Source organism: Letharia columbiana, assembly GCF_014066305.1.
Source record: "Letharia columbiana isolate WasteWater2 chromosome Unknown Sc0000082_s0, whole genome shotgun sequence".
NCBI lineage: Eukaryota > Fungi > Ascomycota > Lecanoromycetes > Lecanorales > Parmeliaceae > Letharia > Letharia columbiana.
The window spans coordinates 1-68,972 of NW_023501127.1; the positions used below are offsets into that span (position 1 = coordinate 1).

Here is a 68,972-nt window from a genome sequence, read left to right on the forward strand (position 1 = left end):
TGACGGGACGGGAGGGTATGCGGTTTTTGAGCCAGGAAAGGATCTCGGTCAGGCGGGCGAGCCAGAGAGTAGTTTGAACGGCTAGAGGTCTGAACTTGGTAATGCTTCGAACGGGCCGAGAGGCGATGCAGCCCATTTTGATGCGTGTGGCTCTGGGTGAAGAACTGATCGCTGGTATGATGGAACGAGAATGGGAACTGTTTGACGCTCTCGGCTTGGGTAGGGGGGTGAGTATCTTCAAGGCGAGACGAGATTGTACGAACGATATCTCAGATGAGCGTTAACAGTACAGATGCGAGGAGTATATACAAGTGCTCAGCATTTGGCGCCATTGTTGTGGTGTCTCTTTATGGGATAAAGTTTGTTGTTGCTACTTTTGTTCATTTCGTGATCGAGGCTTTGTGGATGACTTGTCGATTGTTCATTGTCTTGTCTCATCAAAGCGTTCCTCGATGTTTTTCCCTACCTCCCTTGTCTCAAGATGAAAGACACAAGCCAGGGGTCCGGTCACCAAAGGCGCATTTTCCGAAAGATTGGCGCAGTTGCCATGGTACTGGCTTACCCGAGCTTGAGATCCCTGCGCAAAACGAGAGGTCATGTACTCATGAAACGGCATACTAGTCGTCCATGAACTTGCAGATACCAATTTAGGCCGGCGCTCCAAGACTGCGACTTTTTGGCCAGCTTGCCAGACTCGATGGGGGTAATGGCTTGCTTCAATGAATGACTTGATGAGAGTCGCTACGAGGTTGGACACGGTGATACGGAAGAAACCAAAGGTATAGCGTTCACACATGGCATCTTCAAGTATCAAGGACCATGAACGCGCACTTTCAAAGCTAAAGATTACAGCATGGGTGCACTAACTCGAAAAGTACAGCGTATCCCCCTTGGAATAATGCACCGCCTGACTCTTGACCCTGGGGCCCTGGCCATACTGCACCTTCTGATCCTTGCGCGAGGCCTGCGCGCCCTTCTGTCCACTGCGGGCGTTCAGCTGCGCGTACGCGTCCCCGTACCTTTCCGGATCGACCGGCCGTACACTCTGGCGTGCTTTGTACGGCGTCGGCGCGCGCTTCTGCCCGCTGCGGCCGTTCAGCTGCGCGTATGCGTCCCCGTACCTTGCCGGATCAACGGGCGGTACGGACGGGTGTTGATAATGGGGTACGTATAGAGGGATGTTGGGGTCGAACGGGCGGGATAGGCGGCTGTTGTTGGGCTTTCGGGGCCCATCGGTCTGCCTTCGCGGCCGGGGGACGGGGTTCGAGGGACGGGACGGTGCGCAGCCCATTTCGGTGGTTTGGTTGAGGAGGGTTGTTTGGTGTTTTGGTTGGAGGTTGGGGAAGTTGAGGATGCGGTAATGGTTTTGAAAAGTTGTACAGAGAAGGGAAATGGATATGGTGTGTAATAGCAGATGGGATCTGGGACAGCTAAGTACGCGGTTTTGGTCAATGTGTCGTCGTCAGACAGTATAATGCCAATCTTCTTTCAGTCGACTCGCTGTCTTTGTTCCGAACAAGCTCTCCTATGTCTCTCCTTAATATCTCATTGTCTCTTGTTTCCCTTCGGTACATGTCTCATGGTGCGCGAACCAGACGATGCCGCTCATCGCGCGAAAAGCTTTGTACTCGCTAATATGTCAATGTTCCTTTGCCAATGTGTCTTGCACAATGGTGCACATTGGCCTTCGTGCACATTGTTCTTCACAACAGAATACGAACCTCATTGTAATTCGCAGGCGTTATACTTGCCTTCTGTTGCCATCATATATATACCCTTCGCCTCTTGTTCTTCTTCAGCTCCTCAGCATCACTTCCACGCATCCCTCCCAACAGCTCGACACCGCCACTCTCCGAACCCAACCTAAATATATAAAGATCGCAGACAGCAACCAAAAAAGAATGCCATCACTCCGCACCCTCGCCGCCCTGGCCGCCGTTCTGGCAACGGCCACCGCCAGCTCCATCACCTTCACCAACGCCGCCGCCAAAGACATCTGCTACATGGCGGAAGTGTCGAGCGGGACCTTTCCCATGACCACCCCCTGCGGGCTCGGCACCGGCATCGCGGTGAAAGCGGGCCAAACCACCAGCGTCGCCCTCGACCCCACCTTCAACGGCGCCCTGACCGCCTGGACCGCCGGCGTCCGGGGCGCGCGGTACGAGGTCAACTTCGCCGCCACGGCGGGATCGACGTGGTACGACGCCGACTACCAACTCGGCATGAGCGACGGCACCCTCGGACCGTCCGACCACCGCCGGCTCGCCGACGGCCGCCCCTCCGCCTCCGGCGAGCCCGACACCCTCGCCAAAGCCAACGCCGCCTGGCCCCAGACGCCGAACCGCGCCGCCCTGCTCGCGTACCCGGATTACATCCGGCAGGGTTCCGACGGTGGGCTGGGCTTCGTCTACTGCGACGGCGAGGCCCCGCCGGTCGTCGTCGATTTCTTCCAGGTCACGGCGGAGTTCGACGCCTATATCGATGCCGGGAGCGTGGCGGGCGTGACGCCGGCGGCGGCGGATGCGGAGGCGGTCAGGATGGCGGATGCGCAGAGTTTGCGGGTCGATACGCAGGATATGCTCATCGTGGCCCATTAGGGTGAGGGTGAGGGGTTTTGGGTAGTCGAGTCATGACGTCTTGGAGTTTTGATCTGTTAATCTCTTTCTGTCTTGGGGAGTATCCGACACTGGTACAATCTTTCAATCTGGTAAAGCACGTTAGCTTTTCTTTCTAACGGGGTATAATTCAATTCAACGGTATATACATCCGTTTGCATATTCTCCGTCATAGTAACAACATGAACTTAGCAAGTACTCCTCGCAATTGAAATCTGAGGATCTACGAGTCATGCTGAATTGAGTTTGTGATCCGTGCTTTGAGCTTTGAGTTACTATCACACTTGTAGTTTGATATCTTGATGACAAATGACATATGATAAACCGAGACTTTGACCGATTATACAGTGATGCGCGTAGGCCGAAAAGTCAGGTGAGGGGGTGAATTCCCAGCACCGCCGAATCTCAGACCTATGTACCGTTCAACATTTAGCGGGTGCAGTTTTCAGAATCCGAGATGCTGAGAATTATTCAAGGGCGGAAATTGCTAATGTACTCATATGGTATGGGTATGGTTGGGGCTGCTGTGAGGAAAAAGCGTGCAAATTTCGACGAGAGCTCCTTTGTGCGACTGTTCGACTGTGGTGGTTGATGAATGGATCGAGGCCCAAGGAATTGTTCTCGACGACGTTCAAGAATGCTCTCGACCTCGGTGAGTCCTCCAAGGCGAACCATAACGATTGTTCTGCTCTCCAACAGTAAAGGTATTGTGTAGCACAATGATTATTTTCTCGCGCCATTGTCGCCATCAAAGCTATTGTACTCCTTGGGTACATATAAACAGGAAGGAAGGAACGGCCTTGCGCCGAGGCATACCTGCACCATCGCCTATATCCAGCATTCTCCCATTTCCCACCACAGCGCAGTCTCCACCACTACTACGGTATACTCGACATCCGCAAGCATGGGCGCAGTACACGTCCTCTCAAGAGCGGCTCCCGCATCGGCTCCCAAGTGTCCACTGGGGTGCGCGAATCCCAACAGCTGCCATCCGATTCTTCTCGGTCTTGGCATCCTATATGTTTTCCTCCTCCTCATCACGCTGTTTGGTTCTACCGGCCGACGGAAAAGGTCGACCGAGTATTCTTCCAAAGGGGCAGACTGCATGCCTTGACACTGACAGCCAGGAGCTGTTCCGTTTGTGATGTGAATCGCTCAGGGAGCGGACAAAGGCAGGGAGGAGGGCAGCGTTTCATTGTCTTGTGTGGTAGGTTGTCTGGGATAATACAATCGCATCGGTATTCCTTTGTCTGTTCATTGTCGTCAACGCGTTTCACGACCTAAAATTGCCGTGTCAAAGGAGCTGGACATACATGTAGCAAAGAGACTTGACGTTTGCGATCACAGCACTTGCCTTTATGTTCCCTATACCCAGAGCCCACATCTCAACATCCCCTCTTCATTTTAGATTCCCAACTCACCAACATCAATTTCCGTTCCCCAACCCGACCCCGAAGTAAAAAAACAAAACAGCCACAAAGATGGGCTGCGGACATTCACGACCGTCACGAGAAACGGACTCCGGATATCGCTCCACCAACGCCAAACCGAATCGCCGCCCCAAATGGGCAGGGGCTCACAGCTCCCAACGGAACAATCGCGGATATGAGAAGCTGACCGCAAGAGGAAAAGGCGGGGTGAAATCGTCCCGGATGAACAGGGTGAAGGTCGACGAGGACGGGGTGATTTGGTACTACTGATCACGGTCGCGGCGTGGTGCGAGCACGGACGTTGCGAAAGTCTCGTGGAGCGAGGGAGACTGGATCATCGAGCCTTTTGATACTTTTGCGAGATGGTGCAGACAGGATTGTTATGGCTTCTGTAGCACGGTAGAGAACCATTTGGATCGCTTGACCCTTTTTTCAATGTACCCAGGACTTGAAAGACGATTTCGTGAAGTGTGGCATTGTGAGCGCGAAAGGTGAACGTAGGAGATGGCGAAGAGATGATTGTGAATGCCAAGTCTGGACCATCAGGAGCAGGGTGAGGGCCTTGAAAATTTTGGAGAACGGTGCCTGGAAGGATACGAAGGCAAGAAGAAGCATATATAGAGCCGTTGATCTTGGAAGCATATCGAGAAAACCGACGACTGGACGTGGACACGGGTTCAAAATTTACAAAGTCCCCTCTATCCTTTTCTCCTACCTACATTCAAGCCGTTTCAACCGCCGTCCCAGCCAGCGTACCCTCAAGCTTCTCATCCACCCGTGCACCGATAAACCCACTCCCAATATTCCCCAACCCCTCAACCTCAATCATCCACTCCCCGATCCAGCACGCCTCTCTCTCGAAAAAGGCTCCGACTCCATACATGGTATCGGCGAGCATGCTCCACGTCAACTGTCCGGTACGGGCGTCGCCGTGGTTTTCAATGGTGGCAATGGCTCCACCGTAAGACCATGAGACTGTGTCGATGAAGATGAGGCCATCGCCGTGATTGACGATGGCGGAGTGGTAGATGGAATTGAGTGCAGTAAGCAGAGTCTGGTAAGTGACGGTAGGGGCGAGGGTAGGTGCTGCTGCGTAGCCGATGAATATGAGGGTGGTAGGGGAGTTGGGCACGTGATAGGACTTTGATCTCTGGATGGGACTGGGGAGTGTCAGTCTGTGGGATAGTTTAAGACTCGAGAAAACTTTGAAGATGTTACGTCGAGGCATCCAAGAGACCTACTTTGATCCTGTGGCGTTGGTAATTGTATTGCTGAGAGGCGACGCAAGGAGGGTCGAGAGATTTGGCTGGGCATTGGATGCTGCCAAAGCTGATAAGACAACTCTCGCAGTGGTCAGTAGCACAGAGAGACGAAGGAACTTCATGACTAAGTTGGGACAGATGGGTGCTCATCAAAGACTGCACCTGAAAGAAAGTGGAAATGGGGTGCATTAGTAAAACGCACGGGCAGTGCGTTTATCAAACCAGTCTCATGGGTCTTAGCCTCAGGGTCTTTCTGCAGGTACAAAGCGTACAATATCAGACCATGACGCATCTCGCGAGAGGCGGAAGAGGGTCTTGGAAGAAAAGCGCTCGATCCCCAAGATAGGTGGGTGCCTTCCTTGCCGGCAAATTCGAGAGACAGCTTTGTTCGTAGTGACATACAGCATGATTTTATGAAGTTTAACAATGCCAAAGTCTCTGCTTCGAAGTACAGCGTAGACATGCTATGATGCTTCATAACAACTGTCTTTCCGCAGCCACCCTAAGAATCAGTAACTGAAAGCGGCAGTCGCGTGTGAGGCTGCTTATCAGCGAACGGCTACCGCCAGCTTGGGTCGCATGGGCCTTCAGATATAGACCGATATGAAGCCACTACGATTTAGTAGGCGCTCCAGGGTCCAGATCTTGACTTGCGGTCCGATTGCAAGGCTCGCCTCCTACTTCTCACTTGATGAAAACCCTGATACCCTGTGACTCCAGTTTATGGGATAGACTGAAGTCGTGGGCGTCTCAACGTCGCTGAGATCTCTCTCGGACAGCTCAAAGCGGAATTTGTTCGGTGTGAAGATGGCTGCAATAGTGAATTAGAAATTGCAGTATGCGAGGTTATTTGGCAGAAAACCGCGTCAGGAGCCTGCAACGAAATGCATCAGACTGCGGATTGATGCGTACGGTCGGTCCTTGAAGCCTGATCAAGTGGAGGTACGCCTTCAAGTGCAGAAAAAAACAAAGGGAGCATCAAAGAATTCCACGAGAGCTGTTCCACTCTGTATTCCCCAATTGGAACAAGCATTGGCATGATTCGCCAGAGATGCCGGGCATGCACGCTTCAGCCGAGAACTCATATGACCCCTGAGTCCAGACTGCCAACAACAATATACTCGCCGTAAAGCTATGACGACCAGCTCCCTTGAAAACCGAAAATTGACCTCAAACCTTTTGTTTCTGGAAAAAGAGCCCTTGCCTTTGAATCATCGTAACCAAACAGAAATGGAGAAATGCCCCTGGCAATCTAGGGCAGATGGGCAAAAGCCCACTCTAGCGTTGTGAGGCTAGCTAGGCCTCAGAGATGAACATCTCAACTCCTCGGTATCAATGTCCCGCTTTAAGCAACATCAATGCTGACGATCTTGATATCTTCCTCCGGTTTCTCCTTGTAGACTCTGGCATTCTCGATCCGATGCACCACATCGAGCCCTTGCACCGCTCTCCCAAAGATTGTGTGCTTCCTGTCCAACCAAGGCGTCCTTTCTGTCGTGATGAAAAATTGGCTGCCATTCGTATTTGGCCCTGCATTTGCCATGCTAACCGTGTAAGCTTTGTCGTGTTTGAGCGCAGAGAATTCATCCGCAAATTCCGTGCCCCAGATGCTTTCACCACCAGTCCCATCACCTAGCGGATCGCCACACTGGATCATGAATTTCCGGATCACGCGGTGGAATATTGTATTGTTGTAGTAGCCGTTCTTGCTATGAGTGACGAAGTTCTCCACAGCTTTGGGGGCAGCTTCGGGAAAAAGACGGATGTGGATGTCGCCATATGTTGTATGTAGAATGGCTGCGGTACCACTCTCCGCAGGCTTGGCTTCGACTTGTTGGCGAGAATTGAGATTCCTGGGCTTTTCATTTTGAACGTCGCGAGAAGACTTGCTGATATCGGTCTCGTTGGTGAAAATATAGAAGCGGACTTTTCCTGAGCCAGTGGAAACGAGCATCGGATCTCGCTCTTCGGCTTCTTGGAGGAGAGGATTGGCGCTGGCAGCCATGGAGACCGTGACAACACCTTTCTTTTGAGGTTGACCCTGGTAAATAGCCAGATTCAATGGGCGGAACGATTCATCCTTGCCGTAGACTTTGACGACGCGATTGGTCAGGGTATTGATGACCTTCGATCCCAGGAGAGAGCCATAGATGATGAAATTACCTGACTCGTCGAATATTATGTTGATCTTATTTTGAAATGCTGGATTTTCCAGTTCCCGTTCAACAGCTAGTCGCCTGCCAAACTCCACATCTTCGAGCTTCTGCAACGCCGTACCGGCTTGTTGCATGTCGGTGACAGTTGATAGTGACTCGTCATACGTGCGGTAGAGCTTGCCAGTAGCAAAGTCAAAGACTCTGACCTTTCGATCAGGAAAAGAAAATGTTGCAAACTGTGTACCAGAAGGTGAGATGGTGATGGAAGTTGGCAAACTTTTCGCTTTCTTGAACTCGAACAAGTCCGTTGAGCTTTTATACTTGAAAAGATTGTCCGGTTTCTCGTAGTTTCCACCGGGGCTCCAATATTCAATCATACCATTATCATCAGCAGAGATAGCACAGTCATAGCCATTGTTGTACGCAATTGTTCTCACTGAGCTTTTGTGCAAACTGGTAATTCGGTGTATTGAAGTCTGCGATTCACCCCTGCCATCATATATATTGATTATATGGTCGGCCTCATTTGAGACAGCAAGTAAGGGTAGCGAGGCGCCGCGCCTATGGACCCAACATATTGATCTAGGTGTGAAGTCCAGCTGGAGAATCGCTAGCAGATCTAAGCGGTGTGTTAGCGTGCAATCTTCGCACTGGTTCCAAGGACTATACCAAACGTAATGACATCGAAGATTTTGATCGTCTTGTCCGCTCCAGCGGTAGCAAAGCTGCGTCCATCCTGGCTGACACTGACACTCTTGATTTCTCCAACATGCGCCCTGAACTCCTTCACCGACTCTATTCCTACAGCAACCTTCTTCCAGAATTTAACGACCCCGTCTACCGAGCTGGTAATTAAAAAGTCTGTAAATGGAGTAACCGTGACGAAAGAAAGCTGGTCTTTGTGCATCAGAGATTTGGAGTAGCGCGGAGAGGTAGGGAGGGCGGAGATATATAGCTTTTCGTAAGGAAGCTTTCGACGCTTCTTTTTGGTGCGGTTGAAGGCAGTGCCGGACCAAAGTCGTCCTCAGAGGAGCTATCTATGTAAAAGTCAGCCAGGTGGGTAGAGGAAGAGCTTCTATGGATATATGTACCATCGTTTTGTACTGAGTCGCTGTTGGGCATGGCCGGAATTGCATTCCCGTCTTCGAAATCGGCCCGCGATCGTTTGTGTGCATTGTCTGGGGATTGGATCTCAGTCTCCATCTTTATGTTTCCTGGGAAGTACCTAGGTTCACAATGTCTGAGGTCCCTTGAAATGGAGACGCTGAGATCCTTAGCGAAACCCATGATTTACCGAAGATAACCCATGAACAAAAGACCTAGCCCTAAATTCAGACAGTCACTAGCGAACCAGAGTTATCATCATTGAGAGAATTTTGAATATATTAATTTACACACTAGCTTCTAAAAGGTCGACTGAGCATGTCTAATTCATGATATTAAGCCTCTCCCAACGGGTTTCTCGACCCAAATATGGAGATAATGAGTGCATGATATGGTACTGAAAGCCCCATTCCTACGCTCGCTTAAGCAAGCTATTTGTCTGCTCAAGCTCATTACCCGGATCCACCCTTATTGACCGTCATCTCGGTCTTTGGTTCCAAGGCAATTTGTTATTGTCTAGAATGCTCGGGAGTCGATTATCTCATGCCTGTACCAGTTGCTGGCTCTAGAAACAGTGGTGGCATCCTAGAATGGAGACTTGAGGGCGGAAGCACAGGTCTTTGGAATACCAAGCAACGGAGGTCAGCTGGCATGAAGCTATGCTTGAAAGCATTAATGCATGCTTCCATCAGCACTCAAGCCGAAGCAAGGGTCTTTGCCCTCGATATCCGAGGTGGCACATATTGCTCTACTTTTCCGGCGCATCGGGTAATCGCTCTATCACGTATTTTCCCCTGGCGACAGACATAATTGGCACCTATGGCTGTCAGTATATCTGACAATGCACCGTAAAATGGAAAGAAGGCTCCTAGTAACACTTACACCTGGTATCTTCCGTATCCTTCTTTTTAGATCCCTATCATTTGTGGCTACAATATAGACTTGAATTCGAAGGTTAGCGTTGCATTAAAGATATCATTGCATCAAGGATATAAAAGTCAAGTGCTGGCAAAACATGCCTCACGCAACTGATGTTCGAAAATCCTTCAGGACTGAACACTCTGAGATACAGCTTACTTTTGTGTTTCTGAACCCTTTCCACCAAGCAATCATCGGCATATATACCCTTATGATCACATTTTAATCTCTCCCACCGCTCATCTCTTGCAATTCGCAGCGCTATACGATACTTTTGCCCTAGCTTTTCTAGTTCTGCCCTGCACACAGAGTGAGCATTATCAAAGACTCTCAAAACGTGGAAAACCTACATGACGCACCCAGTGATGATCGGTATGCATTTGGCGTAGAGACAGTCCATCCTGATCCACGTAAAAACCGTCAGATGTTTGTGGCCCCAGGACAAAGGAATCTAGATGCCTCCCTACATCGTCGGCAAAATCTCGAGTTTGTGCTGAACGGTCAAAGATAAGAAGTTTGTATCAATAAGGACCTAGAAATAATCAAAGTAAGAAGTTGAATGATGGGACATAATTGAGGATGCGATGGAAAATGAGATCGCATACGGAATATGGTGGGACGAGAGCTGCGTAGACGTTCGGAGTCAGCATTTCCGTCTGATTCGAGTCGAGTAGTACAAGACACATGTGCTTGGCTCTCGAGACACCGATGCCGGGGGGAGAGGTACAAAAACAGGATACGTACCTGTGTTGTATTGGAAGAAAAGAGACGAGGAAACTTGAGGTCTGGGAGGCGTTAGAGAGGTACGACTGCAGGGAATAATTGGAGGCCGACATCTCTCGAACAAGCTCATCCTTGGATTTGCGCTTGCTTTCGATCACGGCCTTGTCTTGATTTTTCTTTAAACGAGCATCTCTCTGGCCGATGATTCTTTTGACCTGGAGGAAGGTTTGAGTTGGGATCCCTCTAATACACCAACTATCACTTACCTGGGCGAACTTGCGTGTTTTTTTAGTTACCCCCATTACTTGGTTGTGATACTACTTTGATGTTCTTCTTAATATCAGAATGCGACTCTGGCCAGCGAGAAACGAGAATCACAATTGGAAGATTTCGATATTGGCTATTTTTAGCTTTCGTTCGGACCGTTGCCCCCCGACTTGCCCTGCAGCTGGCTAGCGTGAAAAAGATGCCGGGAATCAACACAGCTATGGCCCATGCTCATTGCTCTTTCCGACATGCATGTCCCAGCATCTGCATCAAGCATGCAAATCATTCTCTAAGTCAACATACAGGACACACTCATTGTACGCCATTCGACAACTCGACGCTCGCTTCTCAACGAGTATCAGCCATATTGCAACATTCGTGCATTCATTACACTACGTGGACAAAGACTTACCTAATTGAAACAGGGGCCGCCTTCCAACTCGATCGGCCTTCTCATCCTCCCTACTCCACGTTCACCACCCGAATAATTTCTCGCAGCTTCACTCGTCGACCATCATATAATTTGCAACCGTCGTTATCATCTGATTTGGCAAATTCAGCACAAGCATAGGATATCAAGCGAAAGAAGGGCCCGACTTCGATAAATACAGCTGTGCGAAAGGCAGGGTCAACGATGCGGCTTCACCGGAAGCCTCAGCCATGCTTCATATCATTCCTCTTTGTCTCTGTCTTTCTCGTCAACCATGTGGCAGCGCAGGACTTAGGCGTCAAACTGCCGGGCGCTTCCTCCACGACAGACACATCGTCCACTACGGCATCATCTTCCACAACCTCTACCGTATCTTCTACTACCTCTTCGGCCAGTGCGTCCTCAACCGACGCAGCGGCTCTAACGGGTCTGCCGAAGCTAGCCCAGGACAACTACCCGGCTCCCACAGTACCACCAACTGCTGACGCGCCTTTCATGCAAAAGTCGTCTCTCCCGGATGGAACCGTATTCATATGCGTCGGTGCTGCTCTCGGCTTCATTGGCGTACTTGTCCTTGCTTGGCGTGGCCTTGTTGCCTGGTCATTACACCGATCCGTTCAAAGGGCTGCGATCGCACAATCGTCCAAATACTCGCGTGTGGGAGATCCAAGAGCAAACAATGGCAAGTCAACTGGCCCGTACTTTAGTCCAGGACCTGGGTCTACGTTGAGTCTCGACCATCTAGCGGCAAGCGGGAAAGGAGGGGGAAAGACACCTTCTTCAGCTCACGGAAGCCTTTTCTTCTCGCCTACGGCAGGTACTGGCATGCAGACCCCAGGTAACCGAGGGTCTAGTTATCTTCCTGCTGGGTATTATGCTGCTGCCAATTCTGCGCCTGGTGGTGGATCTGGAATGACGCAGGTTGGGGGTGGAGGAATCGGGCTTTCAAATCTTGCACCTCAGAATCATCGATACTCAAGAGCAAGGTCGACTGGGCCAAGTCCACCCGGGTCCCCCAGTTCGCCACCAAGCAGAGGCGCAGACTCGACGCTTGCAAGACTCAGTAGTGCAGGGTTGACGATACATGCCAGCAACAGCAGCCTCAATTTATCCGCAGCACCCCAGGGCCGTGCACCAAGCGCATACCTGGAAGACCTTTTCGAGAATCATCCTCCGGGAACCCCGCCGCCAGAAGAGCACGGTAGAGGAAGAAGGTTCTAATGGCTGTTCGATCGGGGTTTGGGGGTTTTTGAGCATATGTGTTACGAGGACGTCACATGGGAGGTGTTGGGTGGTCTCTTTACAGGGGATTTTTGCATTGTGGCATGGGCCTGGCGTTCTGGGCATCGTGAATTGAGGAGAGCTGCCTTAACGTTACTATAATTACCTACTCGTATAAAGCTAAGACGTCTCAGCAGCAGACTTTCGCGTGCTTATGAAAGTTGAGCAGCTATGCTTGCTGATATTTCAATTGATGTACATATCCAAGTCGTTCTACTTCCTGTCATTCGTATAAATGTTTGCAAACAAAGCAAGATTTTGAATCGCTCTTTCTCCATGAGGTTCTTGAGTACCCACGTACCTTAGTTCCCTCGCTCCGCAGTTTCCCGCTACTCATTGTCCTTCGTAGAACTTCAGACTCTTTCCGCGGCCACACAAAAACACCTCAAAAGTCCTTCATCTGATACATTCCAATGTTCTTAGAACTCAGAGATCATGTCCGCCTTCAAGAGGGTCAACGTGAAGGGTGGCATCTCAAGGCAGTCAATATTGGCTCCTTTGCGGGAGGCTCAGATTGTCAGCTCAAAGCCAGTATTTCCAGCAGGTATTGTAGCTAATCGTTATGCTTGAAATTGTTTTTTGACTGTTGCTAGAGATCCTGTCCACCATTCTCGATTACCTACCAGTCCCAGGCCAACTGCGATTTGCTCGCGTGTCGAAACGGATGCGGGAGATGGTCTACGATGACACGAGATGGGTGCAAAGACTACAGCTAATGGGATGCTGGGACGAGAATGAAGCCAGAAAGAGCGCAGAGGCCGCAAGACGTAAGAGATCTGAGACGCTGCAGAGCATACACGAAGAGGAAGCCAAACGTGCTGGAATTGGGGTCAATGGTACAGCAAATGGAACGAACGGATCCGATAACCCAGAGCGACCCAGTGTTACCCTTTTCGACGCTGCGATAGAAGCTGCAGAACACGAAGGGAAGACGAATGGTGGCCCATTGAAAGTAGCGCCACCCATTGAAGACGGATTCGATGCGATTGAAACCTCTCCTCGAGGAAGGCCCGCAGCCTACAAATCGCAAGATACTGCGTCACGGATAGATATCTTTGCTCATGTCTATTCGCTCCGGGGTTTTGCACGGCAAGAATACGGCAAGGTCTATGGAGCTCTGGCCCCTTTCTATCTAGACGCCATACGCTGCGAGAATCACACGCATGCTACAGTCTTCCGCACCTACCGAGACCCAACTCAGCAAGCCCGGATGCTCTTCAACATCAGCAAATTCTCTAACAGTGACATGTCTGAAGGATGGCAGAAAAGGAAGGAGAAATTCGATGCTTTGGTCGGAGCCTTCGAGATGGCAGTCTCCAAGGAGTTTGAGCAAGCTTTGGACGCTGGAGATGTCGCTGGGAAGATGAGAAAGTATGCACATGTGCTGGCCTATCTTAATGGTGGCCATTCGGGGGTAGAGCTCTTTATCTCAAAAAGCTCAATCATTGGCTCAAGGTACAGGTTAGGGAATGCCCTGGATTGCCTGAACCGAAAAGGCCCTGGCAGCTTCTCGACGGAGGAGTCGTACAATTTCTTCAGTAACGTATCAACGGCTTTCAATGAGCAGGTCGGCATCATCGACCAGATCTTTCCCACTTCTGTCAATGCCATTGTACCCTTTGTGCAACGAGTTGGTAAAGCGGTTATCTCCGATTATCTGACCACCCTGTATGACGAAGCACACCGCACGAATATTGAGTCTTATTTGAGAGCCGTATCCGCTACTTGCGACCAGTTTCTGGAGATGACCAGGTCTTTGCGGCCAACATCTGCCTCTGGAGACGATTTCTACGAGACCCTGGACGAGGTCATTGCTACTATCTTCGAACCTCACATCGATCTCTACCTGAAAGAAGAATTGGAATTTTTCAAGAAGAAGTCCTCTGCGGAAGTCAACAACTGGGAAAAACAGCTTTCTGAACAAGATGCATCTATGCAATCAATGTTTATGTCCAATGTCAATCGCCAAGCTGACAAAAGGGATTTTTTGACCTCTTTCAAGAAGGTCGTCATGATGCCTGTTAATGTGCTGCCCACCTTCCCCATGTCATCACCATTCGGTGGCAAGCCGGCCACTGCGAAAGCCCTGGTGAATGGAGAAGCCCTGGCAACCACAGAAATCTCCGGATCTCAGACTTCTACAAGACCGTCAAGTCCAGGCGTCATCAATGGCACTACTTTGAGCGTCAACAGACCTACAACGGAATTGCCAGAGCCACCTACAACGGAATTGGCTGCCAAAGCCGCAATCATGAACTCCAGGCTGGAAGGGATTCGCTCTCTTTTCAGTATTGAAGTAGCTTTGAACCTTGTTCATACTGCGAAGTCAAGCATCGAACGAGCCGCTGTCTTTGTCAAAGTTGGTGGGCATATCGCTAGCGATGCCCGTCTACAGTGTGAGCTTGTGTTTATCTCGCTACTGCAGACCTTGGGCACGCGCCACATCAAAGCTGGGTTCGACCAGGCAGTGGATCATCTATCAAAATATAAACCTAAAGAGGTCGACGAGCAACAGCGGTCCGGCGTCACGCCACTGGTCACTTTTCTGGAGCTTGTTAATGTGGGAGATCTGATTCAACAGATGTTGGACGTTTTCTACGAACAGGAACTTATCACAACCAAGCTCTCTGACCGCAATGACTTCCTCAACCCTGCTGTCAAGGAGAAGAAACGCTTCGAGCAAATACTTGACGAACGTGTGGCCGCTGGGCTCAACAAGGGTATCGAGGTATTGATGGCAGAAGTAGAATACTTGAACGCTACTAGCCAGAAACCTCAGGATTTCAACCCAGGTGCTGCAAGCGGAGGCGATCCTGACGTTATGGATATTGGTCCGAGTCAGGCAGCAATACAAGTCATCGAAACTGTTTCGTCCCACACGAGGATGCTGGTCGGCAGCACGGACAAGAATATGCTTGATGTTTTCAACCAGGAAGTTGGAATGAGGCTCTTTGCAGCATTGTGCAAACATCTAAAGAGACAGCGTATCAGCGTTAACGGCTCACTCAAATTGATAAGGTGCTTGAACTCTTTTACCGATCAGGTTTTGGTGCTGACCATTTCCCAGTGACATGAACCTCTACTTCACGTACATACAAACACTCAAGAATGAGGACCTACTTCAATTTTTCAAGGCGCTTCGCGAGCTCTCCCAGATATATCTAGTCGATCCCGCTGATGCGAAGGAGCTTGCGACCATCATTGCAGACGGGGACCGTTTCCATGGGATTTTTCGCGCAGAGGAAGTTTATCAGTTCGCGGAAAGGCGAGCGGACTGGTATCAGATCAAGAGCAAAGTGGAGAGAGCAATGTATGGTATCGGCTGCATGGTAATGTGAGTAGCATTGGGATTGAGATTTGGACTTGCTAGCATCTGAACGAGTGGAACACGGTGGGTGTATATATTTGTGGGCACTATGTGGATATGTACATTATCATGTTACATACGACCTGCAGCTACAACGCTTCTTCCTCATGCAAGTAGAAGCCTCCTACAGTGTTGTTTCGCAACACGCAGATCCATCGGAAAATGAATACTCCTGCCTTTATTTCTATCCCCTTGCGTCGACAGTGGAAAGAGTGTCACAGGAGTCGCTTGAAAGACTCGATCATAACCACACACCTCCCTCCATAGTGCCACCTTGAAAACCCACAGCCGTCACGATGTACAGAAGAAAGGTTTCGCATCGGAAACGGCACTGACGATCATCTCTCTTCCTCTTCCACTTTCACGCCTCGCATGTCGCCTCCGTGAAGTTCTACAATGTAACAGGGGAGTTCTTGACTGCTACCGTGCTGATAACTGCTCCTGTGGGGGCGAAACGTGGTCGCGATATGTGGTGATGGGTGGCTGGTCGGTTCATGGGATGAGACGGATCGTCAGCACCGTCGGGGGAATAAGACAGGTGTGATATTTTTGGATAAAATCGAGTCTCTGGACTGGACTGGGACTGGGACTGCTCTATCTACTCTACACAGAATTGACGTGTACGCTATGCCCAAAAAATGATCCGTCGATAAGCCCAGCCTGTTCCATCAGCTGTCCTCCATGGTCTCGATTGGACACTGAACCGCGTCTCTTGGATCGAAGGATCCGTAGGACAATTGTGCCGCGCACGTTCCGAGTCCGCAAACTCGCGTGGTAATGATAAATGAAAGGGCCAATTGGGGCCGTTGATGTCCGGGGAATCATCCAGATATCGCCGGACTACTACTTTGAGAACTTTCTTTCCATTCATTCAACGGCTGTGCAAGCTCGTATCTGGACCTGGCATTGCAAACAACGCACTCACTTGTCTGGATTGGCGACCTGCATCCTTTGCAGTTGCAGATAGCTTGAGACAACTGGGAATCCTCGGGAAAGTGCTTGAGCACAACGGGGTCGTTGAGCTTGATGTGTGGGCCAACGTCAAGATTGAGGGGTCTCAAGGCATTAGCGACAACGAATCTGGAAATGCTTGATCCGACGTTGACAGCGAGAAGTGGACGACACGTGACCGTTGCTTCCAAGCTCAGCCAGATAGAGTGAAGTTTGCATTCACAAGGCCCATAAGGCCAGGAAAATGTGCGAGCACCTGCAGCAGCCGGCTGGAATCGGTCAGGGCCTTCACGGTAAAGCCTGAACCGGCGAGTTGTCCTACACCTTGTTGGGGCAGATCCACAATCTTCCTTCGTGACCACGACATTGACGCTCTGAGGGTCCGTCGCGGACGGCAGCGATAGAAAGAAAGGAGATAGCTCAGACTTTGATGCAGCTACCGCAGACGAGCTTCGATTTCGAGCGTCGCTGATCCCTCTCAAGCATACAGAGAAAGGCAAGCCGCTTCCCTTGTCCCTCTATTCCATTATACCCGGCCGCACGTTGATTGGGAAGTATGTCCTTCACGACGATGGTAGAGCCGAGGTAGAATTTCTTGCATGCATAGCCCAACGAAAGTAAGCTTGATGGTGGTAAACTTGTCTTGACACAAAGCATAATTGCCGAGGGCAGATTTGTAGTTCTAGCGACTAGCGAGAGCGTGAGAATGCAGGGTTCCATCCCTGGGTTTGCAAGACTCGGACGAAGTCAGAGCCGTTGAAACGTTGGTCCGGAGGAGACAGATCCTGGACGGAACACACTCCAGTCTTGTGTAACGAGGTAGTTGGGACTAGGGCTGGTTGCTCAAGTGTAGCCATGGCACCTTCTGGGCTTGAGCGGCGAAGGCTTCTGCATGTGCCTCGTGCAAATTTGACTTGGTCGGTACTCATGAGATGAAGACATTCGTTGGCCAATCCTCCAGACCGAAAGCGTTCTTCTGTCAGGAACTCGTGTGGTTTCGGACTCCACCGAGGTACAAGTATTTGGAGTCACTTACCTAGTGAGCGCTGAAGATCTAGAAGTGACTTAAAACTGTCTTGTCAAATACTTAGCGATTGATCCCCAAATTCTTTGTTTGTTTTGTACGATCAGAGAAGAAGGGAACAAATGCTGCACTCAATCATGTAAATTTCAATAGTACTACGCTTTGAGAGAATTCAGAATAAACAAAATGCATTCATGCTTCTCAGGCCAGTTTTTCCAAAATTCAAAAATCGTGTTCAGATGCTCTACGAGGCGTGTCCGGCAAATGGACCACGTAGCAGCTTAGAGAGTGGAGTATCTGGAAGCCGCCTGAGAGCGCTTGTTGCGACGGAGATACATGATCTCTCCATTGTTGTTCACCTTCACGAACGTTTGTACCAGAAAGAAGAGCAGTCTACCAACAAAGACTGTACCGGCGTATATTTGTATGGCCTGCTTGATATGGGTGATGAAACCAGTGTACAGGCTTTGAATTCTCCTAGATAGCGGTGTTTTCGTGAGCTTAAGACGAGCGCCGCCTTAGACGGCTGCATGATTACTCACTCATCCATTCAAGCAACTTGTCGCATGTCGCGTTTATCTGTCAGAGTTGATCCCCAACCGAGCTCCTGCGTTACGCTTGTTTTAATGCGACACGCGATGTCGCATTGATACTCACCACCCTAGCCTCTCAGCAAAGCAATCTGTAACAAAGTCAGTACTGCCTTTCGCTCTGTTTAAGACCGAAAACTATGGGCATTAACAGTACCCCAAGCCTTGCTGTGCTTCTATCCCTCCTCTTCAAAACACTATGCGTATCCGCTGTCGAGAAGAGTATTTGCAGTCTCTCATACTTTGGCCTTCCTGACTACCGCGCCTGCTACTCTCTGCTATTCAGTGGCACGAAGGGGAGACAGAAAGGGATCAACGTCATAGACGGCGCGGACCATGCATTCCTCCTGCAGGATTTTGCAGAAGCCTCCGATTTCACAAAGGAACAGTGGAAGTACAAGGTCTACATCCCTCACGTGTTCAAGAATGGTAGGTATCTCTGACCCCGATGTCCGAGGTTCGAGATTTCAGACTGATTTGAAGTTCTTCGGGTCAAACTCAGAGGGATGCAAGATCCTTTTAGCCGTTCAAGCGGATCCGAAAGGGGGCTTCACTCATGACAGCTCACATTGGTCGTATATAGCAAACGACGGACGGCAAATATTGGAGGATTGCCTGAGTCCTCTGCACTCTGGAAGGCCACGCTCGGGCGGTCAAGGGAAATCAGGTGCGTAAGCTCAGTCGGAATTATTTGCAGCACCGTGAAAGGCTGACGTAGTTGGCTCAGGTATTGGGCGTAAACTTGTCATGTACCTGTATTCCTGGGGGTCGAGCTTCGACCGTAACATAACGCCACAATTAGCTGCAGGCAACACAATCGTCGCCAGTAGCGATGGAGCTGTGGGCAACGTCAGTGTAACTGCACCGTTCTCAAAGCCTTTCCCGATCTTCCCTTACAAGGCCCCTACTCCAATCAATGTGACGGCCTTCCAGTATGGCCAGGAATGCTCTTCCAATGGCGACTGCAGGGCAGATGGTTTCGTCTGTGTCGTTGGTTCCATTGGAGACTCGGAGAGCAACCTTTGGGCCGGGACGTGTGAGCTCCCATATGCGGAGGTCTCCAATGGACAGAAATCGAATACCTCCGAACTCACTTCCGGGGTATCATCAAATTCGTCAAACACGATCGAACTGCTAGAGATGGTCATTCCTGTGGCTTGTTCATGTAACTGCACCTATGTCTCTAAGTCTTGCTGTGGCTCCGCATCAGGGGTTGTAAATGAGGCAGCGGCACTGAAACTTGGGACGCTCAAGGCACCCAGTGGGCAAATTTGCAATCCGACTACTGGTCGATTTCAGACAGTGTCAGCTTCATCTGATCTGAGCCCAACGTCTTGATATGAATCATCAGAAACTTGCTCGTTGACAAATATTGTCCACAGTCAACCTCCCTTTCTTCGAGACCCGACATTTGAGACGGCTGAGATGAGGCTTGTATGGAGACCTTTTTGAGGCGTCAAATCTATCACGTCTTCGCATCAAACATGACGCTTTCCCTCCTCACCCCCACCCGCAACAGCTGCCGCTTTTGCTGCCTTCCTGGCCACATATCCGAAGTCCAGCTCGCCGCCTCTCATAATAGCAGCCATGGGCGTCTTCTCCGTGATCACGATTTCGGCCATGATTGCACGGCCCACGCAATCACTGTACTTCTCGAGTGCATCTCTGTCGTTGGCTTCGAGCTTGTCGACTGGGACCTGCGAAAGGTTGCCGCAAGTGCGCTGAATGAATTCCCAAGTGAAGAAGAGAGGCCTAGGAGTGCGGCCATCGTGAGGATTGTCCCGCATTTGGGCATGCTGGCGGAGTAGTCTTGATTGAGAGTCAGTGATGGGCTGAAAACAGGCAATAGATGAGCAATAGCGGCTGAATCGAAAAGGCTAAGAATAAAGGCGTATGAACTATCAAAGCAGTAACAGAGGCTTACCTCAAGAGTTCATGAAGTCCTTTAAGGAAGGCATCGCGTTGAGCAGCTTTTACGTTCCTGATCATGGCGGGCATGTTCGAGCCAGCTTTATTTGAGACCTCCATTGCTATCCCTCATGCAGAAGGCATTGAAGACTCGGCACGATATTACTTGGTGCTGATGCATACTGCAAATGCAGGGTGGAGTACTCTCTATAGTATTCATCGCCGTCATCGGTCAATTTCCGATGGCCTGCAAACGCGCGACTGCCAAGAGGCGAGCTAAACGCGATGTCACGTGGTTGGCGGCATCAAGACTCTCTGCCAGGCACTTTAGTGCTGGCTTGGGAAAGAAAATGTGCCGGATACTCCTTATAGATTTGGAAACTCTTCTGCATTCGCAAATTGGAGTAAATGAGCATCAGTGATGAAGTTGCATTCACTACTACCTTTTACCCACGGAGTATTGTCCTATGGGTCCTGATCTACTGTTGTAGGTTTGACGCGTCCGGGAAATGACGAACTGTGCAATGTGGGGTAGCCAACCGCAATTCTTGGCTTCCTATCCCCTCTCTCTCTACGAGGATACTCAACTTCGCACGTGAAACATCCCACCGCTTGCACTCTGTAAAGCGTTCCTTACGGCACAACTAGCATCGAAAAGATCATTCATTGCCATGGCGGACGAACAAAAACCCAAGAAGGCTCCAGGTGCCCGACCAGACAGGGTGAGATTGGTGGTCCTCTTGTACCGCAAGAAAGGCCTCAGCATAGAGGAATTTCACGCTTCCTGGTACGCACTCCGGAATCGTCTCTTCCTTCTTTGTACCGAGGTCTGAGCCTCAAGACGTGGCTGAGCAACATAGTCTTTGTGCTTCCCAGCCCTGCCTTCTGGCTATAGCTCGTCGAGAAGGAGCAATGCTGACTTCGCAATCTGCGTAGGCGAGACGATTTCGCTCCCATCATGTCTGGCGTACCAATTTTCAAGAAGAATCTGCTCACTTATGAACAAGTGCGTCACACTGCCATCCAATGTTCGTGCCGGTTCCACGTCACTCATCACGGGCTAATGTAGCATCGAATCTCTGCAGTGTCATGTCAATGGGGAGGCTCTAAAGGAACTTGAGACAAAAGGCTTTCCTCTTGAAGGGTGCGATGGGGTAAATTTTCCTTAGCCCCCGTATCTTGAGGAAATCTCCTAATTGTACGGATCAGATTGCTATCTACGAAGCTTTGTCCTATGACAAGGTTCGTTCTTTCTACCAAACGTAATGAGAAAAGAGCAGTGACCGATCGTGCTGTCAGATTTTTGAGTGCTTGAACGATGAAGAGTTCCGGAAGATCATAGCTCCGGAGGAAGAGAAGTTGCTGGATGAGTCGAGGGTAAAGTGTGCTAGGCTCTGAATTTTATGCCGCTCGCTCACAGTTAATTAGTCATTGGCTTTCCCAGTGGACATTGTGTCGATCTTTGACGACGTACGTATTATTGAAGCATTTCTTACTGTTCGGTCCTGCAGTATGGGTCGCAAGATATGCCTCAGGAGCCAGGCATCTTTTTGCCCTATAAATCAGTCTTGATACTCGAATTCGCCTACTCGAAAAAGCAATACTAATTCTGATATCCCTAATAGCCTACCTAAGAGACGTTGGACTCTCCAGAGCTGTCAATGTCTCCCAGCAAGACATTGGGACTCGGGCAGGCCACGGAACGCGCGAAAAATACAGCACCAGCGTCCTTTGCTACTGTAAATAGCACTGAAATCCTTTGGGTCTTTGAGCCTTGACTGCTGAAACACTTGTTCACCTGCTTGCTTTAGAGTTTGGCTTGCGGACCAGCAAGAGTTTGAAGCTGAATTTGAAGCTGAGAGTCAATTTTCACGTCATGCCAGCACAAAGCGTTTACGAGGGTGAAGTGGGTAAAAGCAAGCGCTGGGACCCAAGATTCCCTCCTTCCGACGATAAGATCTCCTTATGACGGCCATGACGACAACAATAGCAAGCAGGGTCATCTAGTCAAAAGTCTGAACACAAAGGAACAGGATGTTTCATTAGGTCCATGTCGAATTGACTCATGCAGATTGCATGTATCGACTAAAAGAAGAGCCTATTGTCTTGTCTTCTACGGAGGTCGGTACCAAAAGTCCGGATGCCAAAACTCGTGCGCTAAGATCCCTGATGAAGGCTGCCTGGACAATGCGCTTGCAAGTGCTTCGGAACTGCACCTGGCCTAGCCCAGTTTGGGGCCCAACGCCCGGTACAACGCCCAAAAGAGATCTCCAAAGTTCAATTCATATGCTGCCAGGAGATGGTTTCCAAGGTCTCTCCTGTTCTCCCACTCCCGGGCTGCCTTCGGAACTAAGCTTAGGGCTGATACTAGCGCTGTCCAGGACTTGCGGTGCCGACTTCGCATTCGTATTATCATATATATCATTCTCCGTTATCGCTTGCACGACATCAACACCATTCATCCAGGTATCCGCTGGGCTTGCCAGTGCATTACCCTCTCCAATGCAGGGTCCTTAAAGACTTTCGGCCGACGCAGGGCACAACAGGGTCTAGTGATGAACTCCTCGGGTAGGTCAGTCCCGAGCTTATGGGTGAACCTACCCAGTTTTCTGTGACAGTATGCGTCCACAATGCTAAGGTACGTTTGCCAAGATCGGAGAGATTAGCCCGACTACAGATATTGGAGCTAGACAGTAACTTGAAGAAGCGTGGGTACAGTTCCTAAGGAAAAAGGGAATCCATTGACTCGAGTTTCAAGGCTACTTAGTAGCTATAGCTATGTCGGTGATCCTACGCGTCTCGGTGGCGTTTTCATACCCTGTCCACCGCAATCACGCAGGTGATCTTGCAGAAAAGGGGTCTGATTCCTGCAAGTTGGGGAGGCTATCGACCCGGCGTGCGTGGGATCTGTACAAGAAGCGAATACGAAGATTCCAGGGGAGCCAGACCCTGATAGTATGGTACGTGTGTGTTGCCGTAGATTGAGGGGTACAATTTTTCCAACTGTGATCTGGAGGTTTGTATCCAACCCCCGTCATTCCCACTTTCTGCATTTCATAAAACAACCCAAAAGCGAAAACAGCACTGGAAAAAGCCATTGCCCTCCATGGCAGACGAACAGAAACCGAAGACTAAGTCCTTCGCTGCGAGGAAGGACAGAGTGAGGTTGACGCTTCTCGTGTACCGAAAGCCAGGCATGAGCCTCGATGAATTTCATCAATACTGGAAGAACCAGCACGCAGAGCTTTTCAGCAGCATTGCCATCGTCAAGAAGAATTTGCTCAGTTATGTACAAATGCGTGAAGCTTGCGTCGGGTACTCTCGGTCCGTGGCTGCATAGGGCTAACATCGTCTATATTGTCTCTGCAGGCTCATGTCAATGAAGAAGTAAGTACGCCTCCGCTAGATTCGTTCCCCGTCTATGCCAAGATGTGAGCCCGAAGATCTTTTTCGGGAGCAGAGACCTCGTTGGCCCACAGCACAATCCTGACCTTGAAGCTTGACCTTGAAGAAGGAATGCTGACCTGGAAACCCTGCGTAGGCTTCGGCACAATTGAAGCAAGTAGGCTTCCCTGTCTCTGATGCCGACGGCGTGAGTTCACTTCATTCATGCCGCTTTCGAGGAGCATTCTCCAACCGTCCTAGATGGCTATATTTGAAGCCCCTTCGTACGCAATGATAGCTGCTTGCTTCCAAGACGAAGAATACCAGAAGATTGTGGTGCCGGATGAGGAGGTGCGTAACTTCAAGTCCAGATTTCATCTGCTGAATAGAGTCTTGGAAACTTGGGTCATCTGTTGGCAATGTTCATTGTGTAGACATGCCAAAGATATCGAGTTTTCGAGAAAGCAATGCTAACTCTAGGATGCTTGTCCAGAATTTCTTGGACCGGGGCAGATGTTTTGCATTAGCGGCGGAGTTGGTGCCAGTCTTGGATGATGCTACCTAATGTACACGTCTTATTTCGGGAATGTTGGGCTCATGGGGCTGTCCATCATGTCTCCTAGCAATATATCTTCTGCCGGTGGACCGCGATTGGTACGAACTGCCGTGGCATTAGCAATTCTTGGCTGCTTCAGATGGCTCATGAATCAATATACCCCATTCCTGTGAAAGCATTAGAATCATCTGCTACTGCGAATGGCTCATGAGCCTACTCACCGTTTCCACTCGAAAGAAGATCCATAGCCACCCTAATACTGAATGAGTAAACGGCACATGTTGAAAGGGTCATTCACATACGCCGTAGGACTTCTAAGAACTCCATAATGAAGATCGATCCTTCTAAATCATTAAAGTGATCTAAATGCGGACTGAGCTTGAAACTCCATGTACACCGCAACATAAGGTCTATTAATATTGCGCCGTAATACCTGTTTTGTTGTTAGTCTACACTATTGTAACATCTTGATATGGGTACAGGGGTTTCACATTTGTTTACTGTGAAAATGTTGGTGTCGTCGTAATCCCCACGGGTGCTCAGGGTTATTGCGCACGGAGGAGGGAGCAAACAGAGTGAGGTCCCAATCCTGAAGGAATTGATTGGTCAGAACGCATCCCGAGCAAGTGCATGTAGGGATGAGGGATTGGTACTTTGGCAACGTCCCAATAGAAGGAGTAGAAGGAGTTGAGGAAGACAAAGAACAACCTGGGCCTATGTCAATCGTGGCCTTGTACAGGTCTAGAAGCTATGTCCTACCACAAACGGAATAAACTCGCTTCGGTCATGCCAAAATCGTTCGGATTCGTCCCTCGCTGCAGCGCGCTCAGCACGATGACTGGGAAAGCGCTGGAATACTTCAGAGCATTTGCGAGATGTTGTCTGCGTGATTTAATCAGCTCTCTCTTCGTATTGACTCCACGAAAGGGCCTCCGCATACCCGCCCCAACCTGTGGTTGCATTCTTATTAGGGTTGTTTCTGACCCTCAAGAATTCAATCAAACACTGCCTGAGCCGTATCATGCTGGGAACGCTGATGATGAGTGGCACCATGTAGGCGCCACCACAATTTCGATCAGGCTTGCCCGTAGACGAAAGCCCCGGAGACAGAAGCATGCACCAAGACACGAATAAGTCACCGAGAACTTTTGCGTACGATGTTAAGACATCGGCCAAAAGTATGTCTCCGAACTTTCCATTGTCTGCTTCTGCAATCCCCCCAATGCTGACACGTTTCAAAGTCGAAAGGAATCGGTATCGGCCTGTTCGTGACAGGCGTTGGAAAGGCAGGAGAAAGAAGACGGCGAGTAGGAAGAGGAACGATTGAGGGAGGATATCCCACGCGAGGACCAGAGCCGGTTGTCCATGTGTGATAATCCAGAAGAGCAGGATAGAAATGATGAGGGGCACAGTTACTGTGGCCGCAAGCTGGTATGTTCGGCGGTGGTGCGGAGGGATGCTGGAAGAGGTTCGAGTGTGATACTTGATCAGTATTGGCAAATCCTTGGACAATCCCATCAGCCAAATGATACTGCGGGTATGGTGCTTGCCATGCTCACGATCTTCAGGATAGACAGGTAGTGTAAATTAACCCCCCAAGCCCACACGCCTAAGAGTGTATTAGCCACACTGCATTGGCTAGTTGGGAGAGGATAACGCATACCAAGAACAAGGATGACTGCGATTCTGTACGGCAAAGGCAGTAGTAGACTAAAGGCGTCGAGCTCAGGCTCGACAGCTGGATCCCCATCCATGCTGTAGACATAATCAACCGAACATTCTCAAAGGTGTAAACCAAAAGAAGGAATGAATGTGATTAGAGCAAGTCTTCTTGCTCACGCGAGCTTGAGAGTAAGGTATTGTACAGTTTGCGCATACTCGGGTGCCGCTTGAAGCCAAGTGGCTTGCGACCTTAAAGAGGCAATGGATCTTGTGCCGAGGCAGTCAAATGTGGAGACGCTTCGAGGAAGCTTACGGAGTATATGCCTGGAACATCGAGTATGGAAGAGACAGGTCATGGCAACTTCCAATCTCCCCAACGATCACGTACACGACGTTCCCAGATCATTGACCTCGGACTACGCCTTCCCTTTCGCTGCCGCTCCAGACATAATACGCTCCAATCAGAAAGATATTCACTTCCAAGGCGTCCTCTTTGAGCAGCTCTCTACTATCCTTCGCCGTCTATACGGGTCGCGGTTCTCTCACAGATACGGCTCCGAAGCCCGCACATTCACTGAGCTGCTTTATCTTGGGCTCACTACCGTGCTTGGCAATCGCAGCCTGGGCGAGGAGTACTGTGATATCTATCAGATCGAAAATCAGTCCAGGCAGCTTCCTACCATAGGTCGCCGCACGGGCTACGTACTCTCGGCCGTTCTCCTACCCTACACCCTCAGCAAGCTTCTCCCCAGTCTTCGCTCTCGCATTCGCCTCAAGATCGAAAGCAATCTCAGTCGGGCGCCAAAGTCTTCTAGAGCCTCTCTATACTATCGTCTCCAGTTCTACCTCCTAGAGAACCTGTCCACCATAACCTCAGTCTCGACTTCCCCTATATACGCTATTTTTCTCGCGGTATTCTACTTCACAGGCTCCTATTATCACCTCAGCAAGCGGCTCTTCGGGCTACGCTACATCTTCTCGAAGCGCCTGGCCCCCTCCCAACAGCGCGTAGGCTATGAAGTTCTCGGTGTGCTATTAGTGCTTCAAATAGTTGTGCAGGCTTATCTGCACGTCCAGAATACTATCACAACCGCTCTACCAACAGAGGGATCCAGTGCTTTCCTCGATGATGGGGTGGAGATAGGTCTCCAAAGCCACCAAGGAACCCAAGAAGCTAGCGACCTGCTGGAGCCCTCAAAACCCATGGAGAGAGCAGATACCAGCCGCAATCGTATCTCAGTTACAACCCATACGCCTCTCCCCACGTCCTCCCTCCCGCGCTACGATCTCTCAGATCCGTCATGCCTCGCCTGGTTACAACCGAAGCAGCAAAGAAAATGCACACTGTGCCTCGAGCCGATGAAAGATCCGTCATCTACAACTTGCGGACATACGTTCTGCTTCACGTGTATTTTAGACTGGCTGGGTGAGAAGCAAGAATGTCCATTATGCAGGCAAAGGGCTTTGAGCCAACACGGTAGGTATCTTCTGAGCGTTCAATTCCTTAAGAAGCAATCTCATTCGCGTCATGCTAATTCAACTTTGGTCTAGTCTTACCACTGAGAGGCTGAGTAGGATAAGTGCGAGGCTGTTAACACAGGGGGGAATGGAAGTATGAGGGCCAGATTCCGAGAGGTCTATGCCCGCAGCGACCCTCATGTAGTGGTCACGCAAATGGCAGAAACTGCGTCATAGTGGAAGCAGATGAGCGATGACTCGAGCTGACTGTATGCGCCTCCTTTGGTGCATCGAATGCCATGGTAATAAATGATGCAGGCACCAAGCCCGCCTCTTGCCCTGTTTTGACCTCGAGCTACATGTGAAAGCCATGCTGCTCAGACGTGACAGATACTGAATGAGAGGAACGAGAGGCTCTTGGTGCGATATTGATCAAGGATCGCTGGAGCAGCGGCTCTGTGAGGTGTCCCTATTGGTATGCCCCTTCAGTGGTGTGAAGCCATAAAATGGAGCATAGGTGTCGATTACTAACCGAAGAAGCAAGTATGGATTGCGTCTTCTTATTTATGAATCTCTTTTTCCCGAAAGCCGCTCTCGTAGCTTTCTGGGGAGGATAAACTTCTTTCTCTTGTTTCTTGAGCTGAGCAGGCTTGCGTGGCTACTTTAGAAATTGGAGAGTTGTATCGAAAGATGGTATACCAATATTGGTTAATGTGCTGCTTGAGTGTTTCCGTTGCGATTATCTCCAATCTCACAAAATCTGGGACTTTGAGCAGATCCTCCATACCGTACAGTCTCATCAGATCAAATCTTGTTTCCCCAAGAAGTCGCAGCCGAGAAGCAGGTTTGGATCCAGCGCGAGAAGCTCTGGCTGGTCGAAAGCTACAGACCATACGTTTTCTGGAACTCAGGCACGACTCAAGGGGCAGGGATCTTTCCACTCGGTCCTATGGCGAACATGACGGAGAATGCGCGCAAGCAGCATCTTTCGTGAACTATCTGGGTAAAGGATTTCCGAGCCCCGCATTGCTGTCGACGAGCAGCTGGTTTCTGGGCCAAATTCCTTCCGCCAAGCCACAAGCGGCCAAAAATAAGCCCTCCGTCCGACAATCTCAACATCGATCAACCCCGAAGAAGTTCCGAAGCCCCGGTCCAGAGAGTGTTTCGGTAAGCCACAGTCGATCAGCAAAGAACTCTCTGGCCGCGACGATCTCAGCACACAACGTTTGAGCAAGTGCAAGGATATCCGCTCAATTTTTGATACCCTGCACAGCTCAACAGAGGCTTCGCCTAGCGAACATCAGCTAATTCGACGCCTAGACGGAGCATACATCATGGAGAACACTGACGAATTCGAAACCGTTTTCACCGAGCTACTCCGACTACCCGGGGGATGCACGGGTGGCATTGCAGTCTCGGGATAAGCTAATTCGGAGCGGCTTCTTTCCTTGCGATGCGAACTCGGTGAGGTCCGATGGATTTGTCATGAGATCGTCTACTAATGGTGTAAGCACTTGGCTTGCATCCATGCGAGGTATGATCCAAGCGTTTTGCGGCTTGTTAGGAATGAAGGGAAAAGATCGCTTTGCACGAAATGAGCTATCGAAGAAAGAGCGTCGAAAAATCGCAAAAACGCTATCTCTACCGAGCACTAGAGTCGCGAACCTGAGCAGGCCAACATAAGCATCAAGTGATCTTCGGGGCAGTATCCATTCGAAGCTAGATCAACGGCAATGCCAGGACCTCAATACGCTCAGACCCTCGTCATCTTGAGCATGTCCAAGTCCATCTTCCGACCATCCTCGTGAGCTCTTGTTTTCATGCCCGGATTGTCTGTCGAGGCCATGAGCAGGTACGGAGCGTACAGACGGCCGTAACAAGTAGATGGCAAGAATAGCCCGTCAACTACCCCCTTGGGGTCCAAAACGATTGCCATGCAGAAGCGTTGTCCGTTGACAAAATACTACTAGATACCGTAATGAGTGAACAGAGGCTTACTCGGCAGGTTCTCATCGATTAAGTGCTCTCATCATTGTATAATTTAGCTGCGTCCATTTATGCACGCTTCCGTGAAAATGAGAAGGTCGCCCATTCCTGCCACACTTCTGCGGAGTTGAGCTCAATTCTCGACGCAAAAGCGCATTGGGAGTTTCGACATCAATACGAATTGGGAAGCTTTCTTTCAAGTCGCAATAATAGCGCTGCTGCTGAGAGATGGGACAATAATGCACAAAGAGCGGGCCAAGCCAAGCGCGCCGTAGTCCGTGTGTACGTGGAGTACCTCTCGCGGTGAAGCGTGCCGCATATGTTTACTCCCGGTCTACCCCTCTGTTTTTGTTGGTTTGGTCAAGATCGGAAAGCGCACAACGGAACCATCTGGGGAGATAAGGCTATGGAGGGGGTTCGAGAAGGGAAGGCTGGGATGATCCGATTAGCCCTTAGAAAGCTTATCCAAGCAACATATGCGAGTCGAAGACATCAGATGCTGGTACATTTCACAAACCATAGTCTCTCACCTATTGGGGCGAAAAGAGGCATCCTCCTCGATGTCATTGAACCAATTGACCCCGAGTCTGATCGATTTCCCTCATCCCTTATAGTGCTGAGAGCTTGGGGTCCAATTTCAGCGAAGGTGTAGCCGTGGCGATAATACTTGTCGCCGTCCTCGCCTGGTACTCTGGATCCAAGAAGCCTAGGAATCCAAGCTCCCGGCCCCCAACGTCGCATACCAAGGATACGCTAAGTAACTGAACCAATCATACCGTTCATTGTGACTGTCACGTCCGGCTTCTATCCAATGTTCTCGCGGGAAATCAGGTCGAGGTAAGGCGAAATAGCGAACCAGTAACCTTCGACCATCGAGCATGCCATTGATTACATTGTGATACATAGCGGGTGACTTGGGGTACCTGGAATTCGATGAGCCAAGGAGAGCACAGACAATCCTCTGGAACTCCCATCATCAAGCGTTGCAATCGGCCTACCAGTAGCGAAACAACCATCATTCTGCAAAGATCGCGATGTTTGGCAGGTCACTTGGGCAACGGGGTATATAATTGCGAATCTGCAAGCTGTTTATTATCGTCAGCAGGAACCATATGTGCATCCTCATATTTATGGCTCCATTTTTTCCGGAAATCCATTCGCGCTATAGCTTCGATAGCTCTTTCCCATGTTGGTCTATTTCGTCCAAATTCGAGAAGGAGCACCCCAGCATCAGCAGCCCGCTTCGATGCAATTTCGAGATCCTTGAGTTGCCCCGTCGCTGCTAAGGGGAGAAGATATACCGGGAATTCCGTATGTCTAGACGTCCAGATCAGTCAACGGCGAGTCGCAAAGGCACTTCTGCGCGCTGCCTACGCTGAAGAGAGCCATGACCGTTGAAACTTCGTAGAGTTTCGGGAACTCCAATTCAGTAGTGGTTTTTGGTATAGCCTGTGCGTCATCTACAGTCATATTGCGAAGGCTTTCTCGGCCTGTAGGCGCGTGCTTTCTCGCCAAGCTTTCGGCTCTTGGCTATCGAAGGACGAGCAACTAGGAAGCGGTAGACAAGCATGCCTAGCACCAGAACGAACTTCCATCGTTTCGCAAAAGGATCGGGTGTCATGATATCTGGCTCCGTTGTAGGGTCTTTGCATGGTGGATCGGTCGTAAACGAGAGAAGAGTACAATCATGGAACGGGTCCTCTAAACTTTGAACTACTTCACCCTTCGTACTTGTACGTCTTGGTGCAGAGCTACGTTTTTCTTGGCGGTGTCCTGCCATTCTACTACTTTTGATGGAACGTCTATCTTCTTGGCACGAAAGTACCCACCAACGGATGCCGGTTATGGTACACTCAGGGAACGATTCAATTGGAGGCAGACTTCTCGGCCGCACGACATAGCTCCGGGATCGCCGCCCAGCTGATGGCTGTGCTAAGGTAGGTACCGATCAACCTGCGACGAGACTCTGCATCATCAGCGCTAGTAGATGCACCTCAACCATCCCCTTCGAAAGTGAAACTCGTAGCCACGCAAGACTGTCCGTTGATTGTGATTTCCTATTGGTCTGCTGAACTCACCCTGCTGCAAGGCTACCTGCCACATGCATCTCGCTTATGTATGTCAGCCGTACGCCCTACTAGCCCATTCGAATCTCCTGGTCACTCTTCGGCTCTTGCTTTCTTTAATATTATTCATGATGCGCACAAGGCTGTGAGAGTAGTCTGCATGTGACCCTGACCGTCTACAGCCGAGACTCTGCTAGAGCCAAAGTTTCCTAGAAGATTTAACAAGCAGTCGTTGTTCTCACCAAAACTTGCTAGCTGGATGGTCCATCCTTTTAGCCCCGCCGCATGACAACGAGATTTGAAACGGGTTTCGTCAGGTCGGAGATTAAACCTTAATTTGAGATAGAATGTAGAGCGCCATACGGAAATGCTGTGTATCCTAGTGGTGGCAACAGTTCGGGCCTCAAAGGACAGTTATCCGACATTCTGATGGGTCCCGCTCATCAGAATCGTAGGGACTCAAGGCCACCCTGGTCGTAGCGACTGTTTTCCTCCATTCGGAACCTCCTCGCACAGGTAGACAACTTTTGCATGAACTCACCAATCTCCCCAGACTTTTTATAGTTTTATCATTCCTTTATAGATCATCAAACGCCGCTCCGTTAGCAGAGCCAGCAGCTCATGCCCTCTAACGGAGCTTTAAGCGTCAAGGAAATGCCTCAATTGCATCAATCGCCTCTTTACGACGGGCCTCTTCCAAGATGTAAAGGCCGGTAACTCTCTCCATTCCGAGACCGTTCAGCCGCTATCAACATTCTTTGTCTCTTATAAGCGATACTGACCCCGAAAATACCTCCGGAGGAGGGCACGCGCACGTGTTTGAAGCTTGGATGGCTCTAAGCCATACGCGCTGAAGGTGCGCAGCTCGCCTTGACTCCTCGCCTCTCTGCGGTATGGTCTTCTTTACATAGTTCAAGTTCTATGACGATGAAAGTGGCCGCGCAGCTTTATTGGGCAAGGAGCACGACCTCATATCCGTTGATATTCTCCGCGGCCATAGGAATCCCTTCTACAACGAATTGCTCGCTTATGGGCGAATCGTTGACACCAAAGTGTACGGAAAATTAGCGGTGCGTTGCTATGGCTTCCTGACAATCCCGGCGGAAAGGGAAGAGGAGATAATAAAGAATTTCAATGTTGAAGCATGGGATCCGCCCGACAGCGAGTATATCAAGCCAGCGTAGATAAGACAGTCATTTCGAGTCATCGTGAAAGACTTGATCAGCGAAGATGTACTAGTTACCTCGCGATTGGTCAAGAAGATTTTGAGGGTCTGAAAATGATGCGAAAATTGGGCATCTACCGATGGATGTTCAGGCACGGAACTACAAGTGGCGGGCTTTTGGTTGATTTCAGCGCCGCGATGACGGAGCCACACTACCTTATCGTAATCAAGCCGAGGTGGAGAACAGAAGAACATGAGCTGAATGACCTGAATGCTTTCGATAGCATGGTTAGTGATCGAGGATTTGTCGCATAGGGGAGAGCGGTGCCGAACCCTGAGTACTGCGAGAAGCCTCGGTCCTATGATAGCAAGAAGTCAGAGCAAAAAAGATGAACGAACCTTATCTGAGGGTACTGAGACTACTTCGTTCTCAAAGGGGAGCGAAGCACGAGGATAATGGACGCGTTTGAGGCGAAAGCGGCATATTTCACGAAAGATCTATGAGTGCTTTTCTGTCGCATTATGAAGGTCATGCGAAATTGTTCATTGGGTCGCAACTCAGCTTAGCGCTCCCCCTATCATGGGTGTGGCCGCAAGACACAGATGAGATAGTGAAATCATGGACACGGAATGATAGACGAAAAGAGCGCTTGAGAGTCTAAAAAAGTAGCACGCCGCGATGAAGAAAAAATATAAAGTACCTTGGTCCATCCGGGTTTAAAACGGCCACCGATGATCTACATCTACTTTAAGGCAATCGGGCGGCGCGCGGCCCTTGCGCGGCAGCACGGCAAAGGAAAAGACTAGCGGCGAAAAGCGAATGTCACTTCAACCTTCGGCTCAAGCTTCCTTTCGAGTCGTTGCTGGCCTAAGGTACCAGACCCTAAGGTAGCCAGGATGAAGCAACGTTCATTGGCGCATGACCCAAGTTGCTCACTCTGCTTCCAATTTGATTTCTCCCTGGGTGGATCCCATCTCCGTCTCCGTTCTCCGCAGTGTATGCCAGGCATAAGCACCTTGAATATCAAAAGGCTACTCTCGGTGTGCCTGCAGGCCCGAATTCATGGCGCTATCCTATCCCTCCTCTGGGCAGGGAACCCATCTCTCCGGCTGCCCGTGGGGGCAAGGCAGCGACCCTTTCTGTAACTTCGTGCATTCATTCTCGAGTCTTCGGCTCTATCTTGCTTGTTGCTACGTATCCCTGGCTTCACTCCTACAGCCAAGACAACATCGTTCTTGTCTTTCCTATCGTTTGCCTTTCCTTAGGCCTCATGTGTCCAACTTTTTTGCATATCTTAGATCTGTGTATTAGATCCCCAGTTCATTGACCTCCCGAATAGTCAAGGCATTACAAACCCTTGTTTTACAATGTTTTTCCCCATCTCAAAGACGCAAGTGAAGACGCTGCTACACCTCATGGCAATAGTCTCTCTTGCGCCAAGACACATCCATGCAATAGCGCCTTCTGCAATCGCCCTCAACAAACCAGCAGCTTCAGTGCAGGCGGCAAGTACTGACAACGGGGGCCTGGTGACCGAAGGTGTAGCCACGCTCGATGGGTTGAACCTTGATGCGATAGCAGAGGGTCGGTCCGCAGAGTCCCTCATTTCCACGTCCATCCCAAAGACCAATTGGGTCGCTACAGCCGATAGTTATCAGCCTGGTTTCCCTCCTTCCAACGTCCTGGACGGCAATCTGAACACATTTTGGCATACGACTTATACCGTTGGGCTACCGTCTTCAGCTATGAGTGGAGTAATGAACCTCTAAAATCAACATCTCAGGGTGCGTCTGCCAAATGTATGCTGACACTAGATGTATCCAGGCTTCCCTACCACACGCGCTGACCATCGACATGGGCCAGACTTATCTAATCAACAGCATTGCGTATATACCACGCCAAGATGGTCCAAGCAACGGCAATATCGGGGAGCACCAGATAGTTCTGAGTGTAGACAATGGCACTTGGACTCCAGTTGCGTTGGGCACATATCAGGACAGCAATAGCACCAAAACGACAATATTCGAAGCCTCTTTTGCCCGATATGTCAGGATCATTGCCCTAACAGAGGCGGGAAGTCGAGGGCCTTGGACTAGTTGTGCATCCTTCAATATCTTCGAGACCAGTACGCCTCCTCCAGCCTCAGGCGAAGGAGAGTGGAGTCCTACCGTGAGCTGGCCTAATGTCCCTGTTCGAACGCTCGCGATGTTGACTGATATATCCTATCCCAGATAGACTTTCCCATTGTCCCCGTCTCCGCAGCAATTGACTATAGTTCTGGAAACATCCTTGTGTGGTCATCTTGGGCTGCCAGTACCTTCGCTGGAAGCGCCGGCAAAAATACGCTCACTGCCACGTACAATATGACCACAGGACTAGTTTCCCAGCGGAACATTTCCAATACAGACGTATGGCTTATCTCTGTGTTGTTCTGTCCCAAAGCGCATCCCGTCCTGAGCGGCAGGACGTATTTCCGAAGTGGTACCTTTTTTTCGCCTTCAATGCTACTTCCAGAACCTGACATGTCACCCGTTTTACATTGTTATAAGGACATACTGACTCCGAATTGTCCGATAGCACGACATGTTTTGTGAAGGCCTCTCTCTAGACGCCAAGGGTCGAGTCGTTGCAACAGGTCAGTGCAACATCTGGGCATATACATACTTGACATTAACGATGGCAGGTGGTAATGATGCTGCCAAAACGAGTATATATGATCCAGAAATGAGTTCATGGACAGCAGAAGGACATATGAAGATCCCTCGCGGCTATCAATCTGTGAGTCATGTTTTCCGAGTCATTTCTTCATGGTTCGTACTGCATTCCGAATTGCAAGACTTGTCGCAGGAGTAAAGCACTCCAGAGACCTGTTCCACCACTCATATTGATCTCAGAAGAGACACGCTGACTCGCAAATCATATAGATGGTTACACTCTCCAACGGCAATCTTTTTACGATCGGTGGGTCCTGGAGTGGGAACGAGGGCGGCAAGAATGGTATGAAGCCTTGAATAATGCGGTTGTCAATGTTCCGTGCTTCTTGTGCTCACACATTATACAGGGGAAATCTACAACCCATCAACGAATAATTGGACCCTAGTTCCTGGTGCACCAGTTGCTCCTATGCTGGTAGGACTTCCGCTGCCTTGAACCCCCTCAGTTGGACGTCCTCGAGAGCGGCCAGACATGATCCGGGAGTCTCATACTTCCAAGCACATGTTTCAATACTCCAATTCTCGTCAAGAAGAAGTCATTGCTGACTGGAGAACCCCGTCAGACCAACGATGCGCAGCTGGTATACCGTGCTGATAACCATGTACGAACGTTTTAATATCACCCCTTTCTAGCCGTTACCGTAGCTTGGGTTGAAAGACGATACTCAGAAGCAAACCACTGCTTTCGTTATTGAAGCCCGGCTCATGCCTCAGGCCTGTTGCCTTGGAGAAGCAATGCTGACTATAGATGCTGTAGGGAATGCTCTTTGCTTGGAAGGGTGCAACGATCTTCCAGGCAGGACCGAGCAAAGCTATGAACTGGTATGGCACCAATGGAACGGGCAGCCAGGTAGCGGCGGGGGATCGCGCTGATGGCGACGCCATGTGCGGAAACGCGGTCATGTATGATGCTACGGCAGGAAAAATTCTGGTAGTCGGTGGGGCAATTGATTACGTATACCTGTCTCGCTGCCTTGAATACACCGCAAACCATTGCTCACACGTCCACAGCAAGGCGCCAATGCGACGGCAAATGCCAATATCATCACGATCGGTACCGCGATGAGTGCAGCCACCGTCCAGACAATCAGCCCGATGTCTTACCCAAGAATCTTCGCCAACGCGGTTGTACTTCCCACAGGAGCAATTTTCATCTCGGGTGGCCAAGAATATGGTATTCCCTTTTCTGACAACGGCAGCCAGCTTCAACCGGAAATGTGGGACCCTGTGTCTACCAATTTCACAAAACTCGCACCCCAGGCCATACCCCGTAACTACCACTCAATCGGGATCCTCCTACCGGACGCCACTATCCTATCCGCCGGGGGTGGCCTGTGCGGAGCCTGTGCGACAAATCACTACGACGGCCAGATCTACAGCCCAAGCTACCTGTTCAACCCCAACGGCAGCCGAGCCATCAGACCGGTCATAGAATCAGCCCCCTCTCAAGTCGGCGTCGGCGGAATTCTAACCGCGACCACAGACTCGCCAGTCACCGCTTGGGCCATGCTTAGACTCGGCGCGACAACGCATACCGTGAACACGGACCAGCGGCGTATCCCGTTGAACGCCACCGCCAACGGCACCACTTACACCATGACGTTGCCCCTCGATCCGGGCGTTTTGGTCCCCGGCTATTACTATCTGTTCGCGATGGGTGCGGGGGTGCCCAGTCTGGCGAGGTTCGTGTCGGTCCCGGTGCCTTGAGTGCCGAACGGAGTGGGTGGGGATGGCGGTCTGATGGGAGTGTGGTGGATGGGGCATGTTGTTGGTTACGTACGGATCATGTTACGTAACTCTCTCTGTATCGCGTTGAAAGCCATTTACGGCTGTGAGAGCAAGGGTATGATAGTCATGAATGAATGCCAATGGTACATCCAAAAGCTTCACGTAGTTCTACAGGCCATGTTGAAGGGGCGACATCTTTATCAGTATCTACCTTGAAGCAAATCTAGATCTGACTCTGGTGAAAGAGACTTTTGAGCGACTCTATTGTTGGTGTCCACGACACAGATTCTCGCGTACTTCGCTGTACTATACTCTCGAACTGGTCATCCAAATATGTCGATGTCCAAGTAAACAGAAGTTGGCTACTCAGATCGCAACGCTTGTCGGACCTGATCTCCTAAGCCACCAGCAACATTCTTGAAGCGATTCGCTGCAGCATCGACATTGGACGCTGCCAGTGCTCCTCTCAGGCCGAATTGAGTAGGGACCCCTTCTATCCGGTGTGTGGAGTTGATATTTTTGACCAACGTAATCTGATAACAAGTCGCAGAACCCTGGCGGGAGGCGATGGTTGAGTAGGCAAGAAAAAACTCCCAGATCTGGAACGATACATCAGTACACAAGTGCGGCTGTTGGAAGACAAGAGACGTACCCTGAACCACCTATTCCCATACTTCGCTTCGACTTTCTCCCTGTTTGCCATCCAGTTCCTGTACCATCTCCAAAGTGTTGCGGAGTAGTGGACTCCGATGGTGTCGATGCCCTTCACTTCAAATCCAGCGCCTTCCAACTTATCCACGAACCATCCTAAAGGTGTTGATGCATCCGCTCCGGGGAAGATGTATTTGTTCATGAAGAGCCCCCAGATCAGATCTTCGTATTGCCAGCATTTCCGGATGCCAGCGATCTGCAGAAAGAAGACCCCATCGTCATCCAGCATGTCGTAGACCTGCTTCAAGAAGGTAGAAAAATATTTAACACCAACGTGCTCTGCCATCTCCAAACACGTAATCTTGTTATATCCGCCGGGCGGCAAAGGGATATCACGGTAATCCATACACAGGATCTGGCTTTGGCTTTCTTCAATGCCCGCTTTCCGCAATGCATTGTTACCCCACGCTGTCTGATTCCTTCCGAGGGTGACTCCTGTCACATGTGCTCCATAACTCGTGCTGGCGTATTTGGCAAGCGTCCCCCAACCGCAACCAATGTCAAGTAAAGATTCACCGCGTTTGAGGCCAATCTTCTCGCACACAACTCCGAGTTTGTTGTCTTGCAGCTGCTCGAGGCTTTCTTCCTTGTTGATGTCGGAAATGATGCCAGAAGTGTAGATCATGCGGGGACCTAGGAACCAACCGTAGAAGTCGTCACCGCGGTCGTAATGGTCTCGCACCTGTTCCTCGTCTGGGGCCGTTAGAGACCAGATGGCCAGCCTGCATTGAAAAGTAGCTCACCTTGAGAGCGAGTGTGCATGATAACCTCTGGCATCATACCAGTGAGGAAGAAGCGGAACAGGCTGAGTGTGAATCTGAAATTTGCCCAGTCATGGCGGTATTCCATCACCTCCAAGGCATCGCCTTTGAAGTCGACGGCGCCATCGAAGTACATCTCGTGAAAGGTCTCCATTGGTATCTTGCTTTTGCCATGGTATCTCGCTCTATCCTTTTCGCTGTGGAACTGCAGGTAATGCTCCACCGGTCTACCTGGATATCGAGCCTTCTCATTTTTTCGCGGAGATATTGTAGAAGCTAGATACCAGAATGTGGCTAGGATGGGAATACTGGTGAACAAGGCGAAGAAAATGCAGGTGAAAAGGCCTCCGTTGACCTGACGCGCCAAGTAGGCTGGTACCACGGCGAGAATTGTACCGAGTAGAATATTATTGAAGCTGTCGCTGCTTGCAGAGTCGGCAGGGAGGGGACCATTCTTGATTGAAGGGTACTACAGAGCCAGTGTCAGCCTTGATAATATGACCACATATCCCCGGTCATCCATTTCAGAGTCAATTGGAGCTGCCGAATGAGTTGGTACTCACGGTAGTTGTCCTAACTCCATAGTCCTCAGGGGGAGGCACAGAAGTTGGAGCAGCTGGAGTCTCGATGAATTCAAAGTCATCAGACACTTCCGACCCTGACTTGGGCATTGTGGTCACTCGGAAACAGGTAAATACAGTCCAAGTGGTAACATTGCTATAAATTTCTTTCTTGCGGACACGAATTTTTGTAACTGGTTTGGTTCGTAGGGCTGAATCTGTTGTGCAGGCCTCGGGCGCTAAGAATCCGGGTTCAGGCACATCTCCGCCAATCCAATCAATCCAATCCAGTATCGCCACCGCCATCTAAGAGCAGCGAAAAGCGAAACGCGTCTTCGGATTTCATCTGGCGTAACTTGTCGCCTATGAGTCAGGGACAGCAATGGGGCTGGTCCTAATGGCGCCTATTTCTCTCCACCATGCTCCGTCAGCAGAGACTTGCCTCGAACGTGAGCCGCCGCGCTGCAAGGCCTCTTCTCATGATGAGTACAGACGCTGTGCCAGATAGGAGCTCTCGTCGGGATACACCAGCTGTCTTGAAAGTAATGCCATCCGCGTATGCATTTCCGCTCTATAAGGAAGCAGGCAACTGATTATACCGTTAGTGCAGTGTCACGACCTGGCTCTGACCGTACTTGGGACAGCTTTCACGGCATCACATTTGCGTCCAGCCATGAAAGTACACCTTCTCAGAGTGCGTCCCATCTCATCCACGGCGCACTGTCCCAGGGAACAAGTTCGCAGATCTGGACTGAGCCGCCAACGCAACAACGCATTGAATCACGAGATGAACATCGCGATGGCCGTGAAAATATTGTCTCGACCAAAAGCACAATGCATATGCTTCAGACCCAACTTGGATGTGCAACAAAGAGTCCTGGTTCGAATGATGGTGACCATTCTCCTGAATCTGCTCATCTTGAACGCTGTCCTCCATCGAATGATGAGACATTCCGCACTCCGCTCGGCTTTCATATTCCCGAAGTTAAGCTGCGAAATGCCCTGCTTGCTGAGCCTACCAGTACCGCATCCTACTGGCATTATACATTGTACCAAGGACCGGGTGGAGACAAAGACAAAGTGAAGGTGCATTACTGTAAGAACAAGGAAAATACCGAGAAAATAGCTCAGCTGTTTCTCGACGAAAAGGTCATAGGTTTTGACATTGAATGGACACCAAATTCGTCCGCGACTGACGGAATAACGAAGAACGTCGCGCTGATCCAGATAGCGAGTGAAGAACGGGTGTTGCTCGCTCATATTGCTCGTTATCCCAATGCCGCTACCTCGGAGAAGGCGCAACAAATCGAGGATTTTGTTGCACCCTCACTGAAGGAAATCATGTATGGCTTATCTCCGTGCTGTTTTGTCTAAATTATGTCCCTTCCCGAGTCGCAAGACATGTTCCGAAAGTGGTACCTTTATACCGCCTTCGATGCCACTCTCAAATTATGTTTTGTGGTTTAGATTGCACTCTGATGTAGAAATGCTGACTCCGAAATGTTCGATAGGGAGTCATCTTCAATAAGCAAAGTCGTAAGCAGCTTCTCTAGCTTCAATTCCCTATCCCTTTTTGTATTTTGAGTTGCGAGACACGTTGCGGAAGTAGAATGATTCCCTCAAAATTTTCATGACTCAGTTCTGATATTTGGCAAGGATGTTTCTGACTGGAGATGTTGTAGGGCGTCGCCATCAAAGCAGACTGCACGAGACTCCGGAAGTTCTTGCGTATTGATTCCCACGGACTTTTCGAACTCAGCCACTTGTACAAGTTGGTCAAATTCTCCTCTGGAAATGTCAAGAAAATAAGCAAGACGCTGGTTTCACTGAAACAGCAAGTCCAAGAGCATCTTCAGCTTCCCTTGGATAAGGGTGATGTACGAACGAGCGATTGGAGCAACAGCCAGGACTTAACTTACCAACAGACACAATGTAAGTCAGCAAGCTCCTTCTCATTAATTTGGATCATCTGACTGGACCCTTTCTTAGATGCTGCTTCTGATTCGTACGCTGCTCTCCAACTCTATTACATTCTGGAAGCGAAGAGAAGAGCGTTGGAACCTACGCCTCCTCGACCTGCGCACGCAGAACTGAATCTACCAATCCGCTTAGCGAATGGTCAAAGAGTAGAGTCGTTTGATGAAGCATCGGAGTCGATTGAAGAAGGAAGTACAGACGCTGCTTCAAATACATTCTTCTTCCTAGAGGACGACTTCCAAAAGGTAGCAATCGAAGAGCCTGCATCGTTATACCCGCAGCTGCCAGCATCCTCAGTATCATCCTCCTCCTCCATCGCTTCTCTAGACTCGCGCCCTCCGCCATCGTCAAAATCCATCCCATCGAAAGAGGAGCTCGCCCCGGAGATTGTCGAAGCCAACGCTTCAGTCACTGAATACATAGAAGCGCGTCCCACCGCCATCAAGATGAAACCAAATAAGGCACACCTGCGCGCTTACTATCTCTGGGAGAAAAATTCAATGGAATCTAATGTGATCGCGGCTCTATTGCGCGTAGAATTAAGCACCGTGGCCGTATATATCCTTCAGGCCATCAAAGTTGAGCACTTCCGTTTTGGGGAAAAGAGAGCTCGCATGCTTGTCCCCCTCGCGCCCAAAGCGTTGAGGGACGACTTCGAAACCATGATCTCAAACAGGATCAGGAAGTGGAATGACGAGGCCAAAGAGAAAGGGCAATAAGGCTCGGTGCTGGGACAGGGAGCCTGGGCGTTGATAGGAATGTTGTGATGACTCTAGTAGATGACTTTGTGCACATGTATGAAAGTACCAGATGTTCAGATTTTTTGCTCCATGAATGTTATTCTACTTCGTTCAATCTGTGCTTCCGGCGCCTTTATCCAGACTTCTAACGCCATAGCAAGCGTCCGCGTCCCCGTCCGCGTTCATGACTTGTTACGAGGATACGGACGCAACCTGTCTGCCACCACCGGAGGGCGCTCGATTGAGAGTAGCATACATTGTCTTCTAACATACGGTACATAGTCCACACTAGCTCGCACCTACCGAACTCCACGTCGATACCTCTAGGCCAACTCCTGTCCGGGTGTCCAACAGCGGATTCATGTGACAGGCATAAAGATCTATAAGCATGAATATCAATAGTCTATACATGAAAGCCTGTGAACAAAAGTCAACGGTGGATGGTACTTGCTTCATCGGTCGTCATGTACATTGACGCTCTTTGGAATGATCGGTCGCCCATAGCGGGTTGCTGTAGCGTCGTGAAACGGATCGATCAGCTTCCCTTGGGCGGTTCCCCGTTACCCTCACGGGGCAGACCGATCTGGGCTTTTAAGATGGGTTGCGCACGGCCTCTCCTAAGCTTTTCCATGCTCTCAGAGGCAAAGCCGCGTCGGAGTGTAAGGACGCACTCCTACCAATCGCAGGTTCCTTGGGATCCACCGCCCAACACGGTCGCACCACGGCAAAATGACCATTCGATCCCGCATTTCGATGTCGATCTCTGCAAGAGGCCATCCACAAACTAAGAGGCGTGACCTGATCCATTGCAAACTCGCCCCAGCCAAATCCACTGCTTCTAGCGCGCTTCTTGCATACATGGTACAGCCACTTGGCCTCCGGTGAGTTTTTGTCGGTAGCCAGGTAAGCGATGGTGGCAGGCAATTGAAGGACTATGTAGCCACGGGAGCCATTTTGTTCGTGACAGAGATATTCGGTGCAGCGGCAGATGTTGCAGACTACATTCTGTATTGATCCGTGGGGGAAAAGGCCGGGCAAGATGTCCTCAACGGGCTGGAGATTTTCGGGTGAGAGATCCTGATAGAGCAAGAAGAGAAGAATACAGGCCATCTGATAGGCGCAATACTCATAGGCACGGAACACGTCTGCGAAGTGAATAGCTGCGTCAAATGGAGGCCTGATACTGTCGGAGCCCTGCGACGAGGCAGATGCGACAGGAACCTGCCACACTGGAGTCGAGTATTTGATGTGCCATTCCCCCCGCAGTTTTCTCAAGATCTGCAGACGCTCTAGAAGCTGCTTCTGCAATAACTCTTTATCTGGCCGCTCGGGCAAGTCGGTAGCCGTGGAGATGTTGGCGTGCGCTACTTGTTGCAGGAAGTAGGGTAAATCGGAGAGTACATCGACTATGTAATCGAACATGGACTTTGCTGATACATCCTCCTCCCATGGAACGTCCTTCCACTTTTGCTCCTCAAGGAACGTTCTTTGGCAGGAAAAGATCGCATTCGCGACCTAGCTCGGAAAACGTTAGGGGAATGACACTCATGAGGCCTATGGACTTTAGGGTTGACGCACGAGAATTACGCGTGCTTCCAAGTAGATTTCTTTTTCAGGATAGCTTTTATGGAGCTCAGGCCCACGAGCGTATATCAAATCTTTGATGCCGCCAGCGTGAGTGAGTAATCCAGTACTATCAGGGGTGAGGTGTATCATCTATATGTGGGTCAGTAGGGTTTCCTCCTCATGATGCGTAGGATGAGCGAAGGCAAACCTCATACATGTTGAGTGCCATAGTCGCGCCCAACGTCTCGAAAGTATATGCTTTCACCTTATGCGACAGGTCACTCGACAAATTCCGCAACGCTTCTCCATAAAATTTCGTTCCCTCGTTCATAATCAGTGGCTGTTGATGTATACGTCCGAAGAATGCAGCCACCATTGCTTTGCTCGCTGAAACCAGTGTTCGCGATTGAACTTGGACCCTCGGCGTCGGATTCAGCCACCAGCTTATAGCCTTGGAGAGGTTCTCTCCTGAACAGAGTCTGTGGAATAAAAAGGAGCGGCATATATCCTCTCGGAAGGCGGACAGATCCAATTCTTGGGCGACTTTTTCAGCAGGCAGAAGGCCTTGGGATATGAGAGCTTGTTTTGGGAGAAAAGCGTTATGCCTGGCATTGTATAGTTGGTTCCGCACCAGAATACGCTTGTGGGCTTCGCGCTCGAACGGTGCTTCATTGAGCCAAGATTGATCGTATCCAGCGCACCTGTAGGTTGCCTTCTTGCATCTTTCGCATTCTGGCTTGGCTTCATCACATTTCACCTTGCGCTCTAGGTTGGATGTTAGCAGGAGCGGAGGCGGTGTGAGTGAGAGCAAATTCACTTCTGCAAGTGATACACCCACTGCTTCTTTTGCCCATCCTCTACGAATACAAGCACCATGGCTGTTGGACAGCTTCAACAGTGATAGAGCATGATTGTAGGAGGTGAGCCAGATGGTTGAGACTCGGTAGAGACGGGGATGAGAGGGAGACCTGTTACTTTAATAGAAGAGATAAATGCCGCCTAGAACCAGCAGACCACCGACAAGAACATTGATTTAGCTTAGTCCAAAGCCACTGGTGCCGCCATGTCCAGAAAGAGCTGCATGCATATAACCGCGATTTACCCGGGTTATACCGTAGCTAGCTCTGTAGTTGACAGCGACGGACCAGAAGTATATTCATAAGCACATCTCGGCCAGACCATTCTCCGTTCTCCAACCTCCATACAGTATTTCCGGATTTCTGAAGAATAAAGTAAGGTAATCGCCATACCGGACTTCAAGAAATGACATCTCAATTATTACCCTTGGGTATGTGACCACTTTTGATGTAACAATATGATCAGGTCAGATACTAAGAGACTTCGGCGCAGAGTTAATCGACAAATGCGTTGGCTCACGCATTTGGGTGGTGATGAAAGGGGATAAAGGTAAACAGCCATCTGAATCCCGCACATGTCCAAGGAGACTCTGCTAAGCCACCTTGATATCCAGAATTTGCAGGTACGCTGTTGGGCTTCGATGACTATGTCAGTATGTCTTTGCGCCTTTCTTGTCTTGCAACATAGAACAGTTGACTAATCCCTCGCTCAGATATGGTGCTTGAGGATGTGACCGAATTGTACGTTTTCTATGATGCCGCAGCTCAGATTTAAACTAGCTTTGCAGCTGATGTTGCTTGCAGTGACTACAGCGGCTCTCATACGAAGCTCCCGAAAATCCTACTAAATGGCAACAATATTTGCATGGTAACGACCATGTACTCCGGTGAAGCTTTTCGAGCTGACTCTTTACCAGCTCATTCCCGGCGGTGAGGGTCCTGAAACGACTGAATCATGATGCGAGTTCCCTGGCATTGTTCCTCTCTATCAGGAGGCTCTCAAACGATTTCACGAGCGGGCACGATGGCATCAGAACTTCTCCATGGAGATTGAAGAGAACGGCCTGAGGATATGCATGCATGTCATCACTCAGCCAGCAAACAGGTGTTTTAAATGTCCCTCAGGGAAATAGTTCGAGTGACTTTATTCCGATTAGCTGGGTAGCTCTAATCATAATTTTGATGATGCATGTGAGAGCTTCCAAAACACCTCAGATATATCTTGTCTAACTTCATCGATAATCTCTTTTGCGTACTTGACTTCTTTCACCAAGCCTACACCGCATCCAGCATAGGCAGTAATCCTGCCACTCTCCCCCCATCCATGGTCACCCTTCTGTAGAGCTTCTTCATATAATCTCTTGTTCTCATCTATAATCATACCATTCTGTGCGTCCAGATAACTTTGATTGATTATACCCCGTCCACCATATTGACGAGGCCACACTGTCCCACGTAGCGTATCGTATACGCTCGTTCTGACGGTACTCCTCCCTCCGTCTGTCGTTCTAAGCACATCAACTTGATATCCTTTGGCTATGTTGGCTTCCTTGCTTGCCAAAAATCTTGTGCCCATTACAACGCCACTTCCGCCCAGAGCCAGGCAGGCAGCGGCCCCTCGACCTTCCACTATACCTCCTGCTGCAACTAGAGGTATACTTCCCATTCCCATCCCTCGTAACGAATCAGCCACCTCTGGAAGCAAGCTCACAATTCCAGCACCATGTGCTAGTCCGTGCCCTCCAGCATCAGCACCTTGAACGACAAGGACGTCTGGATGGCAAGAGCGGGCAACTTCAATTGCGTCCACGACTGTCCCAATCTGTATCCATATTTTTGTTTTCCCCTTGCTCACCTCTCTTATGTTTCTCGTCCACTCGACAAGGTCTTCGTTCTTCCTTGGTGCAAAGAACCACACCGCAGCGGGTATATGCTCCCTCAGAGCCTCCAGCGCTGTCTCCAGTTCGACACCCCAGTTGATAAAGCCCACACCAATGGGGAGGAAGTCTGAGCTCGACCCTGGAACAGGATTTTGCGCCACTTGATCTGCGACTTTTTGCAACTCCTTTTTCAGATCAGCCACGTCAGTACCCGCAGCGAGCCAGCCAAAGCCTCCAGCCTGAGACACTGCATACGCAAGCGGCGCTAGGGCTATCAGCCTCATTGGAGCGTTGGCTATGAGGGGGCTCCGGGTCCACGGGTATGCTGTGTTCAAAGTTGTAGTAACTAAGATATCGAATTATATAGATAGAAGAAAGATATTAAGTAGTAGATAAATGTCTCTATTAAGATACGCTAGGCTCGAATAAGTAAGAGGGCTAAGTAATATATTAAGGATATAGAATACGCTTATAATACTATTCTCTCTCTTTATAAAATTATATCTCTATAATTAATAAGTAGAAAGATAGAAAAATAAATATATATATACGCTTAACGTCTAAAAAATAATAAAAGCAGTAAAGAAATAACCGTATTCGAGATTTATATTATTCGTATCTTTCTTTATAAGAGATATTAAGAATAATAGTAGCTCTTTATACTTACGCTCTTAGCGATATCGCTAATTAAGATATAAGCGTATATAGAGAGTCTAGCTAGAAGAAAATCGATATAATATAGTAAAAATAATATTTATAGACGTAGAGGTAATTAGTAATAATTTTCGAATCTATATCTAAGCGAATAAAAGGTTTATAAAATAGCGCGATATAATTAATCGAGGGCTCTCGAATTAAATTAAATCGAATCGAGCCGTAGGCGCTAAAAACTCTAATTTAATATTAAATAAGTTTCTCTATAGAATATTATATAATCGATATTAATAGAGGCTATTAACGACGATAATAAGATTTATAGATAACGCGTTATAGCTTCAAAAGATGTTTGAATATCTATTAATAAGTAAGAGAACTCTACGCGGAAGGCCTTATATAATATAATTAATGATTGATATAGGTCTAAGAAATTAATTCTCGGATCTAAAAAAATAAGGCTATTATAAAGATATCGAACGATTTTAATTTAATTAAAAACGATATATTCGAAATAGCTCTATTATCTTATAAGTTAACTCTTTATAAATAAGACTCTTTAAAATATCGTTTATAAAAGTTATTTATTAGATCTTAACAATTTTCGAATTTATTATTATTTATATTATATTAGATAAGATTATTATTAAGATCTTCTTACTTAACTTTATATTTAAGATAACTATTAATTAATTTAGAGCTAAGTATTTCTTTAATAATCTATTCGATTTAATTATTAATATTAATATATTTTAAAGAAGAATTTATTTATTCTAATAAGAAGTTATTTTTCGCCAGATTTAATAGATTAAAATAAAAGATATTATAGATTCTTATACTTAATAAAAGTTTTAGATAATATAAGATTTTTATAAGATCTATAATCTTAAATAAATTAAGTCTCTTATAATTTAATTTATAAAAAGAGCGATTAAAGATAATATTCTTACTACTTAGAAAGATCTTATTATCTATTTAAAAGATAATCTTTTATTAATATTTAATAATTTATATAACTATAGTCTTTTAAATATAATTTATATTACTTCGAATATATTTAAAAATATATTTTATATAATTTATAATATTCTTTATTTAAGTAATATTAAGACGTTTATAAGTAATCTTATAATTAATAATATTTAAGCTAAAACTTATTTAAGAATAAAATCTCTTATTTATAAGAAAAGATAAAATATTAATAATCGATAAGATAGTATTATTATCGACGAACTTCGATAATAGATAGCTATCTTATCTTAGTCGTTCTATATATAATTATAATATATTTAAAGATAACGCTTTATATTCTAATTTACTCGCTTAATCTATTTATTAATTTTAAAATAAAAAGCTATTAATAGCTTAACTATAATATCTAATTATTTATAAAAGACTTTTATATAATAGCTATAAATTAAGAGCCTCGATTTAATATTATTAAGATCGATAGATTATATAAATAAAATACTTCTTTAAGTAATAAGTTAACTATCTTCTTAGCGATAATATCTTTATTAATATCGAAATAGACTATATAATAACATTTCTTAATAAATTAATTAATCGCTATTTAAATAGCGTTATAGTTATTAAATATAGATAAATCTATAATAAAGTTAATTAATATATCTTACTATTATTTCTATAAAATTAATAGAGATTAAAGTAAATTATATTCTCGATTATAAGATAACTTAACTCTTTAATAGATATAGTAATTTTAAATATAAATAACTATTACTATTCTTATTTCTTATTAATAATATTCTCTTTTAAATAGTTTATAAATATATATTATCTCGAAATAATCGTAGAATAATTAATTATATCTCTCTCGAATAATATCGATATATATATTATTAAATATTTATAAACGATTCTTATAATAAAGTACTTTATCTTATATAAAGTACTTATTAAGAGTAATTTCTTAAAACTTATTTTTATCTTCGACGATAGCGTTACGAATTTTTATATAATAAATATCTTTCTTATTATTTTCTACTATTTTATAATAAATAGAGTTATCGATTATATATATATCGATACGTTCGCTATTTAACTTTAATTAATTAAGAGTAAGAATTATTTAATACTATTAACGTAATTATTTATCTCTAAAATTAATTAATTTATATTTAATTATTTATATAAGTATATTAATCTTAATATTCTAAGATTCTAAATCGATAAATAATCTTTATATTAAATTCGAATAATATATCTAAATAGCGGGCCTAGCGATAGCTTAGGTCTCTTTCTTTAATAAAATATATTAAGTCTTTATAATTTATAAAGATCTTAATAGAGATATTAATATATTTTAATTTAAAATATTAATATTTTAGATAGCGAATAATAATTAATAATTTCTTATTATAGATCTAATAATTATATTTAATTAAAGTAAGATTTTTATTATAGAAGACTATCGAGTAAAGTACTTTCTTATTATTATATTAGAAAAGAATATCTTTATTAACGTAGTTAAAAGAGTTAGTCTCTAGAATAATCTTTTTTATTCTATCGAAATAACGTAGAATTAAAGCTTTAATAATAACGACTTTTAGAAAATAAAAGATCTCTTAATATACTAGAGATTAATTAAATATAATCTCTTTTATTATAAATTTTATTATAAATTTAACTATTTTAGAGAAGTCTCTAATAAATCATTAATAAAAATTATAAAATTCGATAAAGGTCTATATCTCTTTAAGGTTAATAGATATAATTTACTTAATAATAGTTTAAATTTTAATAAGATTTATTTATAACTCGTTTATAGATATTAATAGATCTAGAAACTTAATTTTCTAAATATAGAATTTATATTTAAGAATATTTATCTAAAGATCGATATTTCTTAATTTCTAAAGAATTTATCTAATATATTAAATATATTTCTTTTTTATCTTATTATAAATAAGTATATTATTAAGATAAATCTAATAGAAGTCGTTTAGATACTTAAATAGAATATTATTTATATATTATTAATATATAGCCGAGTCGTTAATTAGTTTGAAGAAGAGAATTTAATATTTATATATTTTAAGAAAGATAATAAAAGTAATAAAATTCTCGCTATTGAGATATATATATAGTTTATTAAACGCGGCTATAATATCTAATCGAGTAAGATATTTATATTTCTAGATTCTTATTAAAATCTTATCTATTAATAAAATTAAGTATTAATTTCTTTTAATAATAGCGTTTAGCTTTCGATAGTTTATATAAAAATATAATTCTTTATTCGACTTTTTCGCGAATAGAATAAGTAAGATAAATAATATATAGCTTAATATTATAAATTTCTTCTTTAGATATTTATTTAGATACTTCTTTATCTATTTTAATTTATATTCTAATATTAAATAGATTCTACTTTTTAAAAATTTTATTTTATTAAAGCTATTATTAAATTTTAATTTATAATTATAAGAATAATATAAGAAAAATATATTTATCTTAGTTCTATTAAAAATATTAAGATAGTCGTAATACTTCGTAGATAGTTTATATTTTATCTTCTTAGAATTAATCTTATTAATACTATTAATCTAAATAGAATAATTAAAATTATAATATCTTTTATATTTCTTTTCTAAGTTATAGAAATAGAGTTTATTAATTAATATATAAAAATTGCGAGATATTTAAATAATAAAAGATATATATAATATTAACGAGTTATTATAAATCTTATTTATTATTAATATAAATAGTTTATTATCTTTTTTATAAATTAGTTAATAGTAAATCGCTATATTAATCTTAGCGATATTAATAAATTTAGACTTCTTACTATTCTTATTCTTATTTAATAAAAAGATATTTAAATTTTATTATTATAAGTAGATAGAAAAGAGCTTTATTATTTTAATATAATAGATAAAGAAATAAATAATATAGATAATCGAAGCTTCGAAGTTAATAGAAAGAGGAGATCGTTTATTATTAATATCTAATTATTATTATAATTATATTAATTAAATAGAAAGAGTATCTTATTTTATAATATATTAAAAACTATCTTATATTTATTTATTTAAGATTTTTTAATTATTATATTATATTTTAATAATATAATTAATATTAAATATATTTCTTCTTAATAATCTTCTACTATTATCGTTTAGAGTAAATAATATATAATTAATTATTTTATAATCTAATTATTATAATCTCTTAGTAGTTTAAATTATAATAATAGAAGTAATTTTAGATATAAGACTTTATATATCGCTAGAATTAAGAACTCGTTTATAACTATATAAGTATCGATATATTTATTATTTATAAGAGAGTTTTAAAGTAAATAGTTTCTCTCTTATAAAGATAGCGTAACTTATATATAAAAAGAATAACGTACTAGAGCGTTATTAAAAGTATCTATTAGATATACTTTATAAGTATCTCTTATTATAACTTTAAAAGAGGTTATTTATTTTTCGAATCTAATAAAGAATCGTCGCTATTTATAATATCGACGTTATTAATTTTAAATTCTTTATCTATATCTATCGCGTAAAGTTATACTTTCTTAAAGATCTTTTTATTAATCTTAATTTAAATAGTTATTATATAAATACTTCGATAATAGCCTTTCTTATCGTAATTATAGTATATAGATTTTCTTAGCTTTAAATTAATCTTAATATTTAGAGGCGTAGTAATTATAACTCTAGTAATAGATATAAGATATATATTAATTATAATTTATATTATAATTAACTTAATAATAGTCTTTATAAACTTTATATCTTTATATCTAATATAATATAAGTTATTTAATTTTCGAAGATATTTCTTTATAGTCTTTAAGATAATAAAACCCTCTATAATATTCTATAACTTTCTTAAATTAAATCTTAATTTCTTTAAAAGATAATTCTTTAGTAGAAGGATTTTCTTAATATTAAGAATAATATCTAATTAAATAAAGTCTAAATAAAAATTAATAAATAATTAAATCTCTTATTATAGAGTATATATATTATATTATATATTATTATATCGATTTAAATTCTTATAGATATTAACTAACTTATTTATAATCTTATTAACAAATTAATATAAATTAATAAAGTTTCGAAGTCTTCTATATATAGTATATTATATAGTCTTATTATTAAGTTATAAGACTATATAAATTATCTTAAAGTCTTTAATAAGATAATAATCGCTATTAATCTTAAATTTCTATTTTATTTTAAAGAACTAGTCTTTTAGATAAATTATATTATTGATAAATAGAGATAAATCTAAGATCTTAATTAATTTCTCTTTTAAATATCTAGAATATATTTTTCTTATATTAGATAGTTATAAGTCTTTATCGATTATAATTAGATTATTAACTTTTCGCTTAAAGTATATTCTTTTAAAAGTCTTAATTATTAATTTATCTTCTGATTATTCTATAAATCTAAAAAATTATTTATAATCTTATTTTTTTTATTATCATATAATTCGATATAATATTCTTAGATTATCTCTATTTAATATATCTATATTAATTATTATATTTATTTTATTGATTCTAATACTATAATTTTTTTTTTTTTTTTTTATTTTTTTTACTCTCTTTTTTTTTATCTATATTTCATATTTTTTTTTTTTTTTTAATTAAGATTAACTTACTTATTTTATTTATATTAGTAAATAAATTTAAAGAAACACGCTAATAGAGACTTTAATAAGAAATTAAGTTAAGTTATTATATTTCTAAATAAGTCTATTAAATAGATAAATCGATTTTAAAGAGTCTAAAAGAAATAGCGAAACGATCTCGATAAATAGTAGTCGAGAAATAAAGAAGATATTAGATTATTTATATAGCTAGCGAATCGAAAGAAATAGCTAATATTATCTTATATTTTTATATTTAAAATATATATTAGTAGTATTACTTATAACTTTATATATTATAATATTTAAGATTTTAATAAAGTCTTAATTAGATAAGAAACGACTAAGTTATAATTAATTAAAGATATTATTCTTCGATACTTTCTTATATATAACTTCTCTATAAGATAAGAAACTCTCTAAGCGAAGTAAGTATATTTAAAAGATTACTATTTAAAGTACTTATAGTCTTCTTAACGTCTTAAATAATTAAGAAATAAGTATATTAAACTCTTATAAAGAAATAATCTTATCTTAAACTTTATAGTAAAATTTTTTATTCTTAATATCGAATAATTTCGATACGTTTTAAAGAGGCTTTATTATTCTCTAGTATATCTAATATTCTTAATATCTATTCTTTCGAAGTATTTAAACTCCTCTTTACTTTATTTTAAATCTTCTTTTTTCTTATAGCGAAGTTTAATATCGAAAGAATAAATTAAATTAAGACTTTATTAGAGTAAACTAAATTTTAATAAATATTAGTTCTATTAGATAATATCTCTAATAAGATAAACTTAATAAATATATTTTAAAATATTATTAATAGTTTATAATTATAATATTAGATTAAGTATTAACTCGATAAATTTATAATTATATTAAATAAAATTCGTTAGAAGCGAGATAATTTTTAAAAGATTATTACTCGATATTATATCGTTATAATAAAAAAGAATCTAATTATAAATAATTTATATTAGATCTATAGAATAATTAAGAAGATAAATTAACTAGTTTAAGACTTTTAGAAGAATATAACTTCTCTATAGCGAAAAGTTAATAATCTTAAAATATAATTAATAAAAGATTTATAACTATTATTAATCGAGAAGAAATATATATCTAGATATTTAAAAGAGAAATTAATTAAGATTTTAGATTTATCTCTATTTATCGATAATAGCGATCTTATTTAAAACGATTAATTCTTTAAAATAAAATAGAAATTTAAGATTAATAGCGATTATTATCTTATTAAGAACTTTAAAATAATTTATATAGTCTTATAACTCGGCGATAAGACTATATAATATATAATATATAGAAAACTTCGAAACTTTATTAACTTATATTAATCTTTTATTAAGATTATAAATAAATTAATTAATATTTATAAGAATTTAAATCGATATAATAATATATTATATAATATATATACTCTATAATAAGAAACTCGAATCTTTATTAATTTCTATTTAAACTTTATTTAATTAGATATTATTCTTAATTATAATAAAACTCTTATATTAAAAAATTATTTTTCTAAGAAATTAAGAAAGAAATTAAAGAAGATATAATAGATTATAAAAGGTTTTACTATTTTAAAGACTATAAAAGAATATCTTTAAAAGCTAAATAACTTATAACGTATTAATTATAAGAATTTTAAGTTTATAAAGATTACTATTAAGTTAATTATAATATAAATATTAATAATAATATCCGCGATTAATATATATCTTATATTTATTATTAAATTTAATTTAAATATAATTACTACGTTTTTAAATATTATAATTAATTTAAAATTAAGAAAATTAATATACTATAACTATAATAAGAAAGATTACTATTAAAAGAACTATATAATAACTATTTAAATCGAGATTAATAAAAAGACCTTTAAAAAGATACGACTTTACGCGATAAAAATAAATAAAGAATTCGAAATTAATAACGTCGATATTACGAATAGCGACGATTTTTCTTTAAATTCGAGAAATAAATAGTCTCTTTTAAAGTTATAATAAGAGATACTTATAAAGTATATCTAATAGATACTCTTAATAACGCTCTAGCACGTCATTCTTTTTATATATAAATTACGCTATCTTTATAAGAAAGAAAGTATTTACTTTAGAACTCTCTTATAAATAATAAATATATCGATACTTATATAGTTATAAATAAGTTCTTAATCTTAGCGATATATAAGATCTTATATCTAAAATTACTCTTACTATTATAATTTAAATTACTAAGAAATTATAATAACTAGATTATAAAATAATTAATTATATACTATTTACTCTCTATAATAATAATAAAAAACTATTAAGAAGAAATATATTTAATATTAATTATATTATTAAAATATAATATAATAATTAAAAAATTATAAATAAATAAATATAAGATAGTTCTTAATATATTATAGAATAAGATACTCTTTCTACTCGATCGATATAATTATAATAATAATTAAATATTAATAATAAACAACCTTCCCTTTCTATTAACTTCGAAGCTTCGATTACTTATATTACTTATTCTCTTATCTATTATATTAAAATAATAAAGCTCTCTCTTATTTATCTACAATAATAAGATTAATTTAAATATTTTTTTATTAAATAAGAATAAGAATAGTAAGAAGTCTAAGTTTATTAATATCGCTAAGATTAATATAGCGGCTTACTACTAACTAGTTTATAAAAAAGATAATAAGCTATTTATATTAATAATAAATAAGATCTATAATACGTCGCTTATATTATATATATTTTCCTCTATTTAAATATCTCGCGAAACTTATATATCGATTAATAAATCGTATCTCTGTAATTTAGAAAAGAAATATAAAAGATATTATAATTTTAATTATCTTATTTAGATTAATAGTATTAATAAGATTAATTCTAAAAAGATAAAATATAAGCTATCTACGAAGTATTATAATTATCTTAATATTTTTAATAAAACTAAGATAAATATACTTTCTTTATATTATTCTTATAATTATAAGCTAAAATTTAATAATAGCTTTAATAAAATAAAATTTTCGAAAAGTAGAATCTATTTAATATTAGAATATAAATTAAAATAGATAAAGAAGTATCTAAATAAATATCTAAAGAAGGAATTTATAATATTAAGCTATATACTATTTATCTTATTTATTTTATTCGCGAAAAAGTCGAATAAAGAATTATATTTTTATATAAACTATCGAAAGCTAAACGCTATTATTAAAAGAAATTAATATTTAATTTTATTAATAGATAAGATTTTAATAAGAATTTAGAAATATAAATATCTTACTCGATTAGATATTATAGCCGCGTTTAATAATATATATATTCATCTCGATAGCGAGAATTTTACTACTTTTATTATCTTTCTTAAAGTATATAAATATTAAATTCTCCCCTTCGATCTAATTAACGGCTCGACTATATATTAATAATATATAAATAATATTCTATTCGAATATCTAAACGACTTCTATTAGATCTATCTCGATAATATATTTATTTATAATAAGATAAAAAAGAAATATATTTAATACGTTAGATAAATTCTTTAGAAATTAAGAAATATCGACCTTTAGATAAATATTCTTAAGTGCGAATTTTATATTTAGAAAATTAAGTTTCTAGATTTATTAATATCTATAGATAAGTTATAAATAAATCTTATTAAAATTTAGATTATTATTAAGTAAATTATATCTATTAATCTTAAAGAGATATAGATCTTTATTAGATTTTATAATTTTTATTAATAATTTATTAGAGATTTCTCTAAAATAGTTAAATCTATAATAAAACTTATAATAAAAGAGATTATATTTAATTAATCTCTTAGTATATTAAGAGATCTTTTACTTTCTTAAAGTCGTCGTTATTAAAGCTTTAATTCTATATTATTTCGATAGAATAAAGAAGATTATTTTAGAGACTAACTCTTTTAACTATATTAATAAAGATATTTTTTTTTAATATAATAATAAGAAAGTACTTTACTCGATAGCTTTCTATAGTAAAAATCTAATCTTAATTAAATATAATTATTAGATCTATAATAAGAAATTATTAGTAATTATTCGCTATCTAGAATATTAACGCCTTAAATTAAAATATATAAATATCTTTATTAAAATCTTTATCGATTATAAAGAATTAATATATTTTATTAAGAAAAGAAACCTTAGTTAACGCTAGGCTTAATATTTAAATATATTATTAAAATTTAATATAAAGATTATTTATCGATTTAGATCTTAGAATATTAAGATTAATATATTTATATAAATAACTAAATATAAATTAATTAATTTTAAAAATAAATAATTACGTTAATAGTATTAAATAATTCTTATTTCTAATCGATTAAAATTAAATAGCGAATATATCGATATATATATAATTAATAACTTTATTTATTATAAAGTAGTAGAGGTTAATAAAAAAGATAAATATTATATAAAAATTTATAAGACTATCGTCGAAAATAAGAATAAGTTTTAAGAAATTACTCTTAGTAAATACTTTATATAAGATAAGATACTTTATTATAAGAATCGTTTATAAATATTTAATAATATATATATCGATATTATTCGAGAGATATATAATTAATTATTCTACGAATATTTCGAGATAGTATATATTTATAAACTACTTAAAAGAAAATATTATTAGCGAGATATAAGGGCTATCGTAGTTATCTATATTAAGAATTACTATATTTATTAAAGAATAAAAGTATCTCATAATTAAGAGTATAATTTATTATAGTTTTTATTAATTTTATAAAAACGATAATAAGATATATTAATCGACTTCGTTATAGACTTATTTATATTTAATAACTATAACGCTATTTAAATAGCGATTAATTAATTTATTAAGAAATATTATTATATAATCTATTTTAATATTAATAAAGATATTATCGCTAAGAAGATAGTTAACTTATTATTTAAGAAAGTATTTTATTTATATAATTTATTAATCTTAATAATATTAAATTAAGACTTTTAATTTATAGCTATTATATAAAAGTCTTTTTATAAGAGATTAGATATTATAGTTAAGCTATTAATAGTCTTTTACTCTAAAATTAATAAATAAATTAAATAAGCGAATTAGAATATAAAGCGTTATCTTTAAATATATTATAATTATATATAAAACGACTAGATAAGATAGCTATCTATTATCGAGTTTATTAATAATAATACTATCTTATTGACTATTAATATTTTATCTTTTCTTATAAATAAGAGATTTTATTCTCAAATAACTTTTAGTTTAAATATTATCGACTATAAGATTATATATAAGCGTCTTAATATTACTTAGATAAAGAATATTATAAATTATATAAAATAAGTTTTTAAGTATATTTAAAGTAATATAAATCGCGTTTAGAAGACTATAATTATATAAGTTAATAAGTATTAATAAAAGATTACTTTTTAAATAGACGATAAGATCTTTCTAAATAGTAAGAATATTATCTTTAATCGCTTTTCTCATAAATTAAATTATAAGAGACTTAATTTATTCGAGATTATAGACCTTATAAAAATCTTATATCGTTTAAAACTTTCATTAATTATAAGAATTTACGACGTCTTTTATCTTAATCTCTTAAGTCTTATAATAAATAACCTCTTATTAGAATAGATAAATCCTTTATTAAAGTATATTACTATTAATAATTAAATTAAATAAGTTATTAAAGAAATATTTAGCTTTAAATTAATTTATAATTATTTTAAGTATAAAGTTAAGTAAGAAGATCTCGATAATAATCTTATTTAATATAATACGAATAACGATAAATTCGAAAATTACTAGAATCTAATAAACGACTTTTATAAGCGATATCTCGAAGAGTCTTATCTATAAAGAAATTAGGGCGAGGAACCTTTAATAGCGATAGCGTTCTTCGAAACTATCTCGAATACCTTATTTTTAATTAAATTAAAATCGTTCGATATCTTTATAATAGCCTTATTTTTTTTAAAATCGAGAATCGATTTCTTAGATTTATATTAATTAGGAATTATCTTATATATAATCTTTCGCGTAAGCTTCTTTTATTAATATAACTCTAAAGATCTTTTAAAGCTATATTAATATATATATAAATTATATTATCGCTATTATAAAATATAATTAATATTAGCTAAATAATATATTATAGAGAAGACTATATTAAAGTTATTTAATATTAAATTAGAGTTTTTAGCGTTTACGGCTTAATTCGATTCGAAAGCTCTTAATTAATTACGTCGTATTATTTTATTAATATCTTATTCGCTTAAATACGAATTCGAAAATTATTATTATTTATATCTACGTCTATAAATATAATTTTCGCTATATTATATCGATTTTCTTTCGACTAGACTTTCTATATACGCTTATATCTCGACTAGCGATATCGCTATAGCGTAAATATAAAAAGCTACTATTATTTTTAATATCTCTTATAAAGAAAGATATAATACTAGAATTCTCGAATACGATTATTTCTTTACTACTTTTATTATTTTTTAGACGTTAAGCGTATATATATATTTATTTTTCTATCTTTTTACTTATTAATTATAAAATATAATTTAATAAAGAAAGAGAATAGTATTATAAGCGTATTCTTAATATATCTCTTAGCTCTATAGCTAGCGAGCCTTAACGAAGATATTCTCTATTATATTATATCTTCTTTTTATCTATATAATTCGATATCTTAGTTATCTTATTTAATATATCTATATTAATATTATATCTATATCGATTTTATATCTTATATATTATTTAATAATTAGCTTTTAGAAGATTAATCTTTTAATAACTATAATAAATAATTTTATTAGAAATATAAATAATACTCTTTTTAAAAATTTATTTATTACTAGTAAATAAAAATAATTCTATATCTTATTAATATATATTTATTATTTAATTAAGAGATATTAAGAGAATTAGATTTTATATAATTATAAATATTAATTTATTTATTCGCGATAACTTAGTCGATTTAATTAAAAGCGTATTAAACTTAAATTAATAATTAATTATATATATAAATTTAAGATTTTTAAACTTAACTCTATCTTATTCTTTTATATATATTAATTATAATAATATTCTATTTATTTATTTACTTATATATATTATTATAATAACTCTTATAAATTTAATTATTTAAAAAATAAGAGAAGATTATAATATTTAATTAATTAAATTATAATATTTTCTTTATATATATTATATTATCGATTTAACGAGTATTATAATAATTATCTTAAAAATTATATATTATAAAAGAATTTCTATATTAATTATTACGCGTTTATTAAGATATATAATATTTTTAAATATTAATATTACTATTATAACTAAGTTAATTAAGAGTTTTTAATTTAAAATAAAATTAAAAATTAACTTTTTAATTATTATATTATAACTTTTAATTTTATAAAAATCTATTTAACTATTTATTTAATTTTTATTAAGAATTTTAAAAAAGATTATATTATATAATTATATATTTTTATTAAAAATTATATATATATAAAATATAAATATTATATTAATATATATAATAGAATAAAATAAAATTAAGCTTAAAAATCTTTAAATTTATATATAGTAGTTTTATTATTAATTTAATAGATTTACGTTTTTTAATTAGATATTATAAGTAAATAAAATTAACGTTTTATAACTATTAATCTTCTTATTAAAAATTAGATATACGTTATTAATATATAAAATAACTTTTTATTTTCTATTAAAATATTATAGAAATTTTTTTTTTAAATTATAGAATAAAATATAAGCTTTTAAATATATAAGATTTTTAAATTTAATCTTAAAATAATTAAAGTATAAGAAATTTAAATATTACTTATTTAATAAGATTACTTTTAAAAATTTACTTAATAACTCTAATTAAAAAATTATTTATTTAAATTTAACTTATAGATCTTTACTCGTATTAAATAATATATTTTAAATTAAATTAAATTTAGATCTTAATAACTGTATTTTTTTATTTAAAATTATTAAAATTAATTTAATAGAATATATAATAGAATTAAGATTATTTATTAAAGTTATATTATATTTTAATAATATTATATATTAAAAGTATTAATATTATATTTAGATTTAATATATATAACTATTTAATAGTTAATAGAAATTATATTATAGTTTATATATAAAAAGAATAGATTTTAATATTATTAATATAAGATTTTAATATATATAAATATATTTATTAATATTTAAATTTTAATATATATAAATAAATATATAATATTAAATTCTAGCGTATATAAATAAATATATAATATTAAATTTTATTATATATAAACGAATATATTAGCACGCTAATTTCTTTAATATAATATAAATATATAATTTTTAATTTTTATTATATATAAATATATTAAATTAATATAACGTTAAATTTTAATATATATAAATAAATATATAATCTTAAATTTTAATATATATAAATAAATATATAATATTAAATTTTAATAAATATAAATAAATATATAATATTAAATTTTAATAAATATATAATAAATATATAATATTAAATTTTAATAAATATAAATAAATATATAATATTAAATTTTAATATTTATAAATAAATATATAATATTAAATTTTAATATATATAAATAAATATATAATATTAAATTTTAATAAATATAAATAAATATATAATATTAAATTTTAATATATATAAATAAATATATATTATTAGATTTTAATATATATAAATAAATATATAATATTAAACTCTAATATATATAAAATAATTAAATATTATATTAAAGTAATTTTAAATTTTAATATTAAAGATAAATTTAAAAATTTAATTTTTAAAGATCTTTAAATCTATATTTTATTTACTATTAAATATTTATATTAATAATTATATTATATAAGATATTTAAATAATTTAAAATAATCTAAAAGAAAAGATTAAGAAGCTATACGCGATTTGAACGATATACTAAACAGAACGCCACTTTTTCTTCTCCCCTCTAAGACTTCAGCTACTTTTTATATTAATCCTTCTTCATAATATTAAACATATTATTATTATATAAATTCGACTTCAGATATTTATAGTAACTTACGATATTATTATTATCGAATATTAATAAAGATATTCGCAACAAGAAAGCGTTCTATTACTATACAAATTTAATCGCGTTATACTTTTAATAACTTTAAACAGTTAATAATATAGATAAATTTTCGTGAAAACTGAATTTATGATACACTTCATCTATTATTAATAAGTCTTCTAAAAAAGCTCATGCTATTCTAGAGGACCTGATAGAATAAAGCTATCGAATATAGAGATATCCGCTAATAAGAAAAGACGTATTATTACTATATGAATTGTAGTTATAATATTTAATATTGCTTTACTAGATATTATATCGCTTTCTTTTCTTTCTTCGATATCGTTTATAGCTTTATTAATTAATTAATTAATTATAATTAGAACTAAGAAATATCTTTTTCTTCTTCGTAAAACTTCTTTTTAGAAGTATATATATACTTCTTATATAGTATCCCTAATAATTAATAATAATATATAGACTTTTCTATATTCTTTAATTATTATTCTTATTATTTTTCATATTAGAGATACTATTCTTATATTAAGAAGTTTTACTTCTATTACTTTCTTAAAGAAAGAATCTTTTTCTAAAAGAAAGAATCGCTATAAAAGCTATTTAATTCCCCTTATCTTTTTAAATAGCTTTTCTTCTCTTAAAAGAAACTTATCTCTTATTTTTAATACTTTCCTTTCTTCTTAATAAATCTTTCTTTTTATTTCTTTTTATATCTTTCTTTATAATAAAATATAACTATTTATAATCGACGAAGTTAGAAAATCTATTTTAATAGAATTAACGATTTTACTTATCTTTTAATTTTAAGCTTTCTTAATAAAAAATTCTAAACTTTATAAGTAGATTCTTAATAAGAATTATTATTAGATTATTAAATCGATTATATAGACTTATAATCTATTTACTAACGTTCTTTATAATTAAGATTTATATATCTAATAAAATTAATCTTAAAATATTAACTTAATCTCTTCTTCGAAGATTACTCGATTAGAAAAACCTCTTATCTACTCTCTTTTCTAGAATTATAATTTTAAATCTATAAGTACTCTAATAAAAGTAGTTATTATCTTTATATATAAAGTTTATTATTATATAAATAGTAATTATTTTCTTATCTAATAAGCTAAAATAATTTAATTTAAATTTAAAAATATCTTTATTTTTAAGAATTTAAGTCTTAACTTAAAAGATTATATAGATATCTTTCTAGAGTTATTATCTTCTTCTTTTCTTAAAATAACTTAATCTTCTTATCTTAATAATAGAACTTCTTTTTTTAAACTTAATAAAGATAAAGAAAGAAGACTTATTAGTCTTTTCTTATTATTATTTATAACTTTTACGCGAAGATCTTAATCTCTTTATTAATCTCGATCCCTATCTTTCTTTTTATTACTTTTAAATTCTATATTAAAAGTAAATTAGACTTTAAGAAAGTTAAGTATATTAAATTTCTAGAATCTCTATATAGTAATAAACTTAATAAATAAAATTCTCTTTTTATCGAGTTAAGCTATATTTAATAAGATATTAAAAAATAATAATAAAGAATATCGAAATTTCTTAAGTATAGGATTTTCTAATAATAAATTTAATAGATTAATTTTTAATTAGTTAGAAACTTTTAATTTAGAAAATATTACTTTAAAATTTAATTTTAGCGAAAATTAGCTTTTATAAAATTAAGAGAGTCTTTAATAAATACCGCCTTCGCTTATAAAAGTAGATTTAATAATATAATAGATTATATTATAAACTATATAAATAACTTTAAAAAATTTATAACTCTTTTCTAATATTATAGATTTAATAAAGTTATAAAGTCTTTTAGAATCTTTTAAATAAGTTATTTCGAAGGAATCTAATAATAATTTCTATATCTTTAATCTAGAATTCTTTTATTTAGATCTTAAAGAATTATATAATATTAATAATATTATTTTTAATAGTAAAGAAATTATATATCGAGAAGTATATTTTTTCTATCGATATATAGAAAATTACGTTATAATTAAAGAAGAGAATATTATATATATAAATCTCTTAACTTATTTTTAAGAAGCTATCTTATTTTAATAGCTAAATACTTTATCTTAAGATAAGAAAGATATAATAATATAACTTTAAATAGAATTAAGAAGAACGCTTACTCGACTATAAGATCGTTTTAAAATATTTATATTCTTAACTCTAAATTAATTTATAAGATAAGTTTATACTCTTAATAACGCTAATAGTAGATATAATCTTATAAGCTATATATAGAGTATCTTTAAATATATTATATAAATAGAAATCTTTAAAAAGTATATTTAAGTTATTTAGATATAGAATTATTTAAAAATTAAGTTATAAACTATTATATCGTTTTTAACTTCTTAAATTACACTTTATAAATTTATAAAAAACTTAATAATAGAAAGGAGTTATAATATTATTTTAATTAGTAAAAATAATAATAATATAAAAATATATAAAAGAAAGTTTAAGATTAAGAATAAGAGAGAGATAGAAATTAAGATTATAAATAACGATTTAATAAAAATAGATTTTTTTATAAAGAATAATAAGATAGATTTTAAAAAGCTTAAAAGCGATTATTTCTTTCTTCTCGCTCTTTTATAATAGATTCGCGAGTTTATAATACTTCGTTCTTATTAGTTAAGACTATTATATTTAAACTATAAATATTAATAATAGCCGAATTTCTCTATATATCCCTCTTATACTTTTTAAGTTTATAGATTTTATTAATAGAATTAAGACGATTAAGTATCTTCTTATATATAATTATCTAAATAGTAATTTCTATAGACTTTTCTTTAGACTTAGATTTAGACTTTAATTATAACTTCGAGAAATTAAGCTTTAAAAAACGCTTTATTAGCTTTTAAGTAGTTATTTATAATTATAATTAGAAACGCTTAACTAAATTAATCGTAGTATTTAAATTAAATAAATTACTAGAATTATAATAGATATTTATTTTATTTAATTAGATAATATAGCGATAATTAGAAATATAATAATTAAGAATTTACGAGAATATTTATATCTTAATCTTTATAGAAAGTATATTTTTATAATCTTAAGAATAAGAGCTTTATTTCTAAGAGCTATTATAAAGACTATAATTTTATATATTTATAGAATTCTTCGATATATTATATAAATAATAATAATTATTTTTATAATATATATAAGAATAAGACTTTAGAAGATAAGAAATTCGATTATAAGAATAAGAAAGTCGACGTTAAATTTATCTCGATTATTTATTATATTATTATAAGTAAGATAGAAGATTTACTAATTTATTCAAAAATATTAAAAGAAGTTTTTATCTAATAATTAGTTATATACTTATTTTAAAAAGAAATCTTATTATTAAATAGCCTCTTTAAAGAATACTAAGAAGATTTCTAAAGAGAAGAATTCTATATTCGACTTATTACTAGAGAAATTAATATAAATCTTTAAGAAAATACTATTAGAAAAGATATTTATTTCTAAAAAACTCGAGTTAATCGAGTTCGTAGTACCCGCGAATCTAAATAATAAAATAATCTTTTGATTATAATATTATCTTATTAAACTATTTAGTCTTTCTTTAAAAGTTTTATTAAAATTAGAATATCTAAATATCGAATATCTAATAAATATAGAAAATCGAGTTTTCTTAAAGAGATTAATATTTTTATTCTCTATTAAGAAGTATATAGCTTCGATTATCTTATGTGAAATTAATTTAAATTAATATTTTATTAATAAATAGATTACTTTTTCTTTCTTTATAAAAGATAAAACTTTAAAAAAAAAGCTTCTTATAATTAAGTTTATTTAAGATATATATATTATAAATAATTTTAAGATAAATCTTTTAATAGAAATAGATATATTTAATTTAGAAGAAGTAGTAATCAATCTTTTATAGAAGAAAGTAATTCTTACTAAGTATAGAAATATCGCTATATTAATATAAGCTATCGCTAGAAAAAATATAAAAATTTAATAAATCGTAAAATCGAAACGATATTAAGTTATTTCTTTAAAATCTATTAGATTTATTACTTTATCTTTATAAGATAAGAACTTACTTTCTAATCGAGATTTTCTTTTCGAATTAAAGATAAATAAAGTTTATATATATCTTATAAATATAAATTTTAACTTTATTTCTATTCGAAATAATAATATTACTTCGCTTATAATATCTTATTATTATAAAATCGACTCCGTAATTAAATATAAAGCTAAAGAAGATTACTTAATTTAAATAAAGAATTATTCTTTAATAACTAAGATATTCGAAGATAAAAGGTTTATACTCGAGAAATTTATTAATCTTATTATATTAAAGTTAGTTATCGAGAAAATAACTATAGATCTCACTTTAAAAACGCGATTATCTAATAAAATTACTATTTATAAAAAATAGAAGTATATTAATATAATATAAAGTATTTTAGAAGAAAACTCTTATATCTAGAAAGACTTTAGCGATATTATTAATCTTTCTAAATTAGAATAGCTATAAATATTAATTATTATAAATTAATAATCTTTTATAATAAAGTTAAAAAATAAGATTTATTCTCTAACTCTAAAAGATTATAAGCTTATTAATAAAAAGTTTAATAAGATATATACCTAAGATAAGATAAGCTAATCTAAGAAATTAACTTTTTTTATTTTCTCTATTTTTATAATCTATAAAATAGTTTATATTAAATTTAAAAAAATATTAAAGCGAAAGAAAAGAGTTATTATTAATATTAGAGGTCTTAATAAAATTACAATTTTTAATAATTATTCTCTTTCTTTATAGAATAATATAATTATAATAATTTAAGAATATATTTTTATTAATATAATTAATTATAATAAATAGTTTTATCTTTTTTTAATAAAAAAAGATTATTAATAACGATTTATTATAATATCTTATTAAGAATTAGAGTATTTTAACGTAATAGTAATAGATTTTAAGAACTTAATATTTTATATTTAAAGAAAGATAAATAACTTTCTTTATTTATATTATTACTTTATTAGATACTATATAAATAATATTATTATCTTTTCTCGAAATATAAAAGATTATTTTAAATACTTAAAAACGATCTTTCGCCTCTTCGCGAAATTTAAAATTACTTTTAAATCTAAGAAATTCTATTTTAAATATTCGTTAGTTACGCTTTTAGAATAGAAGATAAATAAATTTAATCTTATTATTATTAAGAAAAGAATTATAGTAATTAAGAAAATATAATTTTTTATTATTTTAAAAATATTTAAAATCTATATAGAAATAGCGAACTAGCTATAAAGAAATATTAGATACTTTATATAGATTTCTAAATTACTATAACGTCTTAAGATAAAACTCTTAAAGCGATTTTTAGTCTTAGAGCGATTATTTTTATAGAAATTTCTCAAAGACTATAAAGATTACTTCTATTAAAGAGAAAGTAAAGATTTTTTATATTTTATAATAGAAATTAATTATAAAAATTTATTTATATTATTATAGTATTAATTATTAACTTTATATTAGTCTCGATAGATCTAAGAAATATAATTTTAAAGTTATAATATATTACGTAGTAAATAATTTTTAAGAAAATTCTTTTTTTAAAGTAGATATTTAATTTATTATATTTTTATTTAAGCTCTTAAACGCTATAGAGTTATATTATTAATCGATAAAATTAAAAATAATTATCTTAATTTAAATTTTAAAGAAGATTTTTTATATACTAAGTTAAAGAATAGAAAAGAAGATTATTATTTTTACGGATTACTCGATTATTATCGATATTACTTATTAAATTATACTTTCTTCTTTATTCTCTAATTAAATAAATTTATAACTTATATATATTTTATAATATATCTCTTAATTTAATCTAGATATATAATAAAGACTTAATAAATAAAATATAATTCTCGACGCTTTATTTAGATTACTTTATAAGTAAAAAGAGAAATTTAATATTTAAGATCTAGGAATTCTTAATAAGATTTTTATATATAACTTAATACTCGTAAAAATATCTAAGAAATTTTATATTAAACTTATACTTAACTATTAAGAGAATAAAAAATAATTAAAGATTCTTAATACTCTTATTACTCGAAAGATATAGCTTCTTAAGAAATAAGAATTTATAAAATACCTTAAACTCTTAAATATATAATTTCTATTTTAAGATAAAATTATTTATTATTAAGATAAATTTAATAAGTAAAAATAATTTTATATTTTAAAGAAGATAAAGTAGAAGATTTTCGAGTTTACTTATAATAATTATAATTATATTAATTTTTATAAATTATATAAAAGATTTATTATATAAGATATTTAATTTAATACTTAAAGCGTTATATTATTTATTATTCGAAGTATTAGCTAAATTAAATTATAAGATATATCTTATATAAGAGTTTTAAGTTTATTATAACTTCTACTTTAATTTTTTATATAATTACTATTAATTTTATTCTAATACTATTACTTCTAGAAAATAAATTTAATATAATAATAACTATTATTAATAAGTTTTTTAAAAGAAATATATTTATATTAAGAAAAGATATATAAAATACTATTAAATAGATAGAAGCCTTACTTCTTATTCTTATTAATTAAGAAATTTCTAAAGCTATTATTTTAGATAGAGATTTAAAGTTCCTTTTAAATCTTTAAAAAGCTATCTTTAGAACTTTAGAAATAAAGCTTTTTATCTTTACTACTTATTATTTATAAATTAATAATTAATTTAAGCGAACTAACTAGACGATAGAGATTACTTTAAAATTTTATATTTTTTATATTCTCGATAATCTTTAAGATAAATTCTTTATATATCTTAGAAGTAGCTTTAATAACTTTATAAATATATCGATAGAAAAGACTTTTAATAAGATTATCTATAATATAAAATTTAACGATAAATTTACTATAATAAATATCTTAATAAAGAATTAGATAGATATTATAAATAATTATACTTAATATTAATAGAAAGCTTTAGATATCTTAGCTTTTATAGAAATTAAAACAAAATTTAAAAAAAAATAAAAAAAAAAAAATTTTTTTTAAAAGAAAAAAAAAAAAAATTTTTTAAATTTTAAAAAAAAAAAAATTTTTTAATTTAAAAAAAAAAAAAATTAAAAAAAAAAAAAAAAAAAAATTATAATTTTTTAAAAAAAAAAAAAAAAAAATTATAAAATAAATTAATAAAAAAAAAAAAAAAAAAAAATTAAAAAAAAAATATAAAAAAAAAAAAAATAAAAAATACCTATATATTTTAAAAGAGGGGAATATTATTTCATTTTTCTAATATGGATTCGAGATCTTAACGAAATATTCTACGATATAGTATATTTATAATATTATATTATGAAATAATATATATATAAAATATCTCGATTAAGATTTCTATATTTATAGAATAATCCGACTAAGATATATAGAATATATTTATTCTTCTTTATTAAGAGAGAGGAAATATAAAGAGTAATCTAATATAGCTATTTATCTTCTTATTAATAGTAATAATTAGAATAATAATTAGAATTATAAGCGTCTTTATTCTTCTTCTTAAAATTATAATATAAAAGAATATTCTAAATTTTAAATCTTTAAATATTATAAGAATAAAATTCTATAATTATCTCT

General features: G+C 38.7%; 25 protein-coding genes across 25 annotated transcripts; 13 read left to right on the forward strand and 12 right to left on the reverse strand.

Moving 5' to 3' along the window:
- Positions 1-421: 421 nt before the first annotated feature.
- HO173_012479 (uncharacterized protein) lies at positions 422-1,291 on the reverse strand (the record flags this gene model as incomplete). The annotated part of the gene is made up of 2 exons (XM_037314348.1): positions 422-801; positions 868-1,291. The coding sequence occupies 2 exons, from the start codon at positions 1,289-1,291 to the stop codon at positions 422-424; spliced, it is 804 nt and encodes a 267-aa protein (XP_037158731.1).
- A 610-nt stretch (positions 1,292-1,901) lies between these two features.
- HO173_012480 (uncharacterized protein) lies at positions 1,902-2,597 on the forward strand (the record flags this gene model as incomplete). The annotated part of the gene is made up of 1 exon (XM_037314349.1): positions 1,902-2,597. The coding sequence occupies one exon, from the start codon at positions 1,902-1,904 to the stop codon at positions 2,595-2,597; it is 696 nt and encodes a 231-aa protein (XP_037158732.1).
- A 489-nt stretch (positions 2,598-3,086) lies between these two features.
- Positions 3,087-3,290, reverse strand: HO173_012481 (uncharacterized protein; the record flags this gene model as incomplete). The annotated part of the gene is made up of 1 exon (XM_037314350.1): positions 3,087-3,290. The coding sequence occupies one exon, from the start codon at positions 3,288-3,290 to the stop codon at positions 3,087-3,089; it is 204 nt and encodes a 67-aa protein (XP_037158733.1).
- Positions 3,291-4,766: 1,476 nt separating this feature from the next.
- On the reverse strand, positions 4,767-5,429 carry HO173_012482 (uncharacterized protein; the record flags this gene model as incomplete). The annotated part of the gene is made up of 2 exons (XM_037314351.1): positions 4,767-5,205; positions 5,287-5,429. 2 exons carry the CDS (start codon positions 5,427-5,429, stop codon positions 4,767-4,769), a joined length of 582 nt encoding a protein of 193 aa, XP_037158734.1.
- A 1,223-nt stretch (positions 5,430-6,652) lies between these two features.
- Positions 6,653-8,750, reverse strand: HO173_012483 (uncharacterized protein; the record flags this gene model as incomplete). The annotated part of the gene is made up of 3 exons (XM_037314352.1): positions 6,653-8,082; positions 8,133-8,486; positions 8,555-8,750. 3 exons carry the CDS (start codon positions 8,748-8,750, stop codon positions 6,653-6,655), a joined length of 1,980 nt encoding a protein of 659 aa, XP_037158735.1.
- A 565-nt stretch (positions 8,751-9,315) lies between these two features.
- Positions 9,316-10,510, reverse strand: HO173_012484 (uncharacterized protein; the record flags this gene model as incomplete). Its single annotated transcript, XM_037314353.1, has 9 exons — positions 9,316-9,384; positions 9,450-9,508; positions 9,645-9,784; positions 9,836-9,886; positions 9,953-10,017; positions 10,091-10,110; positions 10,230-10,270; positions 10,320-10,423; positions 10,475-10,510. 9 exons carry the CDS (start codon positions 10,508-10,510, stop codon positions 9,316-9,318), a joined length of 585 nt encoding a protein of 194 aa, XP_037158736.1.
- Positions 10,511-11,109: 599 nt separating this feature from the next.
- On the forward strand, positions 11,110-12,126 carry HO173_012485 (uncharacterized protein; the record flags this gene model as incomplete). Its single annotated transcript, XM_037314354.1, has 1 exon — positions 11,110-12,126. One exon carries the CDS (start codon positions 11,110-11,112, stop codon positions 12,124-12,126), a length of 1,017 nt encoding a protein of 338 aa, XP_037158737.1.
- Positions 12,127-12,621: 495 nt separating this feature from the next.
- On the forward strand, positions 12,622-15,524 carry HO173_012486 (uncharacterized protein; the record flags this gene model as incomplete). The annotated part of the gene is made up of 3 exons (XM_037314355.1): positions 12,622-12,730; positions 12,780-15,204; positions 15,254-15,524. The coding sequence occupies 3 exons, from the start codon at positions 12,622-12,624 to the stop codon at positions 15,522-15,524; spliced, it is 2,805 nt and encodes a 934-aa protein (XP_037158738.1).
- An 838-nt stretch (positions 15,525-16,362) lies between these two features.
- On the forward strand, positions 16,363-16,647 carry HO173_012487 (uncharacterized protein; the record flags this gene model as incomplete). The annotated part of the gene is made up of 1 exon (XM_037314356.1): positions 16,363-16,647. One exon carries the CDS (start codon positions 16,363-16,365, stop codon positions 16,645-16,647), a length of 285 nt encoding a protein of 94 aa, XP_037158739.1.
- A 1,162-nt stretch (positions 16,648-17,809) lies between these two features.
- On the reverse strand, positions 17,810-18,078 carry HO173_012488 (uncharacterized protein; the record flags this gene model as incomplete). The annotated part of the gene is made up of 2 exons (XM_037314357.1): positions 17,810-18,005; positions 18,071-18,078. 2 exons carry the CDS (start codon positions 18,076-18,078, stop codon positions 17,810-17,812), a joined length of 204 nt encoding a protein of 67 aa, XP_037158740.1.
- Positions 18,079-18,258: 180 nt separating this feature from the next.
- HO173_012489 (uncharacterized protein) lies at positions 18,259-19,456 on the forward strand (the record flags this gene model as incomplete). Its single annotated transcript, XM_037314358.1, has 3 exons — positions 18,259-18,547; positions 18,621-18,785; positions 18,846-19,456. The coding sequence occupies 3 exons, from the start codon at positions 18,259-18,261 to the stop codon at positions 19,454-19,456; spliced, it is 1,065 nt and encodes a 354-aa protein (XP_037158741.1).
- A 140-nt stretch (positions 19,457-19,596) lies between these two features.
- HO173_012490 (uncharacterized protein) lies at positions 19,597-20,146 on the reverse strand (the record flags this gene model as incomplete). Its single annotated transcript, XM_037314359.1, has 2 exons — positions 19,597-19,927; positions 20,043-20,146. The coding sequence occupies 2 exons, from the start codon at positions 20,144-20,146 to the stop codon at positions 19,597-19,599; spliced, it is 435 nt and encodes a 144-aa protein (XP_037158742.1).
- Positions 20,147-20,697: 551 nt separating this feature from the next.
- HO173_012491 (uncharacterized protein) lies at positions 20,698-21,660 on the forward strand (the record flags this gene model as incomplete). The annotated part of the gene is made up of 7 exons (XM_037314360.1): positions 20,698-20,813; positions 20,963-21,032; positions 21,112-21,180; positions 21,236-21,268; positions 21,326-21,403; positions 21,455-21,496; positions 21,652-21,660. 7 exons carry the CDS (start codon positions 20,698-20,700, stop codon positions 21,658-21,660), a joined length of 417 nt encoding a protein of 138 aa, XP_037158743.1.
- A 1,472-nt stretch (positions 21,661-23,132) lies between these two features.
- On the forward strand, positions 23,133-23,975 carry HO173_012492 (uncharacterized protein; the record flags this gene model as incomplete). The annotated part of the gene is made up of 5 exons (XM_037314361.1): positions 23,133-23,336; positions 23,396-23,413; positions 23,568-23,618; positions 23,672-23,761; positions 23,904-23,975. 5 exons carry the CDS (start codon positions 23,133-23,135, stop codon positions 23,973-23,975), a joined length of 435 nt encoding a protein of 144 aa, XP_037158744.1.
- Positions 23,976-23,985: 10 nt separating this feature from the next.
- On the reverse strand, positions 23,986-25,720 carry HO173_012493 (uncharacterized protein; the record flags this gene model as incomplete). The annotated part of the gene is made up of 10 exons (XM_037314362.1): positions 23,986-24,071; positions 24,127-24,133; positions 24,188-24,219; positions 24,269-24,399; positions 24,458-24,555; positions 24,620-24,674; positions 24,726-24,848; positions 24,907-25,469; positions 25,526-25,575; positions 25,630-25,720. 10 exons carry the CDS (start codon positions 25,718-25,720, stop codon positions 23,986-23,988), a joined length of 1,236 nt encoding a protein of 411 aa, XP_037158745.1.
- A 169-nt stretch (positions 25,721-25,889) lies between these two features.
- Positions 25,890-27,199, forward strand: HO173_012494 (uncharacterized protein; the record flags this gene model as incomplete). The annotated part of the gene is made up of 2 exons (XM_037314363.1): positions 25,890-27,105; positions 27,180-27,199. The coding sequence occupies 2 exons, from the start codon at positions 25,890-25,892 to the stop codon at positions 27,197-27,199; spliced, it is 1,236 nt and encodes a 411-aa protein (XP_037158746.1).
- Positions 27,200-27,776: 577 nt separating this feature from the next.
- Positions 27,777-28,316, forward strand: HO173_012495 (uncharacterized protein; the record flags this gene model as incomplete). The annotated part of the gene is made up of 1 exon (XM_037314364.1): positions 27,777-28,316. The coding sequence occupies one exon, from the start codon at positions 27,777-27,779 to the stop codon at positions 28,314-28,316; it is 540 nt and encodes a 179-aa protein (XP_037158747.1).
- A 2,073-nt stretch (positions 28,317-30,389) lies between these two features.
- On the reverse strand, positions 30,390-30,542 carry HO173_012496 (uncharacterized protein; the record flags this gene model as incomplete). The annotated part of the gene is made up of 1 exon (XM_037314365.1): positions 30,390-30,542. One exon carries the CDS (start codon positions 30,540-30,542, stop codon positions 30,390-30,392), a length of 153 nt encoding a protein of 50 aa, XP_037158748.1.
- A 3,129-nt stretch (positions 30,543-33,671) lies between these two features.
- Positions 33,672-34,671, forward strand: HO173_012497 (uncharacterized protein; the record flags this gene model as incomplete). The annotated part of the gene is made up of 3 exons (XM_037314366.1): positions 33,672-34,058; positions 34,129-34,473; positions 34,540-34,671. The coding sequence occupies 3 exons, from the start codon at positions 33,672-33,674 to the stop codon at positions 34,669-34,671; spliced, it is 864 nt and encodes a 287-aa protein (XP_037158749.1).
- A 216-nt stretch (positions 34,672-34,887) lies between these two features.
- HO173_012498 (uncharacterized protein) lies at positions 34,888-36,725 on the forward strand (the record flags this gene model as incomplete). Its single annotated transcript, XM_037314367.1, has 6 exons — positions 34,888-35,082; positions 35,229-35,301; positions 35,366-35,433; positions 35,582-35,620; positions 35,776-35,973; positions 36,030-36,725. 6 exons carry the CDS (start codon positions 34,888-34,890, stop codon positions 36,723-36,725), a joined length of 1,269 nt encoding a protein of 422 aa, XP_037158750.1.
- Positions 36,726-37,108: 383 nt separating this feature from the next.
- On the reverse strand, positions 37,109-38,889 carry HO173_012499 (uncharacterized protein; the record flags this gene model as incomplete). The annotated part of the gene is made up of 4 exons (XM_037314368.1): positions 37,109-37,345; positions 37,399-38,150; positions 38,201-38,687; positions 38,782-38,889. 4 exons carry the CDS (start codon positions 38,887-38,889, stop codon positions 37,109-37,111), a joined length of 1,584 nt encoding a protein of 527 aa, XP_037158751.1.
- Positions 38,890-39,197: 308 nt separating this feature from the next.
- On the forward strand, positions 39,198-41,474 carry HO173_012500 (uncharacterized protein; the record flags this gene model as incomplete). Its single annotated transcript, XM_037314369.1, has 5 exons — positions 39,198-39,334; positions 39,384-40,121; positions 40,290-40,314; positions 40,461-40,710; positions 40,768-41,474. The coding sequence occupies 5 exons, from the start codon at positions 39,198-39,200 to the stop codon at positions 41,472-41,474; spliced, it is 1,857 nt and encodes a 618-aa protein (XP_037158752.1).
- A 612-nt stretch (positions 41,475-42,086) lies between these two features.
- HO173_012501 (uncharacterized protein) lies at positions 42,087-43,915 on the reverse strand (the record flags this gene model as incomplete). Its single annotated transcript, XM_037314370.1, has 4 exons — positions 42,087-43,010; positions 43,074-43,211; positions 43,270-43,826; positions 43,879-43,915. The coding sequence occupies 4 exons, from the start codon at positions 43,913-43,915 to the stop codon at positions 42,087-42,089; spliced, it is 1,656 nt and encodes a 551-aa protein (XP_037158753.1).
- Positions 43,916-44,324: 409 nt separating this feature from the next.
- Positions 44,325-44,877, forward strand: HO173_012502 (uncharacterized protein; the record flags this gene model as incomplete). Its single annotated transcript, XM_037314371.1, has 6 exons — positions 44,325-44,349; positions 44,412-44,468; positions 44,533-44,571; positions 44,632-44,659; positions 44,723-44,786; positions 44,836-44,877. The coding sequence occupies 6 exons, from the start codon at positions 44,325-44,327 to the stop codon at positions 44,875-44,877; spliced, it is 255 nt and encodes an 84-aa protein (XP_037158754.1).
- A 212-nt stretch (positions 44,878-45,089) lies between these two features.
- On the reverse strand, positions 45,090-46,082 carry HO173_012503 (uncharacterized protein; the record flags this gene model as incomplete). Its single annotated transcript, XM_037314372.1, has 1 exon — positions 45,090-46,082. One exon carries the CDS (start codon positions 46,080-46,082, stop codon positions 45,090-45,092), a length of 993 nt encoding a protein of 330 aa, XP_037158755.1.
- Positions 46,083-68,972: the final 22,890 nt, after the last annotated feature.